The 72,089-nt window shown below is 45.8% G+C and overlaps 3 protein-coding genes across 3 annotated transcripts; 1 reads left to right on the forward strand and 2 right to left on the reverse strand.

The window, feature by feature from the left end:
* Positions 1–1,608: 1,608 nt before the first annotated feature.
* ctxn2 (cortexin 2) lies at positions 1,609–1,854 on the reverse strand (the record flags this gene model as incomplete). The annotated part of the gene is made up of 1 exon (XM_080538859.1): positions 1,609–1,854. One exon carries the CDS (start codon positions 1,852–1,854, stop codon positions 1,609–1,611), a length of 246 nt encoding a protein of 81 aa, XP_080394985.1.
* Positions 1,855–22,241: 20,387 nt separating this feature from the next.
* On the forward strand, positions 22,242–30,187 carry myef2 (myelin expression factor 2). The gene is made up of 16 exons (XM_080539254.1): positions 22,242–22,404; positions 23,089–23,339; positions 24,080–24,132; positions 25,082–25,089; positions 25,201–25,294; positions 25,933–26,127; positions 26,298–26,451; positions 26,625–26,674; positions 26,795–26,855; positions 27,027–27,134; positions 27,810–27,860; positions 28,100–28,210; positions 28,451–28,549; positions 29,137–29,312; positions 29,613–29,664; positions 29,817–30,187. Exons 1-16 carry the CDS (start codon positions 22,271–22,273, stop codon positions 29,978–29,980), a joined length of 1,761 nt encoding a protein of 586 aa, XP_080395380.1. The 5' UTR covers positions 22,242–22,270; the 3' UTR covers positions 29,981–30,187.
* Positions 30,188–31,959: 1,772 nt separating this feature from the next.
* On the reverse strand, positions 31,960–39,048 carry slc24a5 (solute carrier family 24 member 5; the record flags this gene model as incomplete). Its single annotated transcript, XM_080538803.1, has 9 exons — positions 31,960–32,282; positions 33,727–33,828; positions 35,167–35,373; positions 35,912–36,195; positions 36,642–36,742; positions 36,983–37,086; positions 37,261–37,344; positions 38,480–38,659; positions 38,892–39,048. 9 exons carry the CDS (start codon positions 39,046–39,048, stop codon positions 31,960–31,962), a joined length of 1,542 nt encoding a protein of 513 aa, XP_080394929.1.
* Between the last annotated feature and the right edge of the window lie 33,041 nt (positions 39,049–72,089).

The following is a 72,089-nucleotide window of genomic DNA, read 5'->3' on the forward strand; positions in this document are numbered from 1 at the left end:
CAGGAAAATCTTTTTATTTCACAAGATTTAATCAAATCCACAGTAATGAGTTATCTCTGCTTCTGGCTCAGAGAGCAACGAGTGAGGAGACACACAGTAATCTGCTGTCTTCAGGACATGGTGTGTACACACACACACACACACACACACACACACACACACACACACACACACACACACACACCCATAGCAGGTGCTCTTCTATCTCTAGATGAAGGCACGTACGTAAACCCATGGTAGGTCACAGTAAGGCAGATTCACAGCACTAGGAACACTGGAGTTTAGCCAGTCCGTCCGTCCGTCTGTCCAGTTTTTCAGTTTGTTCATACAGTCCGTCTCTGTAAGGTCTGTCTGTCTGTCTAGAGGAGGGTGAGTGGGTGAGCAGGAAGGTGAGGCACGTGCAGTGTTGATTGACATCCCACCCATCCAAAGTCACCTTTCCTCTGCAGACAGGAAGTGACAGATTCTCACCCACGTCTTAGAAAACAATGGTGCTGAGATGACAGTCAAAGTTTTCACTTCTCATTTCCTTTTTTGGTTTGTTTACATTTTGTATCTGATTGACCTGATCTGCCAATGTCGGCTCAGATTCAACAACAGGCAGCCCTGTCTGATTTAGGATGGTTTAGTCCTGTCCTCAAAGACAGTTGTTATGTGAATCTTCAACTAAACGTGTAAATGTGACAACGTATACCATCAGTTATACACTGCAACAGTACATACAATAATGCTGATAACAGTTTTTGTGTTGATTAGAAAACAATAACACCATGTATATTATGTAAATCACAGTTTGCACATCTCTCGATCAGTCTGTATGACTGACCAACAGGACTCCATTGAAAGGCTCCATCCATGTAAACACACAACAGAATGATCCATTCAGATGATGAACAAGCAGTTTGCTCTTAAAATTGTTCACAAAGACTATGCATTACCCTGTATACATCCAAACACCCTTGTGCAGCACAGCTTATCATACACTGTGTACGAGCCATGGGATACTCATCGGTCTCCTGCTCCATCTTGGTCAGACAAACCTTTTCCCTGAGACCACCTCCTTCACAACACCAGCAACATGGTCACATGAATACACTGTACACCGTATCTGAGCTCAGAGCTCACAGCACACACTCACACACACTTACACACACACACACACACACACGCACACACACACACACACACACACACACACACACACATACACACACACACACACACACACACACACACACACACACACACTCACACACATTGCACATACTGTCCACTGTTTCAAACAGATTTCAGTTTATAACAGAGAGGTTTTACTGGTGTCTGGAAGCCAGGTGCAGAAGCCGCAGTGGGGCTGTGGGTTAGGTAAAGGAGAAGGAGCCGTGGTGCATGTGTCTGTGTGTGTGTGTGTGTGTGTGTGTGTGTGTGTGCCTGTGTGTGTATGTGTGTGTGTGTCTATGAGAGAAAGAGAAAGTGTGTGTGTGTGTGTGTGTGTGTGTATGTATGAAAGAGAGAGAGAAAAGAGATAGGAAAAGAGCATGTGTGTGTGTGTGTGTGTGTATGTGCGCGCACTCGTGCATGCATGCGTGCATGCTTGTGTGTCCTCCTGTGTTAGGTGAGGGTGTACTCAAACGTCCCCTTCTCCAGTCCCTCTATACCGTCAGCCCAGTTTGAGGAGGGCATGCTGCTGTAGGGGTCCAGAAGGATCCGGAAGCACCTGACGATCAGCAGCCCCAGGAACAGCAGCAGCATCCCCACGAAGGCGAACGTCGTCCCCTGCTCCAGCGACAGAGAGTACGCCATCATGTCGCCACCGCTCATCGCAGAGTGGGAGTGGTTGTAGTGGACGCTACACATGGTAATCCAACACCCAGGTGCCTCATCGCTACTGTGATGGGGACAGGCTCACAGAAGCCCGCAAGCTACCTGGACAAGAGTCAGTGAAACAGAGAGAATGGGTTTATTTTCAGGGAATGAGTTATTAATGAAATACGGTATGAGAATAGCAATGTCGTCATTATTAATATTCATGACATATTGTAGCTCGACAGTTGGAAATGTGGGGAACTATATAGCTATGCATACGTGCGAATGAAACGAGAGGGAGAGAGACCGCACAAACGCGGGACCAGTTACAACATCAAAAGCACATCCATGCAATAATGCACGATTCAAAACCTATTTGCTATTCAACCTCCATTTCCCCTCATTAAATACATGAATTGCATAAACCTTGTAGGCAATGGGATTTGTAACAAAAACATTGCTTGTCCAGTAGATTAAGCATGATAGAATATGAAAAAGCCTCTCTACCTGTTGCTTTTGAGCAGAAGCCAACCCCACAGCATAATTCCATCAAGCAAAGGAAGGGTGATTGACAAAACATGATGACAGAAATGATGTGGTTATGGTAACAGAATGAGCCCTTAGTCCTCCCAACCCTCTCTTAAGAACACAAGACTGTGTCTGAGCAGCAGGTGGCTAGAGGGAGGGAGAGAGAGAGAGAGAGAGAGAGAGAGAGATCCTGTACGGGCAGGTTCGTTGGTGTGGAGAGAAGAGAGTGGGAGTGAGGAAATAGAGAGAGAGAGTGCAACAGAGCACGAGATGTAATGAAGGTAAGAAGAAGTGGGGAAAGAGAGAGGGAGAGAGAGAGAGGTCCTGTATTGGCAGGTTCTGAGATGTGGTGGTGTGATGAGGAAGAGCAGGCAGCTCACAGTCATTATCGTTACATCCTCACAAACCTGTTGCTGCTGTTCCTGCTGGACAACTCCTGTTTCCTGGAGCACACAGACACCTCCGATCGATCCTTCCATAGTCCTCTAATTAGATCCTACAGGCTATCCACCCACACACAAAGGGAGAGGGGGGAGAGAGAGTTCTGTTCGATAGTACCTGTTCTGGTCAGCCTCTGTATCCTCTCAGGGAAGCTGCCTCCCTCTCTTCTGACACTCCCTTGCTCGCTACCTCCTCCTCTTCATTATCATTCTGCCTCTCTATCTCTCTCTCCCTCCGAAAGCATGCATGCTCGCTCCCACTGCATAGCAACCACTTGTTAGTTTCACTCAGCCTGCCTGCTGGTTTATTCACAACATTCCGCAGTATACACAGCAACATCCCTCCTCCTCTCTCCTTTTCTCCTCCTCCTGCTCCTTATCTTCCCCCTCCCCTTGTTTACTTGGCTTTACTCAAAACATCTCCCCTAAAATGTGACAGGAATATTATAGCTTTGCCAGCAGACAGGCTGCTGCCTCGGTATCCTCTGCATAAAAAGTGCTGTCGTGGAGGTATTTCTGTACACTGTCCACCCAGCTCAGTTTGATGATGATGTGCTTTATATTAGTGCTGGTGGCTCTCCTCAAATTGAATTAGTCCCTCTACTTAATAGGCTTATTACTGCATGTGTACTGCACCTCCCCTGATGTGGTGATATTGTCTCAGACAGACATATGGCTGAGGGCCGTCTCAGTAGTCCTTGGATGTCATAATATGGTTCTCACTTATGAATATGGATGGATATGATTTGGATTTGATGAACTGAGATTAGGGCACTTTGGTTTGGTTCTGTAGTGTTTCTCTCTTCTAAGTGCAGGCTTCCATACAGGCTTTAGTATGCGTTTCCTCTCTATAGGTACTGTCACTGCTTGGTAGCGTTTGACCCTGTTCCATAAAAGTTATTAAATGCCGTCCAAAGGACATCTGTGTAAAGACGGCTTGACTTTTATCGCTGTTGGACAGCGGGTCAACACTGATATTGAGAACTGTAAACTATTCTTAGATTAGAATATAATCAGGACAGGCCTTATGGCGCTTTTCCACTACCGACCCGAACCGGGCCGCATTTGTATCCGAGCCGTGCCGTGCCGTACTTTCAGAAACGCTTCTCCATTATACTGAGAGACCCGGGACTGTAGGAGGAGTTACGTGTCATAAGATTCCCCCCGCTATACAGATCAGCGGGGGGAAATGCGATAAGAATTATGTCAAAATGCAGCACTATCGTGCACAGATCAGCCTTACAACATGTAACGTTAAGTGCCTGTTTCTTGCCGCTTTCAGTTCTAGTAGACTAGTTTAGATCTCGCAACCAGGGAAATGCCGACATGAAATGCCGACACGATTCTATTTTTATTTCTCCTGACACTTTGAGCACTGTGCTTTTTTTTGTTGGTGAACTACCGTAATAAGCCTAAAAAAGTTAAACTGTTCAAAAAGTGCAACTTCTCTGCTTTCAGAAACTGTTTGAATTTTTTAGATTGGGCATATAGTTCATGAATTACGATAGTTTGAAGGAACGCTGTAGAATCTGCTGTAGACAGCTCCGGTTTCGGAGCAAGACGCGAATCTATCGGCATTAGTCAAATACATGCTCACATCCAGTCATCCGCTCACTGCTCTCCATCAAAAATGGCACATCCATCAATAATATTACACAATAACAACTGCTCTGATTAGATTGCTTAGATTGTTTAATACATCAACGGGGGAAAAGCGAGATGAACTCTGAGCGAGTATCATGCTTCCTCCATTGAACGGAAAGTCCTATCTATTCCATTCAAAGTGTTTTAGCCTTCCCCCTTTCGACTGGTAATAAGGAATTGGCAAGAATAGATCGATATAAATAGATCAACATAATGCAGCACTATCATGCACAGATCAGCCTTAAAACATGTAACGTTAGATATATAACAGTGCGATGTATTTCTACGGAAAGGCTGACTGACGCGGGGCTCATACAATCTCCGCGTTCGTTATAGATACGAGTGCTCCGGTGTCTTGCTGGTAGTCCAATATATTTATTTATATATACAGCATATGGATGTTACGTGCCTGTTACCTGCCGCTTTCAGTTCTAGTAGTTTAGATCTCGCAACCAGGGAAACGCCGACATGTGTTAAAGGGAGCAAGACGCGAATCTACCGGCATTTGACTGCCGCTGGACTGAGGAACAGCATAGGCACAGGACATCACCATAATAGCGATTTTTTGTTATGCTTGTTGTAAATAAAAGTTCTATGATGCATTGAAATTACATTAAACTAAGATAATACGATGGTTATCATAATTTTTCTAATCTTTATTAATACGTTATTACAGAAACAGTAAGTGACATTTTCCGAGAGCGAAATCTGTTGTGGTATTTAAAGATGGCGGTTAGCGAAGAAATCTATGAACATGGGATGACGATTTCCATTGACCAATCAACGGTGTGCAGCGTCACACGTCACACGCAGCCTGGCAAAAAAGTACCTTTCGGCCCTGTAGTTCCTGCTCGTGAAGGGTAGCTAAAGAACCGTGCCGTGCCGTGCCGTGCTGACCTGGGCCGACAAATGGAAAAGCGCCAAAGAACAGGGCTGGCTGACCCGGGCTGGCCCTGTAGTGGAAAAGCACCATTAGTAGCTGCAGACATGCTTGCACTGTTTCCATAAGTTCATTTGGATGTGGTAACCACATAGCATCGATCTATATGTTATAGTGTTATGTTGATAACACTACATATAGTACATCTGGGAAAGATATAATTGAATATCTGGGATTATGCCAAGATAAATTGCCTCTGGATAGATACTCCACACATTGCATATCCTATCAGCATTGCAGATATTGGGTTATCATTGACAAAGGCTCACATCCTACCTTGAGAAATACATCCCATAATTAATAGAAGGGGAAATAGAATGGTGCATCTTTTCTTTAAATCTGTTCTCTGCTCTTTGGGACAATGCAGTGATGGCTTTTAGACCAGGGCATGGGGTGGGAGTAGCTTTCACTCATCTTTCCCTTTCTCTCTCCTGCTCTCTCTCTCATCTCTCCCTCCCTCTCCCTCTTTCTTTCTACCTCTCTCTCTCATCTCTCCTCCCCTCTCTCTTTCTTTCTCTCCTTCTCTCTCTACCTCTATCTTCTATCTCACTCTCTCCCCCTCTCTCTCTCTCATGCACACGCACACACACACGCACACAGGCAGGCAGGCATGCACACACACACACACACACACACACACACAGACACACAGGGCTGAGGAATGAGGTAAGAGCGCTCTGTGATAATCCTGGAGAGACACCAATGTCTTGCTTTAACTTTATTTTAATGAATGATGCGTTTCATGATAAATTGAAGAACATCTTAGCTGGCCTGTTTCCCAGTGAGCCATTACAGAAAGGCCTGCAGTAATAGCTATTGACTCAGTGAGGAATCAGGTGCATATTAGAGACCCAGCCCTAGAGCTACTTCAATTAGAACCATGCTGAGACATCATTATTACTCTTCATCTCCAAAGTACAGCAAGATTCCTCAACTTTCTCTATGACCAATCATATTCCAATCTCACATTAGATTAGTCTTCCGTGTGGGCTCAGAAGTGAATGCCATAAACCGTTATTACATATGTGGCATAATGGCAAGGGTACATCAGAAGCATTAGGGTGTTGGAAATTTGGCTGACTAAGGGGAGGTCAGGTTAGTGTTTATTTATTTAAATATGATTTAGAGCATTTCTGTTTTATTGGGATAGAAACAGTAGAGATTGACAGAAAGGATGGGTGAGAGACAGGACGGATGACATGCAGGACAGGTCGATGGCCGGAATCAAACCAGGGACCCTGCGATGGCATGGCATGCACCTAGTGAGCTAGGCCACCCAGGCGCCCCAGGTTATGGCGCTTTTCCATCAGCGGCCCGGATCGCTTCGGGTCGGGTCGCTTCGGCCCGCTTTTGAACAGTTCTGGTTTTCCACTATACACAACAGACCAGGAACGAGTAGGAGGAGTAGGCGATAGTAGGCGGAGTTACGCGTCATAACAGCGCGCCATGGTGGTGACGTATATTTTCACGAGACACAACACAGCCACAACAACAGCGACATGGAGGAACTTGAAGCTATCGTATGCCTTTCCCTCTGCATGTGGTATATTATTATATATATACCGTGGTTTTTTGGAGAGAAAGAGAAAGAGAGAGAGGAAGCTATGTACACATAATAAAGTCATGTTTTTTGAACCCTTAAAACCACTGCCTTCACTTGTCTGCTTTATGAACTGTAGTATCATTGTGTGCCGTGTTATTCACGGACAAACACGGTGCCCTTTGCAGGTTAATAACTGTGATCTACCGTGGGTTAGGATAACAATTCAAACGTGTCCGGATAGGGGAGAGGACAGGGAATCCAAAACCATTTGAATGGTGTCGATACGACACTGTTATCACAGTTGACACAGCGCGGAGCGAATTCCCTGGTAGAAATTGTCTGTCCCCCCGCTGATATCCTCCATGACGTGCTGCTGCTTAGAGCAGTGGTGAACTCCCGGTTCATTGAGTTTAAGGTTAAAAGCATAACTTCTCGGGGTGTCAGCGCGGTGGTTAAGGGCTCAAAATGACCGTATACCGATGGTGAAGTTAGCAAAGGAGTATTGTGTTTGTACCACCTCCACAGCCGGTGTTATTCACGGGCAAAGACGGTAAACGGAGGCACCCTTTGCGGGTTAATAACTTCGGTTTACCGTGGGTTAGGATAACAATTCAAACGAGTCCGGATAGGGGAGAGGACAGGGAATCCAAAACCATTTGAATGGTGTCGATCCTACACTCCTATCACCGTCGACACAGCGCAGAGTGAATTCCCTGTTAAAACGATTCTCTCCCCCCGCTGTCAACGGGAGTTTCAACCAGCAGGCGCGGTGCTGCAGGCAGCAGCAGGTGAACTCCCGGTTCATTGAGTTTACGGTTAAAAGCATAACTTCTCGGGGTGTCAGCGCGGTGGTTAAGGGCTCAAAATGACCGTATACCGATGGTGAAGTTAGCAAAGGAGTATTGTGTTTCTACCACATTCACAGCCGGTGTTATTCACGGGCAAAGACGGTGCATAATAGCGATTTTTGTGTTATGCTTGTTGTAAATAAAAGTTCTATGATGCATTGAAATTACATTAAACTAAGATAATACGATGGTCAGCATAATTTTTCTAATCTTTATTAATAAGCTATTACAGAAACTGTAGTGACATTTTCCAAAAGCGAATGTGGTATTTAAAGATGGCGGTTAGCGAAGAAATCTATGAACATGGGATGACGATTTCCATTGACCAATCAACGGTGTGCAGCGTCACACGTCACACGCAGCCTGGCAAAAAGGTTCCGGGTCTAAATTTGGTTCCTGGTATCGAAGGGTAGCTAAAGAAGCGACCCGAACCGAGCCGAGGCGACCCGGGCCGACAAATGGAAAAGCGCCAAAGAAGCAGGCCCTGTAATGGAAAAGGGGCTATAGTGTTATGGTAGCACTAGCAAAAGAGTCAAGTGTGGCAGAACCCCAGAACAGACGGACACAAGAGGCAAACTAATAATAAAAGGATTTATTAAAATGATGGACAAAAGAATAACCCTACTCTAACGGGGCCTAAGTGGGGGGAATGTGTGGATGCCAGAGAACTGGATAATGTAAATGAGGTGTGAGTGGAACTGTACTCTATGTGTCTGGGTGTGAGTGTCTAGCGTGCAAAACTAGTGTGGTGTAGATATGTAGATGAGTGAAGTGTTGAAATATGTACGTGTACTAACCAGTCCAGAGCAGAGAGGGGGAATAGTCGGCAGGCAGGCAGACGGGGGGTTAGGCAGGAGGAGTAGGCGGCAGGCAGGCAGGGGGTTAGGCAGGAGGAGTAGGCGGTAGGCAGGCAGGGGCATAGGCAGGAGGGGTGGTCGTTAGGCAGGCAGGGACATAGGCAGGAGACGTAGTCGATAGGCAGGCAGGAGGTCTAGGCAGGGGGAGGCAGGTTCCTTTGGGGAGCGAGGATCAACAAAGAAAACAACTACGGTTAGCAAAATACCAAACAAACAAAACTCTGAAGAGAAACTACTTGAACGAGAAGAGACAACAGGGAGAGCCAAACTACTAACCACATGGGTCAAAATAATCAAGCGTCGGAGGAAGGTTTCTGGGGCTTCTTATAGGGCTGCCTCCTCCTGAGTTGATAGCTGGACCCAGCTGTCTCCACTTGAGCCTGATGAGGCTCAACGAGCGCCAACGAGGCAGGAGGGGGCGGAGCCGATGAGGGATTCACAACAGTACCCCCCCCCTTAGGGGAGGCACCTGACGACCGTCCTGGAGCGTCCGGGTGGGCCAGATAGAAATCCTCCAGGAGTGTGGGGTCGGCGAGGTAGGACGGGGGCACCCAGCTCCGGTCTTCGGGGCCGTAACCCACCCAGTCCACCAGATACTGGAACCCCCGTCCCCTACGGCGGACAGCCAGTAGGCGGTCAACCGTCCACACCTGGTCGCCATCCTTCAGGACCCGGGGAGGTGGGGGGGCTGGAACGGGGGGGGACAGGGGGCTAGTGGAAACAGGCTTGAGGAGGGACACGTGAAATACTGGGTGGACCTTGAGAGCAGGGGGAAGGTTTAATCGAACCGCTGCAGGGTTAATAATCCGGTCTATAGTGTAGGGCCCAACATAGCGGGGATTTAGCTTACGGGAGGAGGTCTGGGCGGTCTGGAGGGGCAGGTCCCGGGCCAACAGCCAGACCTTCTGGCCGGGACGATAGGCCGGGGCTGGCACCCTCCGCCGGTCGGCACAGCGACGGGACCGCTCAGTGGCCCGCAGCAGAGCGGTCCGGGTGGTCCTCCAGATGCGCCGACACCGGCGGAGGTGGACCCTGGTGGACGGGACTGCCACCTCCAGCTCCTGTTGGGGAAAGAGAGGAGGTTGATAGCCCAAGGAGCATTCAAAAGGGGACATACCCGTGGCGGAGCTCTCCATGGTGTTGATGGCATACTCCACCCATGGTAGGTACTTGGCCCAGGAGGCGGGGTTGCTGGTGGTGACACAACGCAGGGCTGCCTCCAGGGCCTGGTTGGTCCGCTCGGCCTGTCCGTTGGACTGCGGATGGTATCCAGAGGTGAGGCTGACCGAGGCCCCAATTCCCTTACAGAAGGCCTGCCACACCTTGGAGATGAACTGGGGGCCCCGGTCGGACACAATGTTGTGGGGAATGCCGTGAAGCCTCACCACATGGAGCGTGAGGAGGTCAGCAGTCTCGGCCGCGGAGGGGAGCTTGGGAAGGGCGACAAGCCTTTTCCAAGCCTTGGAAAACCTGTCCACAATGGTTAGGATGGTGTCCTTACCCTTGGATAAGGGGAGCCCCGTAACGAAGTCTAAAGCGATGTGGGACCAAGGACGACCGGGGATAGGGAGGGGACATAGGAGGCCCGAAGGAGGACGATGGGAGGCCTTACTTCGGGAGCAGATGGTGCAGGCACCCACAAACTCCTTAACGTCCCCCCGGAGTGTGGGCCACCAAAAACGTCGGCTGATAAACTCCGCTGTCCGGTGGGAGCCAGGGTGGCAGGCAAAGTGACTAGAGTGCCCCCACTCTAGCACTTGCGGCCGGACAGTGGAGGGAACAAAAAGTCTGTGCCGGGGTCCGGTACCTGGGTCCGGCTCGGCACGCTGGGCCTGTCTGACCACCGACTCGATGGCCCAGGTGACGACACCTACCACCCGGGTAGGGGGGAGGATGGTGTCTTGGGTCACCGGCATATCCGGGGACTCCCCCGGGAACAGCCGGGAGAGGGCGTCCGCCCTGACGTTCTTTGACCCCGGGCGGTAGGTGAGGGTGAAGTCGAATCGGCTGAAGAACAGGGCCCAGCGTGCTTGTCTAGGGTTAAGCCTTTTTGCCGTCCTCATATAGGTCAAGTTCTTGTGGTCAGACCACACTAGGAACGGCAGCTTAGCCCCCTCCAGCCAGTGCCTCCACTCTCCGAGGGCAGCGTGGATGGCCAGCAACTCCTTGTTGCCCACATCGTAGTTCCTCTCGGCAGGGTCAAACCGGCGAGAGTAGTAGGCACACGGGTGGACCTTCTGGTCCTCCTCCGACCGCTGGGTGAGAACGGCCCCGACGCCCGTGTCTGAAGCGTCTACCTCCACGATGAACTGCCTGGCTGGATCCGGGTGGGCCAACACCGGCGCGGTCGTAAAGAGGCCCTTCAGGGTGGAGAAGGCCGCCTCAGCCTCAGGGGTCCAAGAGAACGGGCGAACAGTGGAGGTACAAGCAGTGAGAGGGGCCGCCACCTGGCTAAACCCCTTGATGAACCGCCGGGTAAACCCGGCGAACCCGAGGAAGCGCCGGAGTTGTGTTCGGTCGGTGGGTCGTGGCCACTCTGCCACCGCCTTAATCTTAGCCGGGTCGGCGCGCATTTGCCCTTCCTCCACGACGTTACCCAGGTACGTCACAGAGGAGGAGTGGAAGACGCATTTCTCCGCCTTGACGAAGAGACGATTCTCCAGGAGCCGTTGTAGGACCAGGCGCACGTGTTGGTGGTGTTCCTCCATGGTCGGGGAAAAGATCAGGATATCATCCAGGTAAACAACCACGAAAACATTTATCATGTCCCTCAGCACGTCATTGACCAGCTCCTGGAAGACTCCGGGGGCATTGGACAGGCCAAAGGGCATGACCAGGTACTCGAAGTGACCGAGGTGGGTGTTGAACCCGGTCTTCCACTCGTCCCCCTCCTTGACCCTAACCAGATGGTAGGCGTTGCGGAGGTCAAGTTTAGTGAACACCCGGGCGTGAGTGAGTGGCTCGAAAGTGGAACTCATAAGGGGGAGTGGGTATTTATTCTTAACAGTGATGGTGTTTAAACTACGAAAATCTATACAGGGCCTCAGGCCACCATCCTTCTTCGCCACAAAGAAGAAGCCCGCCGCGAGGGGGGAAGACGATGGTCGAATTACACCCGAGGCTAGGGACTCGGCTATATAATTGCGCATTGCCTCCTTCTCCGGGACCGAGAGGTTGTAGAGACGACCCTTGGGAAGGGCTGCCCCGGGAAGGAGGTTGATGGGACAATCATACGGCCGGTGAGGAGGAAGTGAAAGGGCGCGGTCCTTACTAAACACCATGGCCAGGTCAAGATACGTAGAGGGGACACCAGTGAGGTCCGGGGGAGAGACTAAGGGCCTGGGACCGCTGGACGGAGAGAGGGCGGAGCGTAGGCAGTTGGCATGACAGGGGATGCTCCAGCCCAAAATCCGTCCAGTGGTCCAGGAGATGTGGGGATCGTGTCTCTCCAACCACGGCCTACCTAATACTAGGGGTGCAGTGGGGGCGTGGAGGACAAGAAAACGTGCCGTCTCGACGTGATTACCGGACATGGTGAGGGTGAGGGATTCAGTGCTATGCGTGATCCTACCTAAGGGCCTCCCATCGATGGCTTGGGGGAACAAGGCATGGTCGAGGGGAACGAGCGGGATGCCGGCCTGACGAGCGAGGGTGATGTCCATCAAGCACTCGTCGGCCCCGGAGTCAATGAGGGCGCCGGCAGAAATGGACTCCTCACCCCAGGAGAGGGTGGCTGGGAACAGCCGGTTGTGGTTCTTGATGGGTTGGGGGATCGAGGCACGGCTCACCAAAAACCCCTCTTTTAGCGAGCCGGGTCTTTTGGCCGCGCCGGGCAGGTTCGGAGGACGTGTCCGGGTCTTCCGCAATACAGGCACAGCCCGCCCCGCATTCTCTGCTCTCTCTCTTCCTGAGAGAGGCGGGACCGGCCGACCTGCATGGGCTCCTCCGCTGACTCAGAGGTGGACGGGGCTGGGGAGAGCATGGGAACCCGAGGGGGCAGGGCCGAGTGGGCGGCCGCAAAACGGGGGAGAGAGGACGTGCGGCTGGGGACCGAGTGAGGGGGCCCCACGGCGCGTTGGCTGCGCTCCTGGCGGCGCTCCCGCAGGCGCTCATCCATTTGTAGGGACAAGGTGACCAGTTCTTGAAGGGAGCCTGGGCGGTCCCGGACGATAAGGTCCTTCACCGCCTCACTCAGACCCCGCCGGTAGGCGCAAAGGAGCGCTATGTCTCCCCACCCGCTGTCGGCGGCGAGGATCCGGAACTCTAAGGTGTAGTCCGCGACGGTCCTGGAGCCTTGCCGGAGTTCCAGCATCCTGGAGGCGGCGTCCGCGCCGTCAGAGGGGTGGTCAAACAAAAAGGAAAACTCCCGGCGGAACGCCTCGTAGTCCTGGGCAAGATGTGGGTCTCTGCCCACCACGGCTATGGCCCAGTCTAGAGCCTTGTCCACCAGGAGGGACATAATGAAGGCTACTTTAGCCTCTTCTGACCCATACTTGGACGGTTGGAAAGCAAAAAAAAGTTCACACTGGGTCAGGAACCCTCTGCCCAGATCAAAGTTCCCTCCAAAGGGTCGAGGGGTAACCAGGTTGGGCTCGGGTTGGGCGGGAGCTCGCCCTGGGGGGGCTGGAACCCCCGGTGAATCAGCAGGGGGAGCAGGGACTGCAGCTCCTCCAGGGAGCGTGTTCAGCCTCAGCTGGATGGAAGCCACCGCAGAGACAAGAGTGCCCATCTGGACAGCAAGGGAGGCGAGAGCAGCTGAGGCGGAGGTGGACGACTTCTGGAGCTCAGCGATGTTACCCTGAACGGAGGGGAAAGCCTTACACAACTCCGCCTGGAGGGACGCGAGCTCGGCCGCGTGGGCGGAAACAAGCTCGTCAACTGAATGGGACACTGGGTTGGGCTTAACTGCGGGCGTCTGCCCCGAGGTGCTGCCTTGACTCATTTTGGCTTGATTATTCTGTTATGGTAGCACTAGCAAAAGAGTCAAGTGTGGCAGAACCCCAGAACAGACGGACACAAGAGGCAAACTAATAATAAAAGGATTTATTAAAATGATGGACAAAAGAATAACCCTACTCTAACGGGGCCTAAGTGGGGGGAATGTGTGGATGCCAGAGAACTGGATAATGTAAATGAGGTGTGAGTGGAACTGTACTCTATGTGTCTGGGTGTGAGTGTCTAGCGTGCAAAACTAGTGTGGTGTAGATATGTAGATGAGTGAAGTGTTGAAATATGTACGTGTACTAACCAGTCCAGAGCAGAGAGGGGGAATAGTCGGCAGGCAGGCAGACGGGGGGGTTAGGCAGGAGGAGTAGGCGGCAGGCAGGCAGGGGGTTAGGCAGGAGGAGTAGGCGGTAGGCAGGCAGGGGCATAGGCAGGAGGGGTGGTCGTTAGGCAGGCAGGGACATAGGCAGGAGACGTAGTCGATAGGCAGGCAGGAGGTCTAGGCAGGGGGAGGCAGGTTCCTTTGGGGAGCGAGGATCAACAAAGAAAACAACTACGGTTAGCAAAATACCAAACAAACAAAACTCTGAAGAGAAACTACTTGAACGAGAAGAGACAACAGGGAGAGCCAAACTACTAACCACATGGGTCAAAATAATCAAGCGTCGGAGGAAGGTTTCTGGGGCTTCTTATAGGGCTGCCTCCTCCTGAGTTGATAGCTGGACCCAGCTGTCTCCACTTGAGCCTGATGAGGCTCAACGAGCGCCAACGAGGCAGGAGGGGGCGGAGCCGATGAGGGATTCACAACATATAGTGTGTTAATAAGTGTTAATAAAGGGACCAGATCGTAAATTCTCCTTGCCAGAGACTCCTGGCTCCACCCGAGGAAGAGCTGAGCTCCCTTGCTGTTGGACATGACACTTTGGACATTGCAAGATGTTTGATGAAATACCCTTTCATCCATTATAGATGCTCACAATTGCATAATCATAAAAGTTATATGAGGGGGAAATGTTCAGTTTATCATTGAATAGAAATCTCTTTATTGACTATAATATATATAGATAATAGTACATAATTAGTTTCGGTATTAGCCAAGACAGGGTCATCTGTAGGGCTCAGAGTGAGACAGAAAGAGACAGAGAAAGCAGAAGTAATTGCTGCATACTGTCGTGTTTCGTAATATAAACGCGTGAGACAACTGTTAACTAAATATATCTCGTACTTTATTAACCATCCAGTTCCACCATTCAATCCAATCTGCCCGCTTTCCCACTGCGCATGCTCTCCCCTCTATCCCCAACTCATTCCCATTGGTCTACACTGTAGACTCTACAGCATAAGCGTCACACCATATATTTATTATCATTATGTTCTAACTAACATAATACCACATCTCCCCTTTCTAGAGACAAAGGGTAGACTGCCTTTGCCTCGTCAGACCTTAGAGGATTATTCTGCCTCTTTTGTTGTAAAGGTCTGTCCCTGTGTAAATCCTGAACATACGTTATACCTATAGCGGTTTGTGATCCATAAATCTCAAAACTAACAGGGCTACTAAAAGTGCTCAAACTAGACCCCATCCAACGTAACATGGAATAACTTTTCTTTAAATACAACAGTAACATTACCCATATACTCTTTTTTATTATTTTTAGGGTAAACAACTTATACAAACACTTGTCCACATTTCTCAGTTACATGTCAAACCTCCTAGGTTTAACCACTGCTCTCCCCCCCCTTGTTCTGAGCGTGGGAGTCTCTGCAGGTGGGGCCTGTGTTCCGACTGCAGGTGACATGGGAGCCTGCCCAGGGGTCGGGTCTGGGGCCGGCTCCGGGGCTTGTTTCTGCGGCGGGGAGCCCCTGTCTTGTGTAGGTGTGTGTAGGGGTATTAGATGCTGTCGGTTGCGTCTCACCACCCCCTGGGGCAGGCCCACCAGGTAGGACCTCGGAGTAGAGTGATTTCGGAGCACAGTTCCCGACGTCTTAGCATCCGTGACCCATACCTGCTCTCCCGATGACAGGTCACAGAGGGGTCTTGCACGGTGTCGCCGGTTGTAGTTTACCGCATCCGACCTCCCTTTCACCTCCTCTTTCTGCGCGAACGCGTCGCTGTCCGGCAGTGTAGGGACCAGTCGAGAGGGCAGCACTGGCACCGTGGTGCGCAGACGTCGGCCCATGAGGAGCTGGGCTGGGCTGTACCCACTCTGAAGGGGTGTGGCTCGGTAGGCGAGTAGAGCCAGGTAGGGGTCGCTCGCTTTTTTCAGGAGGTTTTTCATAGTCTGGACTGCCCTTTCTGCTTCACCATTACTCTGTGGAAACCTTGGGCTGCTGGTGATGTGTCTGAACCCGTACGCAGCAGCAAAGGAGGTGAAGGCTTGACCAGAAAACTGAGGCCCATTATCCGACATCAGGACCTCCGGGATGCCATGGCGGGCAAACATGGACTTCAGATGTACAATAATGTCAGTGGACCTGGTGTGAGACAATTGGGCAATCTCAACATACCTGGAGAAGTAATCGACGACGAGTAGGTATGTGTCTTTTCCCAGGACGAACAGGTCGGCCCCCAACTTCTGCCATGGTCTTTCAGGGCACTCTGACGGCATGAGAGGTTCTCGGGGATTCTGCCGCTCCTGAATGCATGCCCTGCAATTGAGCACCATTTAATTTACCTGTTGGCTGAGTCCAGGCCACCACACAGACTGGCGGGCGCGCTCCTTGCACTTCACAACACCTTGGTGTCCTTCGTGTAGTCTGGCCAGCACGTCGTATGAGTAGCGCATCAACCGCATCCTGAAACGCTGGATTCTTGGCGGCAGAAGATCCAGGGCTTGGCCTCCCAGTAAGCTGAGAAGGGGTTTATGGTCGGTCTCCAGGCAGAAGTGCTTTCCTATGAGGAAATCCTGGAACCGTTCGCAGGCCCATGTGAGGCCCAGGACCTCCTTCTCGATCTGTGCGTATCGTTGTTCTGTGGGAGTGAGGGACCGAGACGCGTAAGCCACAGGCTTCCATTCAACCCCCCACCTCTGGAGCAGAACACCTCCCAAGCCGAACGAGGATGCGTCGGCTGACACTTTGGTGTCTCTCTTTTGATCATAGACCGCCAGCACTGGAGGAGAGGACAGGGCTTCCTTCAGTGTTCTGAATGCTGTTACCTTGGCCACGTCCCAGGCCCAGCTGTTTCTTTTCGAGAGAAGGTCACGGAGCGGCTTGTCTTTTTCTGCTAAATGGGGAATGAATTTTCCCAGTTGATTGACCATTCCAAGAAAGCTTCGCAGCTCGCTGACGTTTGCGGGCTCCTTCATCTCCATGATGGCCTCCGTCTTCCTCGGGTCTGGGCGGACCCCTGTAGCCGTGACGATCTGGCCCAGGAAGACCACCTCACTCTTTGAGAGTTCACATTTGTCCATATTCAGGGTGATGTGGGCCCTTTCCACCCTTTGCAGTACTGCGTGGAGTCGAGCATCGTGCTCTTCCTGATCCCGCCCCCACACCAGCAGGTCATCGATGTGGCATATCACACCTTCCAGCCCCTCGGTTACCTCCGCCATCATGCACTGAAAATGTTCAGGTGCTGAGGCAATTCCGAAAGGAAGGCGGTTGAAATGAAACCTTCCGAATGGGGTGATGAACGTAGTGTACTTGGCTGATTCTGCTGCAAGTGGAACCTGCCAAAACCCCATGTTTGCGTCCAGTTTACTGAAAACCTTTGCTCCGGCAAGCATCCCGAGGCTCTGCTCTATCGACGGCAGAATGTACTTCTCCCTGCATACAAACTCGTTCAAGCCGGTCAGATCCACACATAGACGCACTGATTTACCGTCCTTTTTGGGGACGACCACCATGGCGGCGCACCAGTCGGTTGGCTCTTCCACGCGGCTGATGACACCCAGGTTCTCCATGCGCTGGAGCTCATCTCTGACTTTCCCCATCATGTATGCTTGTTGTACCTCACCCAGGCCACTGCACAGCTTGGGGTAGGTCGTCTTGAGGGTCTCCATGTTGACGCTGTTGACACGGAGGAGTAAGCCCAGGGCTACGATGGCTGGCCTCCCAAGCAAAGGCGTGCTCAGGTTATTCACCACATAGACCTTCTCCGTGGTCTGCTTGCCTCCTCTCCCCAGCTGCAGCTTGGTGAACCCTGCCACGTCCAGTGGCATTCGTCCTGGACCAAACAAAGGTTTCTCTGCTTTGTGGAGAATGGGTGGTTGTTTGTTAGCAAACATGTTAGCAAAAACAGCCTGTGACACAACAGTGACATCGGCTCGAGTATCGAGCTTGAAGGTGACCTGTTTTCCCATCACTTCTATTTCTACAATCCATGGATCAGCCTCTGACGTCACAGAACCAAGGAACCAGCCCTCCTCCTCTTCTTCAATACCGTGCACAGCTTTACCTGCAAGGCACACACGCTTGTAGTGACCCATTTTTCCACAGGAATGACACTTCACCTCGTTGGCAGGACACTCCAGCTTGGGGTGTGGCGCGCCACCACATTTGTAGCACTGGGAGCTGCTCTGGCTGCTGTGTGCCTTTGCTCCAAAGCTCTTATACATGTTAGGTTTGGGCTTTTCCTTTGGCCTCCCTTTAAACACTCTGTCTACAGAGCTGACGTCCATCTGCACTGCACTACTGCTGCTGTCACTCCTCAGTGTGCTTTGCTGCTTTTTGATCTCCTCTGATTGTCTCGCCATGTTGATAGCTTTTTCTCAGTCCAAGTCTTTTTCCATTTGCATGCGTTCTGAGAGCCGCAAGTCTGCCAGCCCTACCACTAACCTATCCCTGATCAGTTCATCATGCAATTGTCCATAATTGCAGTGCTCTGCCAATGCATACAAGGCAGTGACAAATGCATCCACGGTCTCATTTGCTTCCTGTTTGCGCATGTTAAATCGCGCACGTTCATACACAATGTTCTTTTTCACTACAAAGAAAGATTGAAAGCCATCCTTCACTTTACTGTACAGATGCAGGTCTTCCTCGCTGAGTTTCAAACCCCTCAAAACATCGTCGGCCTCATCTCCCATACAATAAATCAAAGTGTTCACCTGATTATCGTCAGAGCTGGCGGCTAGATTGCTTGCCTGTCAGAACCTCTCAAATCTCCGTATCCACTTTGTCCACTCGAGCGGCTTAGAAAAATCAAAAGGCTCCAGCGGCTGAATGTTGAACGTCGCATTTGTAGTAGCCAGTGGCGGACTGGCCACCGGGCAAGCCTGGCAAATGCCAGGAGGGCCGCGAGACTCTGGGCCGCTCAGAATGTATTATATAAAATATATATATATATATATATGTAATTTTATCTCTGGTGATTTTCATTGAAAATAACTTATTTCAGCAGACCGCGGCCCAAAACATTTTATATCGGCCGGGCCATCCACACAGTTCTGCATCACGGATGCCCAGGGCCCTAAACCAATAGGAGCAGAGCTCCCCTATGGGGCGGAGCTCCACGATATAGAACTGGAGTATATCTCCATAACTATCGTAGTCAGTTCTATATCGCCAGTGGACACGCACCTCATGTCATCATTCCGTTTATAACAGCAGTTAACGTTACACTGCTTTCATTTTCAGAATGGGGGAATTTGATGAGAGCGATGCAGTTAATGTGCAACAACTGGATGCAGGGAGCAAGTGTAGTTGGAAGTAGGAATGCACCGAAATTCGCATGTATTGGGCCGGAAATAGCACAAAAAAAATCGGTGTGAAAAGGCTTTTGAAAGAGATATTGACTGATGACTGCCTACTGATAATACATATAATTACAGCAAACATGTAGTTTGGCATCTGTCCTCTGACTTTTTATGTTAACAATCCGTGTTGCGTGTTGCGTTTGGAAATAGGGCTGTTGTGTCGCAAATGCCAGGGCTGTTTTTTGATCCCAGTCCGCCCCTGGTAGTAGCCATTCTGCTAGCTTCCTCTTCCTCTTGCGGCACATTAACGTTAGCCAGCTGCTCGTCTTCTTGGTCGCTAGCCAGCTCGCCTTCAGCATGTAACGTGGAATCGCTCATACAGCCTGTCGATTAGGCACATCACTGGTTTTTGATTGATTGATTGAAAACGTTATTAGAAGATTTGCAGAAGTAGGTACCGTACATGAAAGTACATATTACATACAAGGTCAACTAACAGGATAAAAACCCAAGAAAGCCACTGGCTTATTTCAATTGGGGTCCTTGATTCTCAATTCATCGTTACATGTAAGACAGACAAAAAAACTAGTACTATCTACAAGATAATACAGACAAATAACTAGTACTATCTACAAGATAAACATACATCCATCATGGGAAGAACAATACAACAAAACATAAGGTATGTACAGCGGGTAGGACAGGTGGGGACATACACCACAGGTGGGGGCGGGGGACAAAACACAAAGTATGTACAGTGGGTAGTTCGGGTCTTTTAATCTGATTTTTGATTTAGAGGGTCCAGTTACGGATTGCAGCCTCCTGTAAATGTTTTTTGAGAGTGGTTTTGAAGGTGGGCAGTGTTTTGCACTCCTTTAAGATTATAGGAAGGGCGTTCCACATTTTTACTGCATAGTTTGCAAACGAGTTTAACCCCTTGTTTGTGGTGCAACGCGGTTGAACGTGGTTCGTGGAGCTTCCTCTGGTATTGTATGTGTGGACGTTGTTCACTTTTTGGAAGTATGTTGACAGGTACTTGGGTGTCTTTGTGGTGTAGCGTATCTTGAAGACCAGGCCCAGTGCAAGCTGCTGCACTCTGTCAACTACTCGTAGCCAATCAAGGCTCAAAAAATGAGCAGCGGTTAGATGTGTCCTAGGGTTGAGGCCTAGCAGAAGCCTAACCAGTTTATTTTGGGCTGTCTGGAGTCTTGTTTTTTGGGCCTTTGTGGTTCTATAGTACCATGATGTTACGGCATAGTCGAAGTGACATTGAATGAGAGCTCCTGATAGGGTCCTCAGTGTGTTTTTACTGACAAGTGAGGATATCCTGTACAAGAATCTAGTTCTATGGTTCACTTTTTTGATTACTTTTGCTGCCATTTTATCTCCGGAAAGATTTGCCTCTAAGTATGTAATATCCTCTTTTCTTGTGATATTAATGTTACCCACTTTTATTTTGAAATTTACAGCCTTTCTGAGTTTAGATGGGGATCCGTATAGGATGGTTTCAGTTTTACCTAGGTGTATTGATAGTTTATTGTCAGCTAGCCAGATGCAGATTCTACTCAGTTCAGTGCTTAGCGCTTTTTCCACCTGCAATATGTCCCTGTCAGAGACCAGCAGAGCCGAGTCATCCGCGAACAGGAACAAATTGCAATCACATGCTGATGACATGTCATTCACATATATTAGGAACAGTAAAGGTCCCAATATGCTTCCTTGTGGAACGCCGCAGGTCACTGGGAGGGGGGGGGACAGTGTTCCGTTCACACTAACCACCTGTTCCCTCCCCTCTAAGTAGGATTGCATCCAGCTCACCGATGTTCTATCGAACCCAATTGCTTTCAGTTTATCTAACAATATGTGGTGATCTACTGTGTCGAAGGCCTTCTGGAGGTCCAGCATGACCATGCCGCAGTACTTGCCCGAGTCCACCTCATGGTTGATGTGGTCGTTCAAATAGAGAAGGCATGTGTCAGTGGAATGGGATGTTCTGAATCCTGATTGAAATTCATACATCAGATTTTTTTCGGTAAGGTACCTATCAACCTGTTCATAAACTATTTTTTCCATAAGTTTCGAGATGGAATTAAGAATAGAAACAGGTCGGTAGTTGCCTGGGTCTAATTTGCTTCCTTTTTTATACAGTGGGGTTACCCTTGCTATTTTAAAGTCAAGGGGGACGTGTCCCTGTTTGATGGAGAGGTTTATTATGTGGGTGATGATTGGGGTAATGGAGGCAGCTGAGTCTTTTAGAAATCTGGCTGGAATATTGTCATGGCCCGTGGCCTTTTCTAACTCCTCTCCATGGTGTCAAACGATGAGGTGTTTAAAAAGCTGGGCGCTCTACACAGCATAAGCGTCACACCATATATTTATTATCATTATGTTCTAACTAACATAATACCACACATACCAAGAGAATATACTGGACATTTATTTGTTTCCCATTTTTCAAATGACAGTGATATTACAGTTATATGAGTTTATTTGTATTTTATTAATAAAATGTCACACGTGCCTAAAGGACACTATATCCTTTTGGTTGCAGAGTGGATCTAAAATGTTATTCTGTACTCTTCTTTTCCAAGACAGCAGTGCATTCCCAATCAACCAATTTCTTAATTAGTTTCTGCTGCCAGTGCAACCAGATTTATAGATTTTCAACCACTGAAACTGATCATTCTGAGAAAGTTCATGACATTAGATAGAGAACACATACCGTTATCCTAAACCAAAGGAGAAATGATCCTGATTCTGATTCATTTCTGCTTTGGTTTAGAATAAAGGTCATATATGTATGTGTTATTTAACTGGTGCCTGTAATGTTATTACATGAATCATGTGAATCATGTGAAGTCATCACATCAATCAAAACTTGCTAAATATACATTACACAAAATATGGTTGAACCTACTGCAGTATCTCAAAAAACACGTGATCAGTGGTTACATGGGATTTCTTTCTCGTCCAAGTCTCGCGTTGTTTGAGGTTTTGATCCCTACAGGTTTTAAACTGCGCAGTGTGAACGCGGCAGAACCCCTCGCTACAAGCTACCTAGCTACTACTGACCCAGGCACCATTATGGCTGATAGTGATGAAATGACTCAAGAAACCGAAGAAAAGCCAGAGGACACGACTGAAACTGCTGCCCCGATCACAGCTGAATGCGAAGGGCCGTGTGAGCCGTTGGAGGAGAGCACGAATGGCGTGAAAACGTAACTAACATGTTTGATTCTGATGCTGCAGCAACCGGCTAACCACGGAGACCAGGACTAGCTAGCTAATTTAGCTAAGCATTATTCTTTTATCTCCTTACTTAGATCTACTTCTAAGTCTAATGCTTGTGTCTATCTAATTGTTTGTGTCTGAACAAAACGGTATAAAAAGCGAGTAAAAACCCCTACTAGTAGACATTGTGACGGTATGTAACATGGCTATCGTGGAAGGCTACATTAGCAGCAGCGTAGCTAGCAGCCATGTTTAGTTTTGTCTGTGGCTTTACGGCCCCATTCATTCAAGTGGCACATTATTTTCAGTACACCTACAATCAAATTGTCATCATAACAGTGTCCCTTCTTATTTTGGAACTAGTTTGTGCTAGTTATAATCTTCGTTTAAATTGCGATGTTTTGATGCATCACAGCAATGCCATTTTGCCCCAATCAAGCTGCTTCGATGGCTGTTAATTTGGCCATATGGACAGTAAAGTAGATAATAGCTCAGTGTAATAGGTGAAGTGTTCAACAATAGCCAGCTTCACTTTGCCATCCTGCAAGTAAAGTTGATGGCTTGCAACGTGTCCTTTATAACTTTATAACTAATTCCAAATCGTAGGATCCCACGTTAAGGATTAATCACAGCTTCCATTGATTGACTCTCAATTGTCTTCTCTCTTTCAGAGAAACTGATGAGGCCGAGCCAGAGGCAGAGGCAGAGGCCGAGGCCCCAGCCACTGAATCCCCCAACGAGAAGTGTGATCTTAAAGACAAGGCCTCTGGGAACCGAAGAGGAAACCGCTTCCATCCCTACAAAGACAAACAGGGTGGCACAGGAGGAGACAAGAAAGCCGGTCACAAGAACCGGGTGTTCATTAGCAATATCCCCTATGATATGAAGTGGCAGGCTATTAAAGATCTAATGCGTGAGAAAGGTAATTTCTCCAGAGGTTCAGACAATTCTCCCTTTCTCTCCAGTTGATCAGAAGCACTTGTCCTCTCTCCCTTCTGTCACCAGAGGATTCAGCCACTTAGCTCTAGGCTAGATCTTCTCAATCTCGTTTGGAAGGCACATACTGCAGATGTTAGTGAGCTAGTAGAACAGTGAGATAATAGGCCTATTGGTTTTATTTCCATTTTTCTCATGGGTGGACACCAATTTAGCTTGGACTGAAATGTGTTGTGTATATGAGATTGTTATTTTGCTATTGGTTTTTATGATATTGACAGCTCCAAAATGTAACCTCAGACTAGTAGTAGTTTTGACTACTGTTGAATCTGATTCAGTTGAGTCTGTTGTAAGGTGAAACATAATTGTATGAATGAAAATATTGTCTTGCTGTGCACTGCCTATTGAAATATTGAGTATCTTGCAAGGTGAGAGGAAACCAGTTAATTGCCATGACTGGAATCTTGTTGATCAACTGTTGAAGTCTTTTGAATTTCCCAGGTTGAATGTAGCTGTGTTTCTCTCTGGCCTTGGCCTATGGGTGTCTCAGTCACTGCCCAGAAAGGCATGGTGTTGTCTGGTGGGATGTTGGTCTGGGCTGACTGTTGATCATTAATGGGACTTCTCCATCTGTAGCGGCGTAAACCAAGGCCAACGGCGAAGTGATGACTGGTGATTTAAATGCCTTTGTTCTCTTGGTATTTTTCCTTTGTATGTCTCATGTAGTTGGTGAGGTTACATACGTGGAGCTCTTTAAGGATGCAGAAGGAAAGTCAAGGGTAAGTGATGTGGACTACCTGCTGCACGAGGTTTTAAATTCCCTCTGCAGTGTCTTTATTATCAAGTGCTCTTTAAGGTAATGATCCTCTGGGTCTGTTCATGTGATGATGTGTTCCTGAACTGGAGAGGGGTTGTGGTTAGAGCCTGTTATAGTTGGCTTGTAGATTGATATCTTTACGAAAGTGGGATGCCTTGTTGATTCTGGAAAACTAACTTGAATTCATGTGAAAGTAGCCTACACCTTTGTTTACATTGTTGTAGTTTTCAATTGGTGTCAAAGTTTGGCAGTTTGACAATTTTTTTTAAAGGGAAACATGGATTGTGTTTTTGTGTCACTGATTGATCTTGACTTTTAGTTACGTTATAATAACGGCACAATTCACTCTTTAAAGGAACAAAACAAATTCTTCTCTAAAATATTGTAAATGTTTCTCCCCCCCTCCCCTCAAACTCCCATAAAAATGACCTGCTTTTTTTACAGCTGTTTGTAAAACAAACACCACAATGCATTTGTGTAATGTCATGAAAACCCAAAGCAACTCAAGTGGTGTGACCATCTTTAAAAGTATTTCATACAACCGGTATCTCCCCCTGAAATTTATTGTTTGTGTTAAATCTGATAACACCCAAACAAACCTAACACACCGGACCTCCCATTGATGATGGTAATGTCTCTCTGCCCTGGAATGGTCTCCTATAATAGAGCAAAACTAATCTCATTGACCTGCTGCACTCATCGGCTGACCACAGATAAAACACATTCACAAATGAAAGTCTGCCATCTTCAAACACCTTTATGCAGTACAGAATCCACAATCAGCATGGTGACAGATGTGGAATAATGCTCATGTTTTCAGTGTTGTCCGATTCTACTGATATTCTTTGTTTATTCCTTCCATGGATGTGGATTTGTGTTCTTTCGGGGTCCGTCTGCTGCTGCCTGTTTAGGGTTGTGGGTAAGAAGCTGTACTTTGTCTTCTCACTAAAATCACCAGTTGCTTCTTATTTAGGCCTGTATGGTTTCTTCAACTAACGACTGCCCTCTCTCTTCCGTGTCCGTCCTCCAGTGTGGTGGAGTTCAAAGATGAGGAGTTTGTGAAAAAGGCCATTGAGCTCATGAACAAGCATGATTTGAATGGAAGGCCACTCAACATCAAGGAGGTAAGGACTGCTGAACACAGCTCAGACTGGCACATCCGCTTCATTATATTCTTTTTTTGTGATCAAATTTTTATTTTGATTTTATGTACAAACACACAAAGGACAATGACAAAACAATTACCAAAATACACATCATTTCATACCTGCATACATTCCCCCTACCCACCCTCCCACACCAAGGTCTTACTCCGCCCAAAAACACTCAAGAAGGATTTAAACCAGCTCAACATAAATGCCACCAAATAAAATAAATAAACATAATAGGATAAACATAAAACATTAAATACTATAATATTCAAATATCAATACCCACCCCATTACAAACCATAAGTTATGCATATCACCTCTGCATACATTCTATAAAGGAAGTCCATAAACTAATATTCTTTGCTTGAGCGCCATGCATGCTGGCCACGGACCTTTCTAGTTTGGCTAGATCTAACACAGTGTTTAACCAATGCTGATCGGACAAGTCATGCTTGATTATATTCTAAACTGTAAATCTCACACAAAAAAGAGATAATGACGTAAAAATTGTCTTGGTGTAGTCATAGAATATGAACAGTAACGTATGTTTGATTCACAGAAGTTAGATTCAGAGTGAACTATCCCTTTAATCCTGTGTGCCTGTGCTGTAGGACCCTGACGGCGAGCATGCCAGGCGCGTGCTGCAGCGTACCGGGGGAATGTACCCAGGGGGCGGCAGAGGGCAGGACGGAGGTCCAGGTGGGATGAACCTGCCCCCCTCCATCACCAACAACCCCAACATCCCCATGGAGGTCATCAACAACCTTCATGCCGGGCGGCTTGGGACAACTGTGTTTGTGGCCAACGTGAGAAACACACTCTCAGTGCACCCGTCTTTCTCTCTCTCCGTGTCTTTCTGCCTCTCCTTATGAGTCCCTCTCCCTTTCTTGTCTGTGTCACTTACTCCTGAGTTTGAGATTGTGCACACGATAGTCTAGAAAGATCTGCCTTTTTCTCATGTCATTTTGTCTCTCAGCTGGACTGGAAAGTGGGCTGGAAGAAGCTGAAAGAGGTGTTTGGCATGGCGGGGATGGTGAAGCGGGCCGACGTGAAGGAGGACAAGGATGGCAAGAGCAGAGGGATGGGAACTGTGACTTTTGAACAGGCTTTTGAAGCTGTACAGGCCATCTGTATCCTTCACAGATACTAATGAAACAAAACAGTTGTGCCTACTCTTAGTCCAACCAATGTGTATGAAATGAAGAAGAAACCTTAATTGATAAGATATTAAGCCATTTCTGTAATATCTCCAATAGTCGCATATGCATGCCTCAGAAGTGTTCCTTGACTTTGAACCCCCTAGCCATGTTCAATGGGCAGATGTTGTTCGACAGACAAATGCATGTGAAAATGGTGAGTGAGGTTATTTTATTGTAAATTCTTCTGAATATTCTTCCTGTGGGTGGGTTTTGAAACGCATAACGTTGTGAAGAATTATTATTATACGTGATGAATGTTTATGGTTTGCTACAGGATGACAAGTCTGTACCACCAGATGATTTCTGTCCAGTTGAGAAATCACCTCAATTGCCAAGTGAGTACAGACTCTTTCTCCGTGAGAATCTCTTACCAACACCTGTCCATTCATTCATTCAGTATCTGCTTAGGTGTCACTGTCCCTACACTCCTGTGAACAAATATGGCAAACTATGTTTAGGTGTGCAAATGTTAACTGCTCCGACCCTTCTCTCTCGTGTGTCTGCAGGAGGTCTGGGAGGCATCGGGATGGGCCTGGGGCCGGGAGGTCAGCCCATCAACGCTAACCGTCTGAGTGGAGGAGGAGGAGGAGGCATGGGCTCCATGGGCCATGGAGGTCAGTCAGCCCCTACACACAGACCTGAGCCTGCCTGGGGGTTCTTCTCTCAGTACAGTCCACTCCACTTGATATGTCAACCAGGGACAGAAACATTCCCATGGTTACAGTCACCTGGATTAAAGAAGCACTCTGTTGCATTAATCTAATAGTCTGGCTTGCTGCGCACTCTGACAAATGTCATGTTGTACATGACCTGGGCCGACGGAGTGAAAACAAGGATTGGGATTTGATTTGGGAAAGAAGCTGTTCTCACGCTGGGTTAGCGTAATCCCTCGGCAAACATACAGTCTGTTACTCTTTAAACCATCCAGACCCGTAGTCCTCGGTCATACTGACCTGGCTCATCCAGGTCACAGAGATAAAATAGTCGATCTGTCATGAAGAGCTGGTCAAAATCATGAAGTCCCCCGGCCACATACACACACACTGAGACTGACTGACAGTTCTCTTATTGACACACATCCACCCTTCCGGTTACTGACATGACTCATGTTTGGTTGACCCTGCAGCCTTGGTTGCTTGTGAAAGGATTTGACTTTAGTGAGGTGATAAAAGTAGATCAAATAAATCCACTTCGATTTAGAGGACGTTGCAACTCTTTAGTCTGATTGGTAGTAAAATAATTTTGTGCTCCAGTTTATTGAAAGTGAAGTGTGGTTTTGTCTGTCATAGGTATGGATGGTGGGCTAGGGTATGGTGGAATGAGCAGACTTGGAGGAGGAGGTACGGTCTTTGTCTGTCTTTGTCTGCACACTTGCTTTCAGATAGCTGGAGAGCACGTGTGAAACCCTATCTCGTTTATTCCACAATGGCAGATTTATCACACGTTACCGCACCAAACTCAAACACTTACTCAGAGATCAGGGTGATAAAGGACTGGTAAACTGTTTACCTGTGTTTTTCTTTCTTTTTTCCTGACGATTTAATTCCTGAGTCCTGATTCCTAGTTTTTCTTGTTTTAGGGATGGGAGGAGGTGGTGGGAGCAGCGGTGGGGGGTTCGGAAGCATGGATGGCATGGGCAACATGGGCGGTTTCGGAGGCAGAGACATGACCCCCATGGGCAGGATGGGAGGTAAGAGACCACACCCCCCCATCTGTGTTTAACTCACCGCTAAATCTGCACTGATCTGAAATCACTAAGGAAAAGAAGACTAAATACAGGTCCACCTCATTGCTTCTTCCTCTTCAGTGTTCAAATCAGTGTAGATGAAGGAAAGGAGACATTTAAGACTATTGACATGCATCCTGTGTGTCCATCCACTCTCAGAAGGATGTTGAGCTGAACTCTGTGAAACCTGTGCTCCCTCTCTAGACATGTACCGCTCAGGGATGGGCGGGGGGATGGACCGGGACTTTGGCCGCAGCGACATGTCCATGAGCCGAGGGTTCGGGGACTCGTTTGGAGGAATGGGTAAGTACTTCATTACCACAGGAACACTCTTCTCACTTCCTCAGTCACCTCAGTGCACATCCATATCATTCATCCACCAGCAGCATGGCCACCAGTCCCAGCAGAGCAGGCATGTTCTGGCTACAGGGTGATTTGGCTCAGAGCTAAACACCTGTATGGAGATGTCGAACTGTTGGCAAACTGTTAAGTGTTTATGTGGTGTGTGTTGTGTTATGCCACAGGCTCTGTGTGGGTTGTATTTGGCTGATGTGTGTCAGTGATTTGCAAGTGTTCTCTCCCTCAGGATGAGGCATGAGCAGTTCTAGCATGAGGCCTTTGGGCTCTGGATTAGGTATTAGATCTCTCTCTCTCTCTCTCTCTCTCTCTCTCTCTCTCTCTCTCTCTCTCTCTCTCTCTCTCTCTCCACACATGCCCAATCCTTTACAATATACATTAAGCGGGGGGTTGGAACGGGGCAACTGTCAGTTGGCACTCATCTCCCTGCCCTGTTACTCATTACCTAACAGTATTGTTCCTCCAGTATCTGAACTCGGCAGGGCAGTGGGGGTTGCTCTTTGAGATGCTAAATTGTGTGTGTGTGTGTTTAGGTGGAGGAATGAGCAGTCTGGCCATGGACCGTATGGGCTCCAGCTTTGACCGTATGAGCGGCGGTATGGACATGAGCCGTGGGTTTGGGGGCTACGGCGGGGGCGGAACCGGACACATGGGCGGGGGGATGAGCGACCGGGGCTCCAAAGGAGGATGCCAGATCTTTGTGCGGAATGTAAGGAGCTAACCGAATACCAACTGGGGGGGGGGGGGGGGGGGGGGTTGTTGTTGTTAAGATGTACCCCATGTGTAGCTAATGAGTCACATATGATATCCATTCTGTATTTATGATACTGCGAGCCTGATCTCACGGAGCCAGACAGTGTTCTTATGAATATTGCATTAACTCTGGAGAGATTACCGCAAGCCGGTCTACAACAACAGTCTTACAAAATCAATACTGAGACCAGTCCAAAAAAGTATTGATCAATGTTCTTCGTAGTTTGTTTCTATACTAACTCCTGTGTTGTTTCAGCTGTCGTACGATCTGACCTGGCAGAAGCTCAAGGAGAAGTTCGGTCACTGTGGTATGTCTCAGTCATTATGAATCCTGTGTGATCATACTATGATCATACTATGATCATACTATGCAACATATAACTGACATAATCAGTTGAGTTAAGAATGAGTGTATTTAGTGTTACTATACTAATGATCTCTCTCTCCCTCTGTCCTGCAGGCCAGGTGATGTTTGCAGAGATCAAGATGGAGGGTGGCAAGTCCAAAGGCTGCGGTACGGTGAGGTTCGACACCCCGGAGAGCGCCGAGCAGGCCTGCAGAATGATGAACGGAACCAAGATCAACGGCAGGGAGGTGGACGTCCGTATAGACCGCAATGCTTAGTCCCTCGCCTCTCACCGTAGCCACGTTATCTCACGCCCACCCTCAACCCTCTCGCCAACGCCTTTTTTGTTTTGTTTTAAAAACACATTTTTCCACGTCTCTCCACTGTTTCCACTGTTTTGGATGTGTACAAGGTTTGTTTATATATACCGTGAGACTTGTTTTTTTCTTTTGATCTTGTTTTGTAAACCCTTTTTAATTTGTGGGTCATCGGTTTATTTTCAAGGAATAAACTTTTTAATTTTTAAACTTGGTTGTATTTCTTTACTGAAGGATCAAAGGCTTTCAGCCTGTTTATGGTGTGTGTTGAATACAAAGGTTGATACCAAGTAAACACTAGGGGCTTATTTCACAGACAAGGCTTAAGCCTAGTCCTGGACTAAGTCACTTGATGTAAAATCTCCATTGAAGATGCTTTTTAATCTAGGATTAGTCTTAAGCCATGTCTGTGAAACCGGCCCTAGATGAGTTGGAATGTTATTGTCATACTGCTGTTTATTGTGCCCTCCTTGGGCTTGTCAAAATGGCAAGCCAATGCTTAACTAGGCACCAATGCAATGGTGTTTACGTGGTGACCAGTGAGCTGAATGGATCGGTAATAACTAGGCTTGCATTTACACACAGTTTGCAGACTGAAAGTTCTCAAAGTTATTCCCAACCCTACTGCATAACTTTATTTTAAATAAATAAAGCTTAACCTCCAGCCTGCCAACAACTAATTCATCTAATCAAGTTCTTCGCAAGTGGCATTGATTGTAATGTGAGTAGTACTGGGCAAGAACAAGTGCTGTCCAATAGCAGGATGAGCACACTGTTCCAGGGTCTGAGTCATGTATCATGTACCCCCCTGTTAAACCATAAAGGCCAGTGGAAACTTTTGGGCTGCTTCTATTTATGGCACTGTCCTCTGTCTTCCTCTTGTGAAAGGGCAGCTCGTAAACACTTATCAGTACAGCCTGGACAATACCACCTCCCCCTCCCTCTGCCCTGCTTGAGAAACTACAAGATAAGGTCACATGAAATGTCCTTTAAAATGGCACCTTTATTTCCTGAGTTGGGGCAGCAGCAGGGCATTCACACTCAGCAGATATGGAATGTTTGTTCCCTACTCTTCTCAACGCGTGCACTTGTTCACCCGTCTCGTGGATTTTAAAGCACTGGACTGACGGGCTGGAGAGAATAGGAATTTCCTAAAATATTTCTCATAATTTCACATAATCAGTTATGTTACCAGTCCAGTCCATGTGGGTGTGAAAGAGTGCATACTTCAGAGAGGGGTAGAAGACCAACAGCAGCCTTGTTGTCTCAGGACCACATGAACACGGTCAGGATGTCAATGTCCAGCAGGGTATTCCATCAACGACGCTAAAGGAATTTAAAGATTTTTGTTAAGTCTTGCAAGATTTATTAAAATAAACCCAGATTTTTTTCTGGGTCTCATGAAACGTATCAAAATAAGCCTTGATTTTCGTTTAGCGACGTTGATGGAATACCCCCCTGGTCTATATCCTGGCTAATGGTCTTCTGTAAGACCATGGTAATCTCAACCCTAATGAAAATATGGCACTGAATACCAACAACATACTAGCCCCAAGGCACATAGCTTATTTTACAATATGTTCATTTTTTTCTGTTTAGTAATTGTTATGTACAATGTTTTTTATACAGTTGCAGTGTGAGACAGTAACGTTTTTCTAAATCTGGTTCTGAATCCGTAATGCAGTGTATCTGTATCTGGCTTAGGGAGAAGGATGCCTTATTTTGGTGACTTGGTCAGATGTTTGGTCTTGTTGGGTCTTTGTTTAGTCTCATCAGGGTCTCAATACACTTGTGGTTGGGTCTGAAGAGGTTGGGTTTGTCTGCATACAATACATCCAGTGTCAAAAAGACATTAACACAACAGTCTTGTTCTGAAGAGGTTGGTTGTCTGGATCAGAGGGGGGAGGTGGTTCTGGTCTTCTGGACCCCATTTCTGCTGCTCAGTCACCGCACAGTCTGATGGGGTTGTTCCCGATGATGCCCAGTTCATACAGGATAGCCAGAGTGGCGAAGAGGATGTAGCAGAACAGAGAAACGACCCCAAGCTTCCAGTCCAGCTTCCAGCCGTTCAACTGAACGGCTACGAACAAGAAGACGATGGAGAGGAGGAGTGTGCTGGAGATCCAGAAAAGCCCGGTGCTGTTGACTTCCACAGGGTTTTGAGTGTCCACAAACACTGTCTTGATGAACCAGGGCAGGCCCAGACACAGCATGTCAAACACGTTAGAGCCCACAATGTTGGACATGGCCATATCCGCTTTCCCTGAGAGACACAAGAAACGACACAAGAATAGATTTAGTGAGGCAAAATTCATATTTTGAACAGTGGTTTTGTTTGCCCAATACCGCTTCGATATCCAATCCTCCTAACCCCTAGATACCAGTGAAGCAGTGGAGCCTGGTGGAGGTAGAAATCAGAGGACGGGCTAATTGTTATGCATGGAATGGAATGAGGAACCATTCCTGAGCCTATCCTCCGATTTCTACCTTCACCAGCCTCCACTGCTGACAGGCCTATCATGACAAGTGAAAGTGGCCTAGACTCAACTCCGATCACCAAATCAATGTCATTCACGATGAAGATGTTGAGATTGTTGAGTCCTATAAGTACCTGGGAACGATGTTTGACTGTAAGTTGAGGTTCAACATGAATACTCAGTCCACTGTTAAAATGGCAGTAGAGAATGTATTTGTTGAGGAAGCTGAACTCTTTTAGTGGAAGTGAGGCCATCTTCTTACCTTCTCCTTTATCTGTTGGTTCAATGGTCTATCCATAAAGGACAAGAACAGCCTACAGAACCTAGTTGAATGAATGAATGAATGAATGAATGAATGAATGGTCTTTATTGTCATTGCTATAGTACAGGTACCAAACAACGAAATTTGGGAGGGGTGGCTCCCCTGGTGCTAGGAAAGAAAAAAAACTAAAAAAACAAGAAGGGAAAGGAGCTGGTTTAAAGTGTGCTCCAAAATAACGGGAGTCAAACACAGAGACCTGTGTTCCCTTTGGGAGGACCAGGTGGTTAAGAAGGCAAAGAGCATTATCAGCCAACCCCTCCATGCTCTGGCTCACCACTTTTTGCTGTTGCCTTCCGGCCGTCGTTTTAATGTTCCTCGGAGTAAGACCAATTGTCACTCCAAATCTTTTATCCCTTCAGCTATCAGACTACTTAACTCAGATGGTGATCACTTCAAGTAGACTTACCATACACTGTTCTTAGAGTAGTTTTTATTTTATTTTTCTGATTTCTTTTATTATTTTTCTTTTATTATTTTTTATAATAAAAGGTGCCCGTTAATGACCTAGTTGTCTGTTTACTGAACTGTGCTTGACATGACATTGTACTGTGGTATGTTGTTTCTGTCCTAATGAGGAGTAAGCTACAAATGAATTGCCCCCAGTGGGATCAATAAAGTTGTCTGAATCTGAATCTGAATACTGTAGTTAGTTAGTTGGTGTTACATTTACATTTACATTTTTGGCATTTAGCAGACGCCTTATTCCAAAGCGACTTACAATCAATACATTTGAATACTAAGCATGTGAATCAGCAGTCCACCATTCGTTGCAGGAAGAGTACTCTAGCTCGGGCCCGGGGCCACTGATAGAAGGAAAAACCTTCTCCCTATTATCGCCTTCTACTAAAATTATTTATTTATTTATTATTTAATGTTTTTCTGGAGAAACTGAGAAACAGTACAATTACCTTCTCTGGCCACCATCACACTGGCTATGGTGTCAGGTATACTGGTCCCAGCAGCCAGCAGAGTCAGACCCATGACCGTGTCAGGGATGTTCAGGGTCTCTCCTACACAGGCACATGCACAACACACAGGGGTCAGATACAACACACAAGAATCAGATCAGATAGAACACACACACACGCGACACAGGGACAGATACTGTAGAACACACAGGGTCAGATAAGAACACAACACACACAGAAGGACACAAGGACACGACTAAGAGCTGATCTAATGACCTTGCTCATTGATGTTGATATCAGCAAGTGTCAAGTAGTCTACTTCAACAATCAGTGGCTCCCCCATATGTTTTGTTTGTGAGGAATCGCCAGCAAGCCTGGACTTACTTGTGACCCTCAAGATGGACAGAACAATGCCCCGTGCCACACCCAAGTCCAAATCCGCAATACACTAGCAGGTCTCAACCCAGTGTTGACAACCCCTGCTTTAACTGACTGCTTATAATGGCAGTGCTCAGATGTTACTACAGCAGTGGGCGGGAGGGAAACACATACACGCACGCAAGCACGCACACACACACACACACACACACACACACACACACACACACACACACACACACACAGCCCCATCAACCCCTCTCTCCTAGAGGCCTGGGGGGGGTTCAATAGGATTTACTCTCTGTCCCATGCTTCCCCTGTAAGAAGGCCCCACTTTGCCCTGCTGTCCCACGTGAGCCCCAGGACGGCTGCAGGATAATAATCCCATTATACTCCACTACCTCTACCACCATCACATGACGAAGTCCCCCCACCTACAGCCTGATCTCTGGTCAGTTTTGTCTTTTCCTCCCCTGATGGTATCCATTTAGATGGGAGGAATGTGAACTGATTCTGGAACAGTGCCTAGGGACTCGTAGCTCACATGATTCTCCCTGTGACGTGGGTCTGAGACCGGCCTTTAATCCTGCTGTTGGCGGCCAGGCCAAGGCCCGACCGTGCGGGCGCTACAGCCCACTGGAGCTACACTAAGCTCCCCGGGACTCAACCATGGAATCTCTGGAATTAGCCAGCAGACGGACATGTGATTCGACTCTGCATATCACACATTTTCTCACATTTTCTTTAAAAAAACCTCTCCTAATCCAAGACTGGACTTCCATAACAGACTGATATCCACTAAAGGGGAGTTCACATAAACTGTACATATACGTAAATGACAGAATTCTTCAATTCTTCTTGTCAGGAATATTCTAATGCATTAATTTGAATTGCTCTGGATAGCCATTGCATGTATCAAGCATGTACTGTATAGATGTAGGAAGTTACAAAGACTACTGGAGAAGAGTGACAGAGATGTTAGGGTTTAACACAGGTTTTTGCAATGTGTGTTACATACAGTAGGTGTTCAAAGATGCTTAATACAATTGAGAACTGATTTACCGACGATGGTTACCATCCACACCAGTATGTATGTGAAGGCAGAGATCCAGACTGCAGACATGAAGAATGTCACCATGTACCATTTCTTCCAGAACCTTCTCCTGCAGTCTGGAACGGTCAGGTATAGCACAATGATGGCGGGCAGGGACAGAACCCAAAGGATCCGCTTCAGGTCGTGTTCTGGCACTGCAAACACACTCTTGTGACCTGAACATGCACACACACACGCGCGCGCACACACACACACACACACACACACACACACACACACACACACACACATACACACACACACACACAGACACAGACACAGACACAGACACAGACACACACACACACACACACACACACACAGACACAGACACAGACACAGACACAGACACAGACACAGACACAGACACAGACACACACACAGACACAGACACAGACACACACACACACACACACACACACACACACACACACACACACACACACACACAGGGCGTAAGTCACGGTCCTGTTTCACTCTGCACCACACAGACAGACACAAAGGGAATGTGACCTGTCCCCACCACTAACACACTGACTCTCACGTCTAATCACATTACATCATGCCATCTAGTACAATATGTGCTCTTTCTTTATGTGCAAAAATAAAACAGTGATAGTGATCCCGTAACATTATGCTCCTCATTACGGTATCTCTCGTAAGTATGACACATTGCACCAGGTCATAAATGTCAGGTGTTTGATAGAGCGCTACCTTCAGGAATCTCATTGAGTCCGTGCAGGCTGAGGGAGAGGTGTGAGTAGCCCGAGTCGTCCTGGAAGATTCCACTGTCTGCCCTGGAGCGCCTGGCCACCCGTAGGCTGGTGTCAACGTTCCAGCCCGTCAACGGCTGTGTCTCGCCACTCTCCTCTGAGTCCTTGCCGAAACAGGCGCAGCAGGGGCTGAACTTCCTCAGGAAGTATGTGCTGATGCGCAGGTCAAAGCACAGGACCATGATGTACAGACCATACACCAGTAAAAGACACGCAGCATCATACCTGAGGCACAAAACAACATTAGTCATACCTGAGGCATGAGACAACATTAGTCATACCTGAGGCATGAGACAATATTAGTCATACCTGTCACCTGTGCGAGTTTCATTTCAAGCCAAAAGGTCAAGTTATGGCGAGACTTCCTGGGGAAATGTATTTGTATTTGTGCTATGAAGCTATGAGCTTATTTTATTGTGCATTGTATTGCATTCATGGACGGAATGTGGTGAACAAATAAAGTTTAATTGATTGAGTAAGATTCCATAAACAGCTACCAGAGGGGAGGCCTCAGTACTGTACTGAAGGTTTCTGTGTAAATGAGTCGTATAGTGTTACTGTGTTTAAATGAGTCATATAGTGTTACTGCGTAGCAAGAGATTGAGGAAGTAGGCGCGCGCACACAAACACACACACACACACACACACACACACACACACACACCACTCACCAGTACACTTTGTTATCAGAGATGATGGCAATAACAGCAGAGACACTGATGGCGTATGCCAGGCAGTCCCTGAACAAAGGCCAACAGGTGAGACGTCCCACCTTAAACAGGAAACAAACACAACACATCTTTACAGTTCACACACTGAGACATAATGTGCACCTGCTTTGACCTACATAAACTGTATTATGGGTGGTTATTATATGATTGAGCTGAGCTGTACCTTGTTAGCTAATCCTCCCCAGAATACTGTGTGTGTGTGTGTGTGTGTGTGTGTGTGTGTGTGTGTGTGTGTGTGTGTGTGTGTGTGTGCGCGTGCGTGCGTGAGCGTGTGTGTATACCACAGAGGTCAGAAGTCCGCAGAAAGCACAGATCCCCAAGAGGTTATAGACAGCTGATCCTACGATGGTGCTCACCCCGATGTCTCCCTTCGTCACAAACACCCCTTGGGCACACAGCATACAGTACTCTCCATTAACAGTCAAAAAGAAACAGATGAAGATGACGCTGGTGATTATTGTAGGTAGGTGCAGTACAGTACTATTGTATCAGTAACCTACAGGATAACTTTACATGAATATCATATCAGTGATTGAGAGTTGTTTTGCCTGATACTTACCCAGAAATGCTGTGACTAGCTCAGGTGCTGAACTTCCAGCAGCCATAAAGGTAGCGCCAGCTACATCCTGAGACAACCCCAGACCTGAGGTAGAGACAACACAGTTCTGATTACCACACACACCTGATAGGACCTGTCATGATGGATTTTGGCATATATCATGATATAGCACCCCCCCCCCCTCCCAGCATATTACCAGAATCAGCAGATTGGGACCTCTATAGTTATTTTAATCACCAAAACTATACATTACACATTTTTTAATGTATAATTGTTTTATAATTTGCAATATACGATGAATTCTGTTGTCGAGCTACAGTATGCGCGCCTCTATCTTGTGCTCCCTAGCACCATGGACCACGCCCCACAACAGCCATGTGTGTCTGCCATGCCCATGTGTTGCTAGCTTTGTTATCAGAAAACAAAATTGTATGAACTAACCGTGCAAACGAGAAGCATTTAAAATGAGTGAAAACGTGGAAGGTGCTTGTGGGGGTTGCTGATGATGAAGAAGAATTAGTTCGGAAAAAGGGCTTCATCTGTCTTTGGAACTGGTTTGGATTCTAAATATCTGACCTCAACCAAGACACTATCGTCTGCATTGCAACCTAATATGTCGGCGGCCTATGACTGCGAAAGAAGGTAAAACATCAGTAAAAGCATCATTCTCCACTGGTTGTCCACATTTTAAAAATAAATAACGATGGAGAGATAAGATAACTTATGCCATAGTTTAGCACTCGTGGCAACGTTGTCACATGCCACAGGTCAACACTGAAACTAGAGACTGTTGAAAGTGGAACTAGCCATTTTCATTGTGTTGTTTAATTCAGCTCTTAGTATTTCTGTCCTGCATGTTTTCACTATTTTGTTTTAATAGTTTAACTGTTTTGTTGTTCCCGTCTGACTGAAGGTTGTACTATAGGTCCTATGTAGGAAAAAGGTCCTATGTAGCAAACTGTTTATCCTGCATTTCTGCTCTTCTATCATGCACTTTATTCATTGTGAAGGTCAAAAAGTTAAATTATTTGCAAGATTATATGCATAATAAAAAGATAAAAAGTGTACATTTTGCCCCATGTGTTTCTCAGGTTTTATCAGGTTAAAAGCAATCTTTATCAACTTTGCAGGGCTCATAAAATGTGATTCATTTAGGCCAAATCGCCCATCCCTAATATGTACTACTGACTAACATAGACAGACTGAGACAGTCACTTACGTTCACTGATAACTTCCAGAGATGGGAGAAAATAATCGTCACACACTATTGAAACAGCCAAAAACATGTAGAAAATGAGCATAAAATGTATGACAAGCCCGCCGTCCTTTCTCTCTTGTAGAGTGAAAAAGCCCTCTGGAAACTCAGACGACTGTGGCGAGATACACTCTGTTTCATTGTCTGGAACAACAGCCACACATGTTTCATAAATAACATTACAGTGAAATATTGGATCATATATCAGTATTATTGCTGAATTATTATTATTGCAACATTGTCTCAAGGCTTAAGAGGAATGTTATGGTAATATGTTCCGATTTGTCACCACCATTAACAATGCAAACATTGTCACACTTTTAAGAGGTTTATATAATTGATTATTCACACTTGATAATAGGAAATGAAAACTTACCAAGAGCTCGACGCACTCTGATAGAACCTGACTCCTTTGCTGCTGTTGCAGTGAATGAAACAAGGTGAACCGTGCAATACAATACTAATACTAAACCTAGAAAATAAGGTATAAAATCTCGTCTCTTCTTCTTGTGCAGAACTGCGTTTTCATACATTGTAAAAAAAATGTTGAATCCTATGAATTATATCCAGATGTCATGAGACTGGTGCTCTATAGTTAAATTGTCATACAGTTTGTGTTTAAGTTTGTTATAAGACGACATCTACCACTAAACTAGACTACAAGCTGCAAGAGAGATGATTGGGGAAAGAAAAGCATCTTTTAAGGACTTTTCTACTCAGAATGGGAGATCACGGGATGAAATCATTCCAGTTGAACACACTCCTGCCCCCGGGCTCATTGGGTAACTAGCTGCAGACCTCCTGGGATAAAGGTCACAGAATGGAGAGATTAACAAGAATGAAACATTACACCCATTTAAAATGAATTAAACGAGATTACACACAGATACTGTGTACCATATTTATGGTGTGCATACACAGAATAATCCTCTCCAAACTGGTTGATGCAAAAGGTGTGTAGGTTGTGATATGTGGACTATAACGGATTGTATTTTTATTTAATTTTTTCATATTTTTTTATTGAATTTCACATAAAGACATGTACACAACAGGACATCAGAACAACTATTGTCCGTGGGGAAGGTTGTTGTCCTAGATAAGAGTTTTTATTTATTTTTTTGGGGGGGGGCAGGCATGTCACATATCAGAAATAAACGGAAAATAAACAGGAAAAAAAATGCCAATAAATGCCATAGATACCCTAATATATGGGGGGATCACCCCCATCGGAGACAACATCCAAGTCTTACAATCCTAAACACAGCGGCAGCCCAAACACCAACACAGCAAATAATATACATTGGGACCCATACATGTATTTCTTATTATAAAACAATGTCATAATGTTTGTAAGCAAGTCCAAAATCACCCAAAAGCATGTCAAAAAGGTGAGAAATGACTCCAATAAATGTGGGCTATTAGAAAATGTTTGACATTTGGTGAGTGGTAAAAACTGCTTTATTCATTAGTATCATACTCAGACAATCCCTTGCTGGATCAATGTCGTTTATGTGACTGCCACAGGTGAGGGTCACTGGAGGAATCTGGGGTATGAGTATGTACCAACAAGTGGGCCTTCCAAACCAGGGATGTGGAATCTATAATAAACTTGTGTGTGTTCATATGCAAATTGAAACATTTGTGCATGAAAAGGAGGCCTCGTATTAGAGAGAAGTGGCAATGATAAGCTCTCCGGTGCTTTTCTACGGTGGCCGACAAGGGCAAACGCGCTGCAAATACCGAAACGCGCTGCATATAGAGAAACGCGCTGCATATAGAGAAACGCGCTGCATATAGAGAAACCGACAAGGGCAAACGCGCTGCAAATACCGAAACGCGCTGCATATAGAGAAACGCGCTGCATATAGAGAAACGCGCTGCATATAGAGAAACGCTGCAATTCAGTTCACAACACAACGGAAGTGTTCTCACAACACAACGGAAGTGTAGAAAACGCTGCAATTCAGTTCACAACACAACGGAAGTGTTCTCACAACACAACGGAAGTGTTCTCACAACGGAAGTGTTCTGGGGGGGAACGATAAGTGGAACGGACCGGAGACGTGTTTTTGAAGAAGTTCCGAAAAGCAGTTCTGAAGAGGTTGTGGAGTGAAGAGGCGACATAAAAGGTACATATTATATTTCTTATTTATGTCTGCAGATAACATGTGCTGTATTTCAAACCGAAGGGCTCATTCTATGCCCTACACCCTACGAAGGGTTCGTAGAAGCTTGTGCAGTGGAGGGATTCTTTATTGGGAATTCACAGCCGACTGAGGCACTCTCCCCTCCCGCGACGGAGGGTTATCAGCCTGGCTGGGGTTCCATACTATAATTGTGTTAGTATTAATGTTAATACTATAATTGTGTTAATATTAAATAATAAACCATATCAATGCCTGTCTTCCAGGCTGCCATGTTTTGTCCTTTCTGTGGCCAAGATCTGGGGACTGTTCAAGTCTTCTGTGGCTCATGTGGCAAAAATGTACAGTTTGTAGACATGATGATTGTATTTGAGTTTGTTTGCAGAATATGGGGTACAACACACCTTTGGGAATACTAATGCAATAGTTTTCAGTATGGAAGCCTACTTTCCTGAATGTAAGATTGAGGTCATGCTTAGATTGTAGACTAATTTATTAGAAATGTAAGTTATATAATAATTGTATACAATTTCTCGATGCATATGATTAAACAGTTGGGTATAGGGAGTGTTTTTGAGTCCCACTGCCATGGGGTAGAAACAGGTCTTATGGCCTGAACTTTTGGTCTTGATAGACCTCAACCTCTTACTAGCAGGGAAGGGGTTCAAACAAATGGTGTTCAGGGTCAGAGGGGTCTGCCATAATCTTTCCTGCACTTCACCTGGTACTCAAGGCGTATAAGTTAAGTCCTGAAGAGAAGGCAGATCAGATGATGTGCTGCAGCTTGTCCTAGCAGAAAATGTTGTCTTTATTATATTTTTCTTTCTTTTTGTTTATCAGGCTCAGCATCAGACAGCCCCACAGAAGAGGATCTGATTCTAAAGTACTTCCATGATGGCTACAGCTACGATGACATTTTGGATTTCCTGGCAACGACTCACAATGTTAAAATGAGCCTTCGCTCTCTGAAGAGCAAATTGAGAAGTTTCTCTTTGTGCAGGCAAACAAATTACTCTCCTGTTGCTACTGTATGTTCTGCCATACAAGAAGAGCTGAAGGGACCAGGCCAGCATTATGGTTACCGTTCGATGTGGCAGACATTGCGTCAGAAGTACTCTCTGACAGTGAGTAGGGATAAAGTCATGGCTTTGATGAGAGAGCTTGATCCGTCAGGAGTTCAACTTCGTGCAAGACGAAGATTTGTAAGGAGAGTTTACAGCTCCTATGGACCAAACCATGTCTGGCATGTGGATGGCTATGATAAATTAAAACCATACGGTTTGGCCATTAGTGGCTGTATAGATGGCTACTCCCGCAAAGTGCTGTGGTTGGTGTGTGGAGCAAGCAACAATGACCCTGGGGTCATTGCTCAATACTACCTGCATTATGTCTCAGAATGTGGGGTCATACCAATGCGGCTTCGAACGGACTGTGGCACTGAAAACGGCACAATGGCGGCAATCCAGTGTTCCTTAAGATCTTCACACACCGATGACTTTGCTGGGGCTGCCAGTCATATGTATGGCTCCTCAACAGCAAACCAACGAATCGAAAGCTGGTGGTCATACTTCCGCAAACAGAGGTGTCCTCAACTTTTAAAATATTTCTTACACCCCTAGTAGGGAACACAGTATATCTTAAAATACCCATGGAATTTCATTCGTTCTGATTACTTGGTGGTACATCTAGTTGTTGGAGCATTGATTTCCATTCCACTGAACTGATCAGAAACACCTTAAAACACAGAGGGACCCCTTCTATTTAGTAAATACCTTTTGTGGCACTGCAGGTTTTCTGTTGTTTGATGATCATTATGCTAATTCTAAATCCATTACATGGAAATGCATCACCTACAACAAACTACATCTCTAATTTGAGTGTTTTTTCAGATCTCAATTCTGGATGGACCTCATGAATGACCTGAGGGAGAGATTTGTTCAGTGGCAGTCATGAGCACACATGCCTAGTGCGGTTTGTGTTCATGGGTGTGCTACAGTGGGACCTTGATGAATGCAGGGAATAGTGGAACACACACACCATCAGACCTGTTCACCAGTCTCGTTGTCCATCTGGGAAACCAGATGTCATGTACAACCTGCCTCACAGGTTTGGTCAATTAAAATTATTTTTTCATTCTTGTACTTTCATTCACAATTCACATGTACTTCTAATTGTCTAAAATGCAATCAACTGTAGTTGCCTGTTGAGTAGCTTTCAATTGAAATACTTTTCTCTAAAAAATGATTATTTGATACAATGATACATTTATAACAAAATGTTTTAAAATGTTTGAAAACAGTACAGTTAGTGTGCCAGTTAACTGTTACCCACAGGTTTGGCGGAACTGACTGTGGGTTCAAAGTCCCACCACACGAACTGGGCCAGTTTGTTTCGGAGTCTACCTACAGTCCATGTGGAGATCAGCATCTCCAGGGACACTTTGAGAACCTGCAGAGAAGGCTTGGTCTGATGCAGGCCTTGACCTGGCAGTCTGGTGTACAGAACTATATCAGACTGAAGAACATGGCTGATATGTCATGATATGTGAGTACACATTTCAAAGAACAAAGTTAACCCTTTAACTACTGAAATCTAGTTAAGCCAGTTTAGTTTACTGTAGTCCAAACCCTGGGGAATTTTGTATCCCAAAGTCCATGTTGTTCTGAAACTCATTGTAATTCATGGCCATCGGTATCTCTATTGTGTTGGCGCAGGTTCTGCTCATTGGGAAGCGTGATGTCCGCAGAAAAAGCAGTTTGGGTGGTGGCTGGATCCCAGAGGGAGGCAGTGCGTCGAGTCCTGTGGCGAACATGAGGATGTCCTGGAGGAAGATTCCTGTTTGTTTCTCTGAAAAAAGTAGATTTAGTTTAGTTGTAAAATATAATATTTCAATGGAACTGCCAGCAATAGAAGATGATATCAAGATGACATAATTAAAAGATCTGGGGACTGTTCAGGTCTTCTGCAGGGTAGGGAGTGTGTTTATGATGAGATAATTAAAATAAACCTTCTGTGTCAAGAAGATAGTCTCTCCAGAATCCGAGTACACAGGTTTCTTCCTGTCGCCTTGTGCACCCTGCTTCACTGAGCTGAAAAATAAAAATACCTACGGCTTAAATTCAGATGTCAATCCTCGTCTGGTTTCTTTGAAAAACATTAGGTTTAAAACATACAATACCAGCACATTTGGCATATTGGTGCACACTGCCCGTAAACATTTGACAAAGATGCAAGAAATACATTGAAAATCCACACAATTCTGAGTAAACTAGCAAATGTGTAAAGGTTGCATCTGTCAACACAGCTTACCTGTAGAAGTTGTTCTGACCCCGGGCACATTTGTCTTGTCTTGTTCCTGGACTGCGGTTTGTCCTCCATCCTAGTTTTACCCCAAAAATTAGCAGTTAATTTAATGACAGTGTTATTGGCTTAGTAACTAAAACAGCACACATTACATGTAGTTTGGCTTGGTGAATTAATGAAATTATTTACAGGCATTTCATAATTTCAGGTTCACACATTCAACACTAGAGGATATGGATTTTCTTACTTGATGAGATGCTGTCTGTAAGCGTCTGGCAGGTCAGAAAAAAACAACAATTTAAACTGCTGTACTGTATTGTGCTGCTTGTGCAAGAAAAGTTCATGTTGACTGTGCTGTGTTTTACCCTTGCAAAATGTTCTCCATTCTTGGAGTGCTCACTTCATTTGGAGTGCTCACTTCATTTGGACCGTCCCACACCTGCATACAACACACAAATGACAGATTAGATCAAATGAAAATATTATCAAAATATTGTCAATTCACTTCATTTAAGGAGAAATGCCATGATGCAAACTGACCACGGTGTCTGAAAGTGGACTGTCTCCAGATGCCAAATTAACCATTTGAACCACACCGTCATCATCTTCACTTGACGACTGTCCACTGTAACCTTTGAAAAATAATAATTGGCATAATTGATGTGGGTATAAAGATGAATTTCACTCATTGCCTCAGTTTTACAGAGTGGAGCTTAAAGGGGTAGTGGTGGTCTAGTGGATAGTGAGTTGGACTTGTGATCGGAAGGTTGTGAGTTCAAATCCCGCCTGAAACCACACCACTACTAGTGTGCCCTTGAGTAAGGCCCTTACTCAACTTACCTTACTCAACTTACTCAACTTACCTTAGCCCTCAGTTACTCCAGGGGGAATGTCCCTGTAATTCGTAATTGTAAGTCGCTTTGGATAAAGGCGTCTGCTAAATGGCAAAATTAAAACAAGGTGGAAACTTGCACTTACAACTGTTTGTGAATTGTTCACCAGGGCAAATGTACAGTGTTATTCTTTGGTAGGCCTTTCCAATGGCCTCCTTGTATTTCTCCACTGTGAAAGCGGTGTCTGTTCCTGGAATGTTTCGAACTTCCTGACCATCGGGGTACAGCAAGACATAGGCAACATCTTTCATGTCCTGGTTAAAATCTTTCAGCTTCTTTAAAGCAGCATCCAACAGTTGGTCAGATGACCATTGTGGTTGAACATCAAGGGGAAGTGACTTCCCTCTCACAGGTTTAAGGAAGTCACCTGTCCTCCTCATAATGCCAACAAATATCTTGACAGAACCAGCCTACGTTATGTCTGAATACGATCCAACGGCTAATTCCCAATAAAGAATCCCTCCACTGCACAAGCTTCTACGAACCCTTCGTAGGGTGTAGGGCATAGAATGAGCCCTTCGGTTTGAAATACAGCACATGTTATCTGCAGACATAAATAAGAAATATAATATGTACCTTTTATGTCGCCTCTTCACTCCACAACCTCTTCAGAACTGCTTTTCGGAACTTCTTCAAAAACACGTCTCCGGTCCGTTCCACTTATCGTTCCCCCCCAGAACACTTCCGTTGTGAGAACACTTCTGTTGTGTTGTGAGAACACTTCCGTTGTGTTGTGAACTGAATTGCAGCGTTTTCTACACTTCCGTTGTGTTGTGAGAACACTTCCGTTGTGTTGTGAACTGAATTGCAGCGTTTCTCTATATGCAGCGCGTTTCTCTATATGCAGCGCGTTTCGGTATTTGCAGCGCGTTTGCCCTTGTCGGTTTCTCTATATGCAGCGCGTTTCTCTATATGCAGCGCGTTTCGGTATTTGCAGCGCGTTTGCCCTTGTCGGCCACCGTACTTTTCACCTGATGATGTTGATAGTTTAGGAATCAGTTTGGTGGTGACCGTCGGCTTGCCGGATAGCATGCTCCTCTACTGTATGGATAGAGTCGGAGGCGTGAGGCACTACCATCAAAGGGTAGCAGGGTGTACCATCAAAATGGCTCTACTGTCACCTAGTGGTGAGTAATGGTAAGTGCTCTGTTTCACCTGAACCCACAGAATGATGTAATGGTAGTAACCTCTGGTGGCTTTAAGCTGTGAATGTAAAAGCTGTGAGTATTTTCTATCCATATGGTGTCAATGAATCACACTGTTAATGTGCATGATTAAATTCCACTGTGAAATAAGAAAAGACAAGGAATACAACAGACTGAATGCAACACAAGCACATTTACTGAATCATTTAGGTGGTCTTCTGGGTCTTCCTGGAGGTCTTCTTGAAAGGGTTACACAGGCCCTTGTTGACAGCTGACACCATCATCCTGAAGAGAGCTGCTAGAGACACGATAAGGAGAGAGAGAGAGAGAACATTAACTTAACACAGAATTAATGTTTTACAAGGATTAGGCCTACATTTTGTCTCATAGTGGATTGATATGTGTCGATACGTGAACTCAACATCTCACATCAACATCTCACATCAAAGAGAGCCCAGCGATACATACATCACCTCTGACTCTCTACCAGATGAGCTGAACAGCTTCTGTGCCCGCTTTGAACAGGATTTCACTTACCTCCTAGAGAGAACCCACTACACAGACAACACAAAAGGAACTCCGTTCATCACGTGCTAGAGGTTTTCAAGCTCATAAATACACACAAAGCTGCAGGACCAGATGGAATCCCTGGACGGGTGTTTAAACTGTGCGCAGAACAATTGGCTGGTATCTTTACCATCATATTCAACCTCTCTCTCTCTCCACGGGCATAGTGCCCTCTTGCTTTAAGTCATATGTCATCATCCCGGTACCGAAGAAGAGTAAGGTGACATGCCTAAATGACTGGTGCCCTGTTGCTCTCACCTCCATAGTATGCAAATACTTTAAGAAGATCATCAAGATCCTGATCTGCAGGGAGCTGCCACCTTTCCTAGACCCCCACCAATTTGCCTACCAAGGTAACAGATCGACAGATGACGCCATTACCACGGCACTACACACAACCCTCACACACCTTGATAAGAGAAACTCTTATGTGAGATGCTGTTTGTAGACTACAGCTCGGCATTCAACACAATAATCCCCTCCAGACTCTGCAGCAAGCTCAGGGTTCGCTGATCACACAACAGTGATTGGCCCGATTACTGACGGCGACGAGATGGCCTACAGAAGTGAGGTTGACCGTCTGGCTCAGTACAGCTAGGCCAATAACCTAGCTCTCAACGCCGACAAGCCAAAGAGCTGGTGGTGGACTTCAGGAGACCCCATCACCATCAATGGGTCTGCTGTAGAGAGGGTAAACAGCATCAAGTTCCTGGGGGTTCACATCACCAACGACCTTACCTGGGATGAACACACCAACCAAGTGGTGAAAATAGCCACCATCTCAGGTGGCTGAAAAAGTTCAGCTTAGGGTCCAAGATACTGGGGGCCTTCTTCAGAGGAACAACCGAGAGCATCCTGAAAGGCTGTATCACTGCCTGGTACGGGAACTTCACTGCCCTAACCCACAAAGCGCTGCAAAGGGTAGTGCGGACAGCCAAGAAGATCAGTGGTTGTGTGCTACCCTCCATCCAGGACACCTACAGCGACCGGTGTGTGAGTAAGGCCCTCAGGATCATAAAGGACCCCAGCCATCCAAATCGGAAATTGTTTGAACTACTGCCGTCGGGGAAATGGTACCGTAGCCTTAGGGATAAAACCCAGACGATGTCAAACAGCTCCCTCAAGCAATCAGGCTCCTAGGGAAATGCACTGGCATAAGGCAAAGGACTGTCCCCCCCATACCATCCCCACTGCATTAATAATATATATTATGACTACCTGATTACTTGAACACTACCTACTTGAACTCTGTGCTGCTCCATATCTGTACCATATTGCACACCGTATGATAGTGTGTTACATCTCACTGCAACATGCACAGCATTTTTTGCACAACCTGACTGTTGAACTTCCCGTAATGTTGATTACATTAATAATGTTGATATGCTGATTTGCATTCTGCTGCAATTCTAATTCTGACTTGCGGACGACCTAGTAAAGCAGTTAACTGATGATATGAAGAACGCACAGTGCATTTCACTTGCTGTGGATGAGTGAATCGACAGCACTGACAAAGCCCAGCTATGTGTCTTCGTCACATGGCTACACAAGAGGAAAGGATATTTATGAAGCCAATCACACCTTTTGTGTCTAGGTTCAAGCAACTGACAAACACCTTTGGGATTTGGTAGAACAGGAGATACACAGCTTGAAAGTGCACCTGAAAAAGCTAGGAATTGTGTGATGTAATCATGTCATCATGGATCAGAATCTCAAAGAAATCGTTTCAACATCTTGTGGAATCAATGCCACGAAGAACTGAGGCTATTTTGAGAGCAAATTGCCCTACTCAGTATTGTTATTTTTTTTTATAGCGCCTTCATCCAACGGCCTCTCATTCACCCGTTCACACACACATTCACACACCAATGGCGGCCAAGCTACCATACAAGGCGCCGGCCCGCTCACTGGGAGCAATTTGGGGTTCAGTGTCTTGCCCAAGGACACTTCGACATGTGGCCAGTAGGGGCTCAAACCACCGATCTGCCAACCTTGCGATCATTAGACGGCGGGTCTACCTCCTGCGCCACAGCCGCCCCTATAGTATAGTGTTCCTAATAAAGTGTTCAGTACGTACAGTTAGGTCCGGAAGTATTTGGACAGTGACACAATCTGTCTGGTCTTTCTGCCTTTAGTTTTATCTTCAGAGAGTGAAATGCATGCTTGATCGGGTTGAGATCTGGTGATTGCAGAATATTCCACTTCTTTGCCTTGAAACACTCCTGGGTTGCTTACGCAGTATGTTTTGGGTCATTGTCCATCTGTATTGTGAAGCACCATCCAATCAACTTTGCTGAATTTGTCTGAATCTGAGCAGACAGTATATCCCTAAACACTTCAGAATTCATCTTTGATTGATTGATTGAAAACTTTATTAGAAGATTTGCAGAAGTAGGTACATAAGTACATATTACATACAAGGTCAACTAACAGGATAAAAACCCAAGAAAGCCACTGGCTTATTTCAATTGGGGTCCTTGATCCGTCTGCTTCTGTCTTCTGTCACATCATCAATAAACACTAGTGACCCAGTGCCATTGGAAGCCAGGCATGCCCATGTCATCACACTGCCTCCACGTTTTTTTTCTCAGATCATGAGCCGTTCCAAGCCTTCTCCATACTTTTTTCTTCCCATCATTCTGGTACAGGTTGATCATCTTAGTTTCATTGGTCCAAAGAATGCTGTTCCAGAACAGGGCTGGCTTTTTTAGATATTTTTGGAAAAGTCTAATCTGGCCTTTCTATTCTTGAGGCTTATGAATGGCTTGGACCTTGTGGTGAACCCTCTGTATTTGTTTGTGTGAAGTCTTCCCTTTATGGTACACTTGGATAATGATATGCCTACCTCCTGGAGACTGTTCTTCACTTGGCTGGATGTTGTGAAGGGTTTTTTCTTTACCATGTAAAGGATCCTGTGATCATCCACCACTCTTGTCTTCCATGGAAGTCCAGACCTTTTTGTGGTGCCGAGCTCACCAGTGCGTTCTTTTTTTTCTCAGAATGTACCAAACAGTTAATTTGGCCACTATTAATGTTCCCGCTATATCTCTCATGGATTTTTGTGTTGTTTTTGCAGCCTAAGGTTGCATTGAGAGCTCCGTTGACTGCATGTTGCACGTATACAGCAACAGCTTCCAACTGCAAATGCCACACTTGGAATCAACTCAGACCTTACCTGCTTAATTGATAAATAAATAATGAAAGAATAGCCCACGCTGGCCCATGAAACAGCTTTTGAGTCAATCGTCCAATTACTTTTAATCCCTTGAAAAAGAGGGAGTTACATATTAAAGAGCTGTAATTCCTAAACCCTTCCTTCAATTTGGATGTGAATACCCTTACCCTAAAGCTGAGAGTCTGCACTTTAAGCCCATATTCATTATATAATATATAAGGGGTTTTATCCTAATAAAATAAATGTACAACATAACTATAACTTTAAGATGTTTTGGTAAACAGTTAAAATAACACAAATGCTGTCTGTGTCCAAATATATATGGACCTAACTGTATATACCTGTATATATATATATATATATAATATTATTAATTATAATTGTTTAATAATTAATAATTATAATTAATTATATATATATATTGAACATACCATATAAATGGTAAATAGCCCACAATTAAATTACTCTAAGTTTCAAGTTTATTGTTACGTCACATCACACGTCACACATCACACAAGTGTAAGAGAGTAAAATTCTTAATCTTCGGTTCCTGACATTGCAGCACAATAAGGCAATATCGTCCGGGAGCCAAAGCCTGCTTTTTTGATGAACCTTGTTTTGTCAGGTAACGTTTTTTTCTCGGCTGTTTCTTGTTGCTTCGGGAACAAGGAGGGCGCCCTGTGATATCCCTTGAGCATTTTCAGATATTAACCCCTTCAAGCCCAAAATGCCAAAATCCCAGAAAAATAGGTATGAGATTTCATAATAATAATAATAATTCATTAGATTTATATAGCGCTTTTCCGAGGCTCAAAGACGCTGACAATATGGGAAAAACGGAAAACACAGAAACAACAAGCAACAGATAACTTGAGCACATAGAACACAGAGTTAATGAGGGGGGTGGGAGGGTTAGGGGAGATGGTTAGGGATAGGGGAGGTTGTATGCATGTCCAGGGGGGGGGGGCGGGGGTGGCAGGGATGGGGGAGATGGCTAGGGGTAGGGGAGGCTGTAGGCGTGGGAGAACAGGTAGGTTTTGAGTTGGGATTTAAAAGTGAGGAGTGAGGGTGAGTCTCTGAGTGGTTGAGGGAGAGAGTTCCAGAGGCGGGGTGCGGCTCGTGAAAAGGCACGGTGACCGAAGCCTTTGAGTTTTGAGGGTGGGACAGTGAGGGGAACAATGGATGAGGATCGGAGGGTACGGGTAGGGCGGTGGGGGAGAAGGAGGTCAGTCAGGTAAGGGGGGGCCAGGCTATGGAGGGCTTTGTATGTGAGGATGAGGACTTTGAATTGTATACGTTCTTTGATGGGGAGCCAGTGGAGAGAGTGGAGGACAGGAGTGATGTGGTCACGGGAGCGGGTGTTTGAGAGGAGGCGTGCAGCAGAGTTTTGGACCATCTGGAGTCTATGGAGGGAGCGGGAGGTGATGCCGGTGAGTAGGGAGTTGCAGTAGTCGAGGCGGGAGGAGATGAAGGCGTGGATGAGGGATTCAGCAGCGGGGGGGGAGAGGCAGTGTCTGATTTTTGCAATGTTTCGGAGGTGGAAGTAGGATGTCTTGACAATGGAACTGACGTGGGGATCGAATGAGAGGGTGGGGTCCAGAATGAAGCCGAGGTTGCGAGCCAGGGGGGAGGGGGTGATGGTAGTGTCGTCAATGGTGAGTGTGATGGGTCCGGTTTTTGTGAGGGTGGATTTGGTGCCGATGAGGATGACTTCGGTCTTTTCACTGTTCAGTTTGAGGAAGTTGTGTGTGAGCCAGGTTTTTATTGCGGAGATGCAGGTTTCGATGTGAGTGAGGGGTGGGTTCTGGGTGGAGTTTGTGGTGATGTAAATCTGTGTGTCATCAGCGTAGCAGTGGAAGTCCAGGTTGAATTGGCGGATGATGTGACCGAGGGGGAGTGTGTAGCAGAGGAAGAGCAGGGGGCCGAGGACTGAGCCTTGTGGGACCCCCTGTGTGACAGAGGAGGAGGAGGAGGTGTGACCGGAGAGGGAGATGAACTGGTGTCTGTTGGTGAGGTAGGAGGTGAGCCAGTCCAGGGCGGTGCCCTCAACACCCAGTTGGCGCAGCCTTTGAAGGAGGATGGAGTGGGACACTGTGTCGAAGGCTGCGCTCAGGTCTAGTAGAACTAGGATGTTGAGGGCACCTGAGTCTGCAGAGGTGAGGAGATCGTTGATTACTTTGACCAGGGCTGTTTCAGTGCTGTGATGTGGGCGGAAGCCAGATTGAAGGGGTTCATACAGTTTGTTGGATTGGAGGTGGGAGTGAAGTTGGGCAGCGACAACGCGCTCTAGGGTTTTGGAAAGGAATGGTAGGTTGGAGATGGGGCGGTAGTTGGAGAGATTGGCTGGGTCGAGAGTGGGCTTTTTGAGAATGGGGGTGACAGCGGCAAGTTTGTAGCATGAGGGAACGTGGCCTTGGGATAGTGACTGATTGAAGAGGGCAGTGGGGTGGGGGATGAGGGCAGGGAGGCAGGCCTTGGTCAGGGTGGTAGGGAGGGGGTCGAGGGAGCAGGTGGTTGTTTTGGAGGCAGTGATGATAGTAGTGATGAGGGAGGAGTCAATAGGGGAGAAAGTAGTGAGAGGAGTAGGGGGAGGGTAGTCAGGAGGGGGGAAGATGACAGCAGGGGGGGCGGGGGTGGTGGAGTTGGAGATGGAGGCAGTCAGTGAGCTATTGATGTGGGAGGTCTTGCTGTTGAAGGCGTGGAGAAAGGAGTTGCAGAGGTCAGGGGAGGAAGTTGTGTTGTTGTCCGGGGGTTGGAGTAGTGTCTTGACAGTGGAGAAGAGGGTGCGGGGGTTTCGATTGGAGGTGTTGATGAGGGTGGAGTAGTAGGCAGATTTGGCAGCTTGGAGTGCGTCACGGTAGGAGGAGATATGTTGCTTGTAGACTTCGGCATGGACAGTGAGGTGGGTTCTATTGTGTAGTCGTTCAAGTTGGCGGCCGGTCTGTTTCATGGTGCGTAGTTCAGGGGTGTACCAGGGGGAGGAGGTGGTGAAGGAGACAGTGATGGTTTTCAAGGGGGCCAGTGAGTCAAGGGAGTCAGAGAGAATGGAGTTGAGTAAGGTGGCATAGTCTTCCGGGTTGGTGGGAGTGGAGTCAGTGGGGAGGGCAGAAGATATGGACTGGGATAGAGTGAGTGGGTTGACAGATTTTATGTTACGGAAGGAGATGGTGCGTTTGATGGGGTGGCGCGGTAGGGGCAGGGGGGCAGAGAAGAGGATGCAGTGGTGGTCAGAGAGTGGGAAAGGAAAAGGGTGGGGGTTGGATATGGGTAGGGAGGCAGAGCAGACAAGGTCGAGTGTGTGGCCTTTTACATGGGTGGGGAAGTTGATGTGCTGGGTGAGGTGGAAACAATCAAGGAGAGAGAGGAAATCAGAGGTGAGGTTGGAGTTGGGTTGGTCGACATGGATATTAAAGTCACCGGTGAGTAAGAGACGGGTAGAAAGGGAAGAGGCAATGGTGAGGAGTTCAGAGAGATCAGACAGAAAAGAGGGGTGTGGCTTCGGTGGGCGGTAGAGTAGGAGTGCAGTTATGGGGAGTGAAAAGGCGAGGTATTCGAAGGATGACATGGGTGGGAGGTTGAGGTCCAGTACAGTGACAGTTAGGGTGAGTTTGTGGAGAGCAGCGAGACCACCCCCTCGCTTGGAGAGGCGGGGTTTAGCGATGTAGGTGTAATTAGGGGGGGTGGCCTGGTTGAGTGAGTAGTAGTCCGAGGGTTGTTGCCAGGTTTCAGTGAGGAGAAGTATGTCCAGGTTGTTGTCCAGTATCAGTTCAGATATGACAGGGGATTTGTTGGAGAGAGAGCGAGTGTTCAATAGTGCAAGGGAGATGGATGGGGGAGCAGGAGGGAGAGAGCGGAGGTTTGAGGGGTCAGCGGTGCGGTGTGGGGTGATGACAGGTGAGCAAGAGTTAGTCCAGAATGAGGGGATGTTTGTGCCTTCAGGGTGGTGTAGAGTCCGGTGTCGATGTTGCTGGGAGCCTCGGTGGATGTAGCGGCGGCGGCGGAGAATGCCTGCCTTGGTGGCGGCGGTGGCAGCAGCAGCAGTGAGGCGATGGTTATGGTTCAGTGAGTGAAGGTCAGTGGCAGTATAGGTGAGTATGGTGGGCGGGGGTCCAGGGCAAAACGATAGGAGCAGCAGGAGGGTGAGTCCAAGTTGGAGATGAAACCAGAGTACAGGTGGGAGCAGTTCAGTGGATAGGTTGGGAGTGACTAGTAGTTGGTGGGCAGTGAGTTGTGTAAACATGGCAGTGGACCAGAGTGACAGCGTGGTGTTGTTGTTGTTGTTGTCATCTGTATTGCCAGCCTGGGACTGAACCCGCGCGGCCAGCCAGCCTAACCGTGCCATGCCAGCGACCAAAACCTGCAGTAGTGAGTGAAGGCCGGGAAGGACTGACACTCACCTGCGGAGATGGCAACCCCCGAACCGGGGAGGGAGTGGTGGCTACCTCCCGGGACGGGGGTAGTGGCACAGCACAGCCAGGCCAGCGATGTCTGAGAGCGGCGCGCAGCGGGTCGGTCAGCAACACAAAGCCGGGGGACAGGAACGATGAGGCTGTGAATACTGCAGTCCGGTAGAGGAGGCGATGGATACTGTAGTCCGGTTGCGGAGGCGATGGATACTGTAATCCGGTAGTGGAGGCAGTGAGAGGCAGGAGGTGGCGGGGGGGAAAGCAGCGGAGGTCGGCGAAAAGTCAAAAATACAAAGCGGAGACCTCCGGGGGAAGACGGGCACGCAGAACAAGGTAGACGGCGAAAACAAGAAACCAGGACAGGATACAAAAAGACAGGATACAAAAAAGACAAAAAAGACAAGACCGGGAGACAGAAGCGAAACAGCTACGGCAAACGCAACAGGACAATTCGCAACGGGACGAATGCACAATACTCATGCACAATACTCAGTGGCGGCTGGCCGATAGAGGGCGCTGGGGCGCCGCCCCCACCTTCACTTCCTAGTTGCGATTTGTAAACGTTTTTTTAAAAAATAAACATTGTTTATTCACAAAATGCGGCTGATATTCTGTCGGCGCCTATCAGCATTCATTAAAAATCCTCCAATACAATAAACATTTTATCTGTGTGTGTGTAAAATTCACTGTTAAAATACATAGCGGGAGGAGTCGGGACGCCGGTCGAATGCAAGTCTATCGCAGGCCAAATACTTTTCGCTTACACGTGAGCTGTAGCAGCGCTCCAATTGGCTGTTTCCTATTTCTCGGCCGGGGCGCAAAAAATTGCGCCCTGAATATCCGGTTGTATAGCAGAAAATGTATTATGCTGAGGACTTCCGACTTCCGGGGCAGCGTGGATTGAATGCACGCACGACTGCTCTCCTAACAAATTAAGTTTTTTTACAATGTAAGGAGGATTTATTTCTGTAAACAAATTGAACAAATGGATTAGAAGGAGGCATCTTTTGTTCCCAACTTGAGGATATTGCAACTGGACCTATTACCGAAGTCAAACTTATCTCGTTTGTGGTCGCAATCTCCGCACCGGCTGTTAGGCTGCTGTTGGTCTTTTGCGAAGCCAGAATACACAAACTCGACCTGAAGGTAAGAGAGTCAGCTAAGATAAAAGCTACTTCAAACATTTAGTAATATCGTCAGCATGGTACGTTTTCTAATGTCGTCTTTTCGCTTGTTTGTTTATGTATTCACCCAGCACACGCACGCACACACACGCACACACACACACGCACGCACGCACACATGCACACACACACACACACACACTCACACTCACACTCACTCACACACACACACACACACACACACACACACACACACACACACACTCACTCACACACACACAATAACATTGTGCAACAACAGCGTGTGAGATGGGAAATGTGTCACTTGTTGTTAGTCAAGTCCCAAGTCAAGCTCAGCTGATCACCTTAGCCGACATTTACATGATTTATTTGTTTACATGTTTGGCATTTTAGCAGACGCCTTTATCCAAAGCGACTTACAGTAGTGTAAGTAAGTGAATCGTCTGTCCTTCAGTCATGATAGGAAAACCAAATCGATGCTGGGAGAAGGAATGGCAGACTGTATTCTGATTGTATCTTCTATGCTCTTTGTATGTTTCTATGCTCTTTGTATGTTTCTATGCGCTTTGTATGTGTCTTGGTGTAGGAGAAACGTAGGACCACGTTGGAAACAAGTGTTTCGGTACACGTTGACGTGTAGAAACTGTAGAGAGAAAATTGTAGAAATTGTAGAGAAAACTGGGGGGGGTAGAGGTGATGAAGAGGTTTGTACAGGGGGGGTAGAGGGGATGAAGAGGTCTGTACAGGGGGGTAGAGGGGATGAAGAGGTCTGTACAGGGGATGAAGAGGTCTGTACAGGGGGTAGAGGGGATGAAGAGGTCTGTACAGGGGGGTAGAGGGGATGAAGAGGTCTGTACAGGGGATGAAGAGGTCTGTACAGGGGGTAGAGGGGATGACGGGGTCTGTAGAGGTGGGTAGAGGGGATGACGGGGTCTGTACAGGGGGGTAGAGGGGATGAAGAGGTCTGTACAGGGGGGTAGAGGGGATGAAGAGGTCTGTACAGGGGGGTAGAGGGGATGAAGAGGTCTGTAGAGGAGGGTAGAGGGGATGGAGAGGTCTGTACCGGGGGGTAGAGGGGATGAAGAGGTCTGTACAGGGGGTAGAGGGGATGGAGAGGTCTGTAGAGGTGGGTAGAGGGGATGAAGAGGTCTGTAGAGGTGGGTAGAGGGGATGAAGAGGTCTGTACAGGGGGGTAGAGGGGATGAAGAGGTCTGTAGAGGTGGGTAGAGGGGATGAAGAGGTCTGTACAGGGGGGTAGAGCTATTCTCATGCTAAAATCGACTGTAAATCCAGATTTTAAAGTTGATATTCTTCCCCGTGGAGCATGCCCCCATAACCTGTGCCCCAGCCAAAATGTTTAGCACCAGCCGCCACTGAACTCAAATCAAATTCATGTTTACTCATGTTTACTCATGAAGACGGTCATGTACTATGTATTTTTTGTGTTACTATTAATTAATTTGGAAGAATATTATTTATTTTTTATGGCAGTGGCTTGGTCGAGGATTTGCTGGAACAGTGCATCCACATTACCAAAGGCTGATAGTTCGTACCCAGCTTTCTGTCAACTTTGATGACAGAGCCTTTTCCCAACCCATAGTAAGACACTACGGTGTCGCATCCCGATATGGCATGGGATGATGAAAGGTTCTTGACAATTTCTAAATGCTTGGCCAGTGTCGACTTGATGTCCACTATTACCCTTTCCTTGCGGGGGGATTCCATGATGAGTGGTACATCCAGTCCTGCCTGAAGGTAATGGTGAAGGAGTAAGACAAACACGTCTGTGTCGTCAGAAACCACAGATATTTGATGGGCTTCTCCAGCACACATCAGGGGCCTCATTTATAAAAAAGTACTTGAACGTCATCTTTGACTTTCACGTAAGCATATTTTTCTAAACGGACGTAAGCATTATTTATAAAATGGGCTGCGATGGTTTAAAATTGCGTACGTGCTTCCTTCTATAAATACCATCCTCACCTACGGCATCTGCAACTGGTTCTCCAGCTGCACAACAGTGGAGAGAAATGCGCTACAGAGAGTCGTGAGAACAGCACAGAAGATCACCGGCGCCCCCCTCCCCTTTCTGGAAGAGCTGTACAACACACGCTGTCTCAGGAAGGCCTCCAAGATCTCCAGGGACCCGACCCACCCTGGGTACGAACACTTTACCAGGCTGCCCTCGAAAAGGCGGTTCAGGACCCTGGCCGCAAGGACAAACAGACTGAAGAACAGCTTCTACCACAGGGCCGTCCAGGCCCTGAACACAGCAAAGACCTAAGTTCTGGGCCCTGGACAGTCTGGACGGATTGATGGCAGCTGCTGGACTGAAAAAAATCAAGTGTAGTGCTGAGGCACAAACATGTACATTTCAAGCCTGCAAACTGTGACACTTTAAATAAATGTGAAATAATACTATTGTGCAATATGACAACCCTAGTCGTTTATCTGTACAGTATAGTACAGTGGATAGTGTACATAGCCTTTATTTATGTAAACCAGCTCCTTCCCTTCTTGTGATTTTTTATAAAAGTTTTTTTTTTTTTTCCCCCTTTCCTAACACCAGGGGAGCCACCCCTCCTTAATTTCGTTGTTTGGTACCTGTACTGTAGCAATGACAATAAAGTCCATTCATTCATACCAACGCAGGTAAAATGAACGCAGGTGAATGAGGTTTGTATTAACGCCCTGTGATAGCGGCTCAATTATAGCGGCTGAATTAAGCCAAGTGCTATAATATAGGGTAGTCTGGAAGCGGGAGAGGGCAGAGAAGGGTGGCTTCTCGGTAAGTTGCATTTATAACGTTTGATCATGACAACTAACCAGGCAAATGCTTATACTCAGTAGGCTACTCAAGTTGTAAAAGAAAATCAGGGGAGGTGGTGGATTTGATCATATGAGGACAATTTTAGCATCCCCTCAGCGTCAGTGACTTCAGTGTCAGTAACTTGGTAAAAATGTCATTGCATGTGTGCGTGCCCCTCTCACCTTGAAATAGCAGTAATACCACATTCATTGATAAAATGACATAAAGTATGGAAAGAGGGGATGGCTGTTTTAGAAGGGGGACGATTGTGACTGTTTTTATTTCAGGGGGGATACCATCCCCCCTCATCTCGAGTGCTGCTTGTACTGTAAATAATATAATGGTCTTATTCTTATCAGGTGACATTGAAAACATGGCTGCTCACTCCCTTCGCAAACCCCCAGACACCGGAGGAAATCCGGTATAATTTAGCGCATGGTGCGTTGTGGAGCGCTGCGCACTATAGCCATGTTGAAGGGGAGATGGCGTTGCTGTTGGGAATTTGTATTAAAATCACTAGAAGTGATAAATCATGTACTATGTGCTCATTTAAATAATATGTGACTGAGGTCAGTTGAGAAAAATAGGAAGGTCACGCAAAGCCAAAAGAGAGGTTCTGTTTTTGAGCGACAAGAAGAAGAAAAGCTCCTGACTAAAAGAAAGTGTTATGATTCAAACCGCCTGTAAATTACTTATTTTTACCTATGTGCTAACAACCATTTTATACCTGCTGTTATGATATTCTATTTTTCTGTACTGATTTTATACTTTCATAACTAATGATTAATGATAAGTCTGTTCTTCTATACTATATTTTAACTTGTTAATCGAATCCTAACTCATAGGACTGTGTAACTTATTCTGATAAGGACACACTGCTCTGCTCTGTGCTCACACAAGTACGTATATCACCATGACAACGGGAGGCCAGAAGAAGATAACACACAGTACACTCTCGCGCACCCACACAGAAGAGGAGTTGAAGGCCATGCTAACTAGAACACTTGCTCACAGCTGCAACAGATTTTATGCTGACAATTAAAAAACTACCAGATAGGGGGGGAGGGACAGCCCAGCCCCAAATGTTAAATCAAATGTATAAAGGACTATGTACCAAGGCTAAACGGGGCTCTTGTCCGGTGAAGCTTCTGCAGTTAACCAGCTGATCCTGGCCTGTGGAGGTGAAGCTAGATAGGACCCCTTTCCATGGAATGAAATGCTATTGTTTGCTGATGCTATTGTTTGCTGATGTGCTCGAATAAATATTCTCTTAAAGAACAGTTCAGTAGTGGTGCCTAATATTTGATTGGATCATTTTATCTTAAGAAGTTATATCAAGGACGTCTCGTTGAGATTAAACAAACTCGCTTGTAAGTGACGACTCAATTAAATCAATTCTGGAGAAGTTGATCGCCTTACAAAATTGGTGACCCCGACGTGATCTTCAACGGGATGCAAGGAGGAGTGGGCGAGGCTGGGTTCGGACTGAGCACTTCCACGGTACCAAGACAAAAGAGGTGAGCAGAGCCATTTAATGAAATCTGCTTAGGTAGACAATAGTGTTTTAGGTGGAAGTGCTGGGCCTGAATCGTGTGTCAAACCCATTCTGATCTGTGTCTGTTGTAAGGTGATCAACTTCTCCAGAATTGATTTAATTGAGTCGTCACTTACAAGCGAGTCCGTTTAATCTCAACGAGACGTCCTTGATATAACTTCTAAGATAAAATGATCCAATCAAATATTCGGCACCACTACTGAACTGTTCTTTAAGAGAATATTTATTCGAGCACATCTGCAAACAATAATATCAGCATACAATAGCATTTCATTCCATGGAAAGGGGTCTTATCTAGCTTCACCTCCGCAGACCAGGATCAGCTGGTTAACTGCAGAAGTTTCACCGGACAAGCGCCCCCCTTCGCCTGGGACCACAGTCTTTATCTATTTTTCTTAACATTTTGGGATGGGCTGTCCCTCTCTGGTAGGTTTTATGGTAAACGTCTGTTTTATATCGGAATACTCCTTTCGGTGTCCGTGCGAGTGTGTTATCTTCTTCTTCTGACCCCCCGGTCGTTTGTCATGGTGGGAGTGTTTGGACACTCTGTCTGCAACGGTATCCTGAACAGCCTAGCACGACGCCAGACACACACACATTCCAATGTTCTTTAAGGAACCAGTAAGCATATGCACACTGCTATGTTTTTAGGATGCACAGATATCCTGATAGTTATTTTGGGTGTACTCTACATACGTTCTAAAGCACTAATTGGCCAGTTATTTACGCTTGTGTAAACATCACTGTTGCCAGGCCCACAGACTCCCATGACTTGGGACTCGACCAACTAGTCAAAACACAATATTGAAGAATAGACCCATCATCAATCATTAGTTATGATAGTATAAAATGAGTATAGGAAAACAGAATATCATAACAGCAGGTACAAAATGGTTGTTAGCACATAGGTAAAAATAAGCAATCTACAGGCGGTTTGAACCACAACACCCTCTCCCAGTCAGGAGCCCCTTCCCCCCACGTCGCTCAAAAGCAGAACCTCTCTTCCATGGCTCTGTGAGACTTCAACTGATCCCAGTCACATATTATTTAAATGAACACACAGTATTTAATACAAATCCCTAACACTGTGAAGATCCGTCACAAAGTAAGGATAATAATTAATTAAATTGACATTCTATAAATCATTGAACACCACTGTCTGATATAAGCACATCTTGTATTAACGTGTAATAGACCCGCCGAAGTCTAAGGAAGGGACAGTAGCTAAGTCCTGGATATAAAGGGGTAACCAGACCTCAGGAAAGGACACTATAGTCCTGGATATTAAGGCAGGGACACCGTCCTGGATAGTAAGGAAGGGACACTATAGTCCTGGATATTAAGGGGTAACCAGCCCCCAGGAAAGGACACTATAGTCCTGGATATTAAGGGGTAACCAGCCCCCAGGAAAGGACACTATAGTCCTGGATATTAAGGGGTAACCAGCCCCCAGGAAAGGACACTATAGTCCTGGATATTAAGGGGTAACCAGCCCCCAGGAAAGGACGGCGTCCTGGAGGTTGAAATACCTTGCAACCAAGTGAGAAGTGTAGGTCATTGCGAGTAGGGTAGCGTCCACGGCAGGACTGCAGTCCGGTGGAGGTCCTATATTGGCGTGCCTCCTCTCACAACGGGCGCTAAAACAATTGTGACGTTAGGATTATAAGGTTCTATCTTCATTTTAGTCAAAATTGGGTCTTTTACATAATCTGATCCATTAGGTGTTTATTAATGTGTGGTGTTATTGATGTTGGCATTTTGAGTTGGTAATTCATAAAATACAAAGGTTCCATCTCACGGAACATAGTGGAATGTAAAAACGTTGACGCTCAGTGTCTCTGAACTACCCTAAACGGAGATAGAACCTTATCATTCTAAACTCACGCAATATGTTACGTAATATTGTGTGTAAATAATAGTGTTAGAATTGTTATTATTATTGTAATTATTACTATTAAAAGGGATAGTTGAGTAAAGCGCCCTGGAGCAACTGGTCTAGGCTGAGTGTTCCCTCCCTGGCTTGGTATCACTCAAATATCACTTGCAAACTTTATAAAATATGTTATGCCTCGTTCAAGGTGTTTAAAGAAGTGTTGTGCTGCGGGTGTGGTCCACCATTGAAGCGCAGACAGCAGGAGAAAAAGCTCACTAGGAGTGTCTCTGTTGATACGTGGTGATTTGTGTCTCGCCGTCTATGTAATAGTAGTATTTTTGGTGTGTTTGATTAAATTGTGGTTTTTGTTTAGTTGTTCAGGTTGTTTAGCATTGATTGGCAATTATAATATTGTTGGAATTGACCCCATATGGTTTGGAGTTAAGAATCTCATCTCAGACTGTGATGTGTGTAACAAACACAACCCGTTAAAACAGTACTTAAATGTACACATATCCGATGCCTCCCTGTCCATTCCAAGAGATATGTATTGACTTCACGGACATGGGAGTGATTGATAGATTTTCAAGGTGGCCTGAAGCATATCCGTGTAAACGGGAGGATGCTGCAGTCTGTAATAAAGTGCCTCTTAAAGGAATTCATACCACGGTTTAGTTTCCCTACAATAATACACTCTGATAATGGGTCACATTTAAAAAAATAAAAATAATCCATATGGCTGCAATTAAGACAGCAATGGGGATTAAGCATCGATTTGGTTCAGTCTACCACCCCCAGTAGTCACAGTGGCTGGTTGAGAGGGCTAACCAATCTATTAAAAGAAAGCTTGCCGACAGGCATGATACAGGGCCAGAGGGAGGTGGCTTGGACCTCCTCTCCATGGAAATAAATGTATGTACAGGTTATGTCAAAACTCTAACTAATCTCAATCGAGTTTTCTCTTCACAGGAACTGAATGCTGCGGAGAAAGCAGACAACGGCGCAAAACAGACTCCTATTTTAGACCCAGGCGACTGGTGGACAGGACCGTGGGAGGTAGTATTGACCACCTCACACGCTGTCAAAGTCTAAGGTAAACCGGGTGCAGAGTGGCCTCTCCTGTCACACTGTACCAAAGCAGACCCACCACATGTATACAATTTTCAAATTCCTGGCAACTCTGTCAGCATGCACCCTCCTTTCAATTGTGATATTTACTGGGGTCCCAGGGGGGGGTTTGGGTTCCGAAAAGCATTTCATGACTTCAATTAATGTGGAAAGTAACACAACAAGTGTATCAATCCATGATATTAGCGATCACCTGCCTGTCTTTTCATTTTATGAATGTAATTATAGAAGGAAGAGGGAGTCAAAGAGAATAAGAACTGAGGAATCCATATCTGCTTTTAGAAATGAGTTATTAAAATGGAATTGGAAGAGTATATATGAAGAATCAGATGTGGACAAAGCGTATGGGTTATTCCTAGAAACATTTAAAGTTCTATATGAACAAAAACTGCCCACTAAAACAATGTAGCAATAAGAATAAATATTCTGAAAATCTGTGGATGTCCAAGGACATTCAAAATGCATACAAGAAAAATAATACTCTATACAGGGTATTTATAAAGCATAAAACAAAGGAAGCAGGGGTTAAATATAAGAAATACAAAAACAAACTAATTAGTATTATGAGAATATGTAAGAAGGATTATTATACCAAATTATTACATGAGAATAAAAAATAATGTTAAAGGAACAAAGTGGAACATTTTACAGACAATGACAGGACAATTAGCCTTATAAATTAGGTGGTGGATGGATTTAATAATAAATAAAAATAAAAAATAAAATATATATATATCTGTTGTTAATATGGGGCCAAAACTAGCTAAAGAAATAAACGGCACTGGAAAGAGATTTGCTGAGGAGGACTGTGGAGAGAGAATCACTGACTCAATATCTTTGGGAACTATAGGAAAATAATAATAATAATAATAATAATAATAATAATAATAATTACTGATATGGTAAACAAATGTATGAACAAAACTTTAACAGATAAACACCTCTTCACCAATTACAGACCGGTATCCTTATTATAACTGTTAGGGTTAGGGTTAGGGTTTGAGAAACTATATGATGAAAGACTGGACAATTTCATTGAAAAACATCAACTATTAATGGATAGTCAGTATGGTTTTAGAACAGCTAGATCGACTGCCATGGCATTAATGGAGCGAGTAGAGCAAATAACAACTTGTACAGAGAGAAAGAAATATGCATTGGGCATATTCATTGACCTTAAAAAGCATTCGACACAATAGATCATGAGACTCTACTTAAAAAGATGGACAGGTATGGTGTCAGAGGGGTCGCACTTGAATGGCTTAAAAGCTATATTAGTAATAGACAGCAATTTGTTCAAATAGGCCAGAACAAATCAAGGTGCTTAAATATTACCTGTGGTGTCCCACAGGGGTCAAATTGGTTGTCTTGGCAGATGACACAAATATGTTATGTTATGGGGATGATCTGCAGCAGCTTTTAAAGGTGGCAAAGAAGGAATTGTACAAATTAAAATGCTTGGTTGAGACAAACAAGCTATCATTAAATCTGAATAAAACCAAATTCATGCTATTTGGAAATTGCAATATAAATACAGAACTCCATCTGGAAATTGAAAATGTCAAAATCAATAGAGTATATGAAATCAAGTTATTGGGTGTCTTAAATAGACCACAAACTCTGCTGGAAACCACACATTAAATTCAAGGCTGCACAATTCATGTTTAAAGTAACACAAAATAAGGTCCCTGCAACTTACAACATTTTTTTTCATGAGCAGAGATGGGGGTTGTAGTCTAGGAGGGAAATTGAATGTAGAACAGCCTGTTGTCCGTGCAGCGCTCAGGGGCAGGTGCATCTCAGTTTGTGGGGTGTCCATTTGGAATGGCCTTGATGTAACAATGAAAACAAGTAATACTATTGAGATGTTTGGAGGGATATAGGCTGGAGGAGCTTGAGAATTACGTGAACTGGTATTTTTGTGGATATTTGGTTGTCTTTTGCTATAGTGGAGTAGGGAGGGGATTGGGCACCCCGAACCTAGTCAACAACAGGCGACGGCGGAATTGCAAAGTTCCGAGGGCACGTTAAAGACAGCATATAGTGCTGGGGAGAGGACTGAAGGCCCCCGTGTCTGATGAAGTATGAATGAACATACTGCCGTGGAATCGTCTAGTCGGCGCATCTGTCGCATCTAGGTGTGTGGGCAGTGTGTGGTACGTGGGCGACAGCCCACACCTAGCGGGATGTGAGGGGAAGCCACACCCGTGAACAGGCAAGGCTGGTGTAAACGGTCAAAGTTTCTAGACCCATAGCGAAGTGGGATCGTGAGGCCCCGCTTTCACGGTCTGTATATGATATTGTGGGGAAGGGGCAGGACCAGATGGGCTTTGCTTCTTTCTGTCTCTTCTCGAACAGGGCCATTGCCGACTGTTGCTTCCATGTCGAGGAAGATATATTTTATTTCAATTTATATCTTATTTTATTTGTATTTTATTTGTATTTTTATTTATTTTTTGGGGTTTGCTTTTTGTTGTTTTTTGTTGTTGCAGATTTGTGTGTTTTTGTGATTGAAATGTTCGAGATAAATGGACAGCAAATCAAATCCAATTAAAATGTTTGGTACAACTGGGTAAACTACACAATATCCACCATTTCTAAGGTGACATGTTTAGTCTGCTTGAAACAACCTAGAGAAAGTACACTGTTTCCCTCCCCCTACAAGCCTGATAATTGTTCAAATTCTCCAGTAGGGATGGGACGAGGGGGAGAACAAATAGGAAAAACTGCCCCGTTATGGATAGAACTAAAGGCCCCATGATATATGAGGGTCATCACCCCTTACTTTTAGAAAAAGGCTATGACTGCATTAAGATAACGGGAAAGGGGGGTGGTGTGGGACGCCTTAATGCTACGCACTTCTGTAGTATGTTCATGAGTGCATGGTCAAGACAGGGAAACATTTGTGAACAGGACTTTACTTGCGCATGTTGGCGGATGTTCAAGGATACCAAACAAGGGCTGTGTTTATGCCTCTGTTTTTATACTTGTTAATCATCTTATTTTCTAGTGATTTTTTTAGTCCTTTTGGTGTGCTGCACATTTTCATTTCCTTTTCGGGGTTGTTCCATGGGTTTGCTCCTTTAACTGTTATACATCTTTGTTTTGCATTTGTTCTAATCTTTGTTTTCATAAACATACATATTCCTCTGAGTTCGTAATTAGTCTGTCTAACTTGGAACAGTCTCTGGATACAGTCTGGAAGCATCTAATTTTTTTTACTTTGTACATTACTTGTGCCATGTTGAAGTCCACCAATTCTTTAAATTTGAGATCATAGATGTTTATGAATAATTTGTTAGTTGGGTCTTGATAGGCAGCTCTGTTTATTTAATAGCATTCCACTTACTATTTTACTCCCAATTTCATTGGTAAAAATGTTATCTATTAAAGTAGCACTGTTACTTGTTATTCTAGTCGGTTTTAAGATTGTAGGAAATAGACATATACTGTACATTGTGTCCATGAAGTCTCTAATTTTTTTTGTTCATTTGGGTTCAACAAATCTATATTTAAGTCCCCACATACAAAGACCGTCTTTCTGTCATTTGGTTTATCATACATATCAACCATCATATATTTGAATGTGTCAAGACAGGATTCTGGAGTTCTATATACACAGCTTATTATTATGGTCTTAGAATTCTCCATATTTTATTTCTACAGTGACACAATCCATAATGTTTTCTATTGTTATTGACATTTTTTTTTTTTACTATTTTACAGTCAAAGTCATTATTTACATACAAGGCAACTCCTCCTCCCTTCTTGTTTGTTCAGTTGGTGGTAAATAGTTCATAGTCCTCAAGTTCCACATCGGCTTCTTTTTCTTTACTGAGCCATGTCTCCGATACAGCAAGGATGCTGAACTTGGTGAACTGTCTCAAATAGTCCTTAGTTTTCGTAAAGTTTCTATAAAGACTTCTACTGTTGAAGTGTATTATTGATAAGTTATCATCCATTATTATATTACTTTTGAATTGTTCCTCTGTGTAATATTCAAAGTTGCAGACGGATATTATTGTTGTAGAAGTGGTTCTCTGGGTCGATGTTGTTCTCAATGTCATACATTTTGTGCTCTGTAAAGTCAAAGGTTTTCAAAGTTCAACTCTTCATAGTTTTTAGGTGCAGCTGGATTATAATCCACACAGTCCAGTGATCCCATTTCTCCAAACTCATCATCATTTATATCGTTGAGTGGAAATGAATAATCCTTGTCCATTCCCATTTTGGCAGTCATTGTCTGTTCAAGTATTTCCACTCAGATTTGAGTCAATTGTCTGTTCAGGTATTTCACAGTCATTATTTGTTCTCTCACCATAATCCCTTTGGAGGTTTCAGGAGATCCATTGGGCCTAATCATCCCTTTACAGTTTCTTGTCCAAATGCCTTGCAACTTGTTTTGCTTCCTTAGAATGCGTGCCTGCCAGGCAATTTCAGCAAACCTGTAGCAGACATGTTTTGGAAAGGCGGGGGCTCACCCCATAGATATCTGCCTTTAGATTGGAGGCACCGCTGAAGGGACACTCGAAAGCCGACACAGACGAAGAAAAAGGAAATTATGCTGCAGATGCAGCCGCTAAATCAGGAGGGGGTGGCTGTGATGCAGGAGGTAGAGCCGCCATCTAATGATCGCAAGGTTGGCAGATCGGCGGTTCGAGCCCCGGCAGGCCACATGTCAGAGTGTCCTTGGGCAAGACACTGAACCCCGAATTGCTCCCAGGGCAAGCGCCTTGTATGGCAGCTTGCCACCATTGGTGTGTGAATGTGTGTGTGAATGGGTGGATGAGAAGCGCATTGTAAAGCGCTTTGGATAAAGGCGCTATGTAAGTGCAGTCCATTGATATGTCCCCAGAGAACATCAGCTGGTTTCAATCCAGCTAGACAAGCCTAAATGCTCTGTACAGACTATAGATGACATACAGGGCCGCCTCCCCCCAAGAAAGGTCAGTGTGGGTAACAAGGGGGGTGACGCAAAGCTGGTCCCCTGAAAAGGGCTACGGGTTGTGGAGAGCGCATGAATGTTATTGGTGCTGAGGCACATGGTCCCACTCATGGGTCGGTGCGAGACACTTGGGCGCTGATAATGAGAAATTTGGTAGATGGTGATGAGGATGTTTACAAGAGGTGTATGCAAACGCTGGAGTTAACACTGTTATTGGTGACTGGTTCGACTCTGTTTTTGGTAAATGAAAAAATCATGTCTATGCTCACTGCCCTCTTCATCTCTGCCACGGTGTTGATCCTGTTTGGCTGCTGTATTGTCCCTTGCATTAGAGGCCTGGCCCAGCGACTGATTACTACGGCCCTAACCAAGGTTGATGCTGGAACACAGATTAGGCAGGGGATTAGGCACCCCGAACCTAGTCTGTAACAGGCGGCGGTGGAATTGCAAAGTTCCGAGGGCACGTTAAAGACTCCATATAGTGCTGGGGAGAGGACTGAAGGCCCCCGTGTCTGATGAAGTATGAATGAACATACTACCGTGGTACCGTCTAGTCGGCGCACCTGTCGCATCTAGGTGTGTGGGCAGTGCGTGGTACGTGGGCGACAGCCCACACCTAGCGGGATGTGAGGGGAAGTCACACCCGTGAACAGGCAAGGCTGGTGTAAACGGTAAAAGTTTCTAGACCCATAGCGAAGTGGGCTAGGGATCAGACCGTCGGTTCCCAACTGGGCGGCCAATCACCGCTACAGGGTTGGTGTTTAGACACTGACTGGGGATCGCTATCGACTGGGTCACCGGCCGGTTGGGTCGCAAAGCCTTAAGCCATAGGAAAATGGTGGCTGCGCTCAGCTCAATGTACAGTCAGGCCACTGTAAGCTGAAACCGAATGCGTTAGTAAGCGAGCAGTGCTTTCCGTGATCAGAGCTCTGAAAAGGAGACGTCTGGGAAGCGGAAGGGGTGGAGGTAGACTGACTCTGACCCAAGAAGGGGTTGGAGGGCAGTAAACCTCCATCGGAAAGGGTTCCAGCCTGAGACTGCGCCCTGGGAACCTAGCGGGATGTGAGGGGAAGCCACACCCGTGAACAGGCAAGGCTGGTGTAAACGGTCAAAGTTTCTAGACCCATAGCGAAGTGGGATCGTGAGGCCCCGCTTTCACGGTCTGTATATGATATTGTGGGGAAGGGGCAGGACCAGATGGGCTTTGCTTCTTTCTGTCTCTTCTCGAACAGGGCCATTGCCGACTGTTGCTTCCATGTCGAGGAAGATATATTTTATTTCAATTTATATCTTATTTTATTTGTATTTTATTTGTATTTTTATTTATTTTTTGGGGTTTGCTTTTTGTTGTTTTTTGTTGTTGCAGATTTGTGTGTTTTTGTGATTGAAATGTTCGAGATAAATGGACAGCAAATCAAATCAAATTAAAATGTTTGGTACAACTGGGTAAACTACACAATATCCACCATTTCTAAGGTGACATGTTTAGTCTGCTTGAAACAACCTAGAGAAAGTACACTGTTTCCCTCCCCCTACAAGCCTGATAATTGTTCAAATTCTCCAGTAGGGATGGGACGAGGGGGAGAACAAATAGGAAAAACTGCCCTGTTATGGATAGAACTAAAGGCCCCATGATATATGAGGGTCATCACCCCTTACTTTTAGAAAAAGGCTATGACTGCATTAAGATAACGGGAAAGGGGGGTGGTGTGGGACGCCTTAATGCTACGCACTTCTGTAGTATGTTCATGAGTGCATGGTCAAGACAGGGAAACATTTGTGAACAGGACTTTACTTGCGCATGTTGGCGGATGTTCAAGGATACCAAACAAGGGCTGTGTTTATGCCTCTGTTTTTATACTTGTTAATCATCTTATTTTCTAGTGATTTTTTTAGTCCTTTTGGTGTGCTGCACATTTTCATTTCCTTTTCGGGGTTGTTCCATGGGTTTGCTCCTTTAACTGTTATACATCTTTGTTTTGCATTTGTTCTAATCTTTGTTTTCATAAACATACATATTCCTCTGAGTTCGTAATTAGTCTGTCTAACTTGGAACAGTCTCTGGATACAGTCTGGAAGCATCTAATTTTTTTTACTTTGTACATTACTTGTGCCATGTTGAAGTCCACCAATTCTTTAAATTTGAGATCATAGATGTTTATGAATAATTTGTTAGTTGGGTCTTGATAGGCAGCTCTGTTTATTTAATAGCATTCCACTTACTATTTTACTCCCAATTTCATTGGTAAAAATGTTATCTATTAAAGTAGCACTGTTACTTGTTATTCTAGTCGGTTTTAAGATTGTAGGAAATAGACATATACTGTACATTGTGTCCATGAAGTCTCTAATTTTTTTTGTTCATTTGGGTTCAACAAATCTATATTTAAGTCCCCACATACAAAGACCGTCTTTCTGTCATTTGGTTTATCATACATATCAACCATCATATATTTGAATGTGTCAAGACAGGATCCTGGAGTTCTATATACACAGCTTATTATTATGGTCTTAGAATTCTCCATATTTTATTTCTACAGTGACACAATCCATAATGTTTTCTATTGTTATTGACATTTTTTTTTTTTACTATTTTACAGTCAAAGTCATTATTTACATACAAGGCAACTCCTCCTCCCTTCTTGTTTGTTCAGTTGGTGGTAAATAGTTCATAGTCCTCAAGTTCCACATCGGCTTCTTTTTCTTTACTGAGCCATGTCTCCGATACAGCAAGGATGCTGAACTTGGTGAACTGTCTCAAATAGTCCTTAGTTTTCGTAAAGTTTCTATAAAGACTTCTACTGTTGAAGTGTATTATTGATAAGTTATCATCCATTATTATATTACTTTTGAATTGTTCCTCTGTGTAATATTCAAAGTTGCAGACGGATATTATTGTTGTAGAAGTGGTTCTCTGGGTCGATGTTGTTCTCAATGTCATACATTTTGTGCTCTGTAAAGTCAAAGGTTTTCAAAGTTCAACTCTTCATAGTTTTTAGGTGCAGCTGGATTATAATCCACACAGTCCAGTGATCCCATTTCTCCAAACTCATCATCATTTATATCGTTGAGTGGAAATGAATAATCCTTGTCCATTCCCATTTTGGCAGTCATTGTCTGTTCAAGTATTTCCACTCAGATTTGAGTCAATTGTCTGTTCAGGTATTTCACAGTCATTATTTGTTCTCTCACCATAATCCCTTTGGAGGTTTCAGGAGATCCATTGGGCCTAATCATCCCTTTACAGTTTCTTGTCCAAATGCCTTGCAACTTGTTTTGCTTCCTTAGAATGCGTGCCTGCCAGGCAATTTCAGCAAACCTGTAGCAGACATGTTTTGGAAAGGCGGGGGCTCACCCCATAGATATCTGCCTTTAGATTGGAGGCACCGCTGAAGGGACACTCGAAAGCCGACACAGACGAAGAAAAAGGAAATTATGCTGCAGATGCAGCCGCTAAATCAGGAGGGGGTGGCTGTGATGCAGGAGGTAGAGCCGCCATCTAATGATCGCAAGGTTGGCAGATCGGCGGTTCGAGCCCCGGCAGGCCACATGTCAGAGTGTCCTTGGGCAAGACACTGAACCCCGAATTGCTCCCAGGGCAAGCGCCTTGTATGGCAGCTTGCCACCATTGGTGTGTGAATGTGTGTGTGAATGGGTGGATGAGAAGCGCATTGTAAAGCGCTTTGGATAAAGGCGCTATGTAAGTGCAGTCCATTGATATGTCCCCAGAGAACATCAGCTGGTTTCAATCCAGCTAGACAAGCCTAAATGCTCTGTACAGACTATAGATGACATACAGGGCCGCCTCCCCCCAAGAAAGGTCAGTGTGGGTAACAAGGGGGGTGACGCAAAGCTGGTCCCCTGAAAAGGGCTACGGGTTGTGGAGAGCGCATGAATGTTATTGGTGCTGAGGCACATGGTCCCACTCATGGGTCGGTGCGAGACACTTGGGCGCTGATAATGAGAAATTTGGTAGATGGTGATGAGGATGTTTACAAGAGGTGTATGCAAACGCTGGAGTTAACACTGTTATTGGTGACTGGTTCGACTCTGTTTTTGGTAAATGAAAAAATCATGTCTATGCTCACTGCCCTCTTCATCTCTGCCACGGTGTTGATCCTGTTTGGCTGCTGTATTGTCCCTTGCATTAGAGGCCTGGCCCAGCGACTGATTACTACGGCCCTAACCAAGGTTGATGCTGGAACACAGATTAGGCAGGGGATTAGGCACCCCGAACCTAGTCTGTAACAGGCGGCGGTGGAATTGCAAAGTTCCGAGGGCACGTTAAAGACTCCATATAGTGCTGGGGAGAGGACTGAAGGCCCCCGTGTCTGATGAAGTATGAATGAACATACTACCGTGGTACCGTCTAGTCGGCGCACCTGTCGCATCTAGGTGTGTGGGCAGTGCGTGGTACGTGGGCGACAGCCCACACCTAGCGGGATGTGAGGGGAAGTCACACCCGTGAACAGGCAAGGCTGGTGTA

This window comes from Nansenia antarctica (assembly GCF_963989245.1).
Source record: "Nansenia antarctica genome assembly, chromosome: 9".
Classification (NCBI taxonomy): domain Eukaryota; kingdom Metazoa; phylum Chordata; class Actinopteri; order Argentiniformes; family Microstomatidae; genus Nansenia; species Nansenia antarctica.

What these genes read in the sequence shown, in the direction of transcription:
- myef2 (XM_080539254.1), top strand. Translation starts at nt 22,271, where the DNA reads ATGGCTGATAGTGATGAAATGACTCAAGAAACCGAAGAAAAGCCAGAG. An exon ending in CAACTGTGTTTGTGGCCAAC is followed by an intron (nt 26,128 to 26,297) that starts GTGAGAAACACA and finishes TTTGTCTCTCAG; the next exon opens with CTGGACTGGAAAGTGGGCTG. An exon ending in GAGCAGACTTGGAGGAGGAG is followed by an intron (nt 27,861 to 28,099) that starts GTACGGTCTTTG and finishes TTCTTGTTTTAG; the next exon opens with GGATGGGAGGAGGTGGTGGG.